Source organism: Elephantulus edwardii, unplaced genomic scaffold (genome assembly GCF_000299155.1).
Source record: "Elephantulus edwardii isolate Elephantulus edwardi_28Jun2011 unplaced genomic scaffold, EleEdw1.0 scaffold00056, whole genome shotgun sequence".
Lineage (NCBI taxonomy): Eukaryota > Metazoa > Chordata > Mammalia > Macroscelidea > Macroscelididae > Elephantulus > Elephantulus edwardii.
The window spans coordinates 7,735,956-7,789,170 of record NW_006399806.1 but is presented as its reverse complement, the minus strand read 5'-3'; the positions used below and the strand labels follow the sequence as shown (position 1 = coordinate 7,789,170).

Here is a 53,215-nt window from a genome sequence, read left to right as displayed (position 1 = left end):
CATTGCTCTTCAGTACTCTGGAAAGATCCCTGACAGCAGACTTTCCCAATGCATTTATCTGTTCTTCTTAAAAGTTTGGAATCAGTAATTCCAAATGATTCTATGATATGCAGCAACTAACCAGATGTAAAATGAGATAAATACCTAGAATGAAGGAACTTAAGTTGCTAATATTTGAATTCCACTATAAAATAATGCTAGCCTCACCTCACTTTTCTTTTTTAAAATTTTTCTTTTCTTTTTACATTCAGGTGTGAGTACTTGATGAGAGTTAAAGGCCAAGAGTTTATAAATAGAGTTCAAGCCAGTTACCCTCACCTCCTTGAACAGGTAGGAGAGATTGTTTCTTTGTTTTTAAATTATTTCGTAAAACCTCAAAAGCTGTTATTGTCAAGTTGATTCCAATTCTTAGCCCTTTGATAGGATTAAACCTGCACATAGGGTTCCCAAGGCTCCAGATTATTGGTTAGTAACAAATTCTTTTCTGACAATTACAGAATGGTATGTTGGTGAAGAGAGTCTGTAGGGAGTCTGGTTGCTTGAAAACCTAATAGAGGATCAGCTATGAGTTGTTTCCAACTCATGAGTTTGAGTTGAGTTTGATTTCAGTGAAATAACAAGACTCTCATTAAAAGCAATGATTACAATTTACTTTTTTTATAAAATTCAGCATGAATTTAAAAATACTATTTTGGAAAGAATAGAATAATAATCAGTAACTTCCTGGAAAAGTAACTAAACATTCCTGTAGTCAAGTTGCCATAAATTTAACTATTTGCGAGGGGAAAATGGTTGAAATAATAGCATTTGATAATTTCCCTATATGAATTTTTTAGAAATAGATTTGAAAAACTAAGTTGTCATTTCTAAACTTTCTGAAAAAGCAACTAAGAATTTACATTGGAGGATCATGCACTTCGTAGCCATTGCCAACAGAACTGATACAGGGCCCAACATCCCAAAGGATAGTTAGGAATGAAAAACAAACATGATTGGTCTTATATATCACTGAAAACCTTAATGAGAATAGATTTCACTTGTTAAACATACACATAGATGAAGAAACCCTATTAGTTCATGGCTTAGGAAATAACTTTTGAAATACTGCATTTGATTAAAAAAAATTATTTGGCCAGTAGCTCAGTTTATGATAAATTGATCAAAAGAAGTTTTTAAATAGGAATAGGTAGAATAAGCTTTATATTTTAATCTGTATGTGCTTTTCCCCCTCACAGCTCTTATCCACTTCAGATACTCCAGAAGATGAAAATGCAGAGTTGCCAAGTACGTATAATAGCAGCTGTATTTAAATAGAACCTCTTGTTGCTGTTAAGATTGAAAGTTTATATTACTGATGTATACTAAAAGTATAATTAATAGTGATGCATTTTCTAACAGTTTAAGTTATAATTTCTCAAACATCAATATATATATCATAATTTCCTGGAGAACTTGAGTAAATTACAGACTTCCAGTCTCTGCTTCAGACTTACTGAATTGAAACAGTCCCTATAGGTAGTGTTTAGGAATCTGGATTTTAACAAGCCCTTCTTCTTACATGTACTGTGACAGATCCCTCACACATTCTTTCTATGGAATGGGGGGAATACTCCCATTCTTCAGTAGGGAAACTGCGGCTCAAGGAGATTAAGTGACTTGTCCCCTATCTAAAATGCAAAAGCTTATGGAACCCTTTCTTGAGCAAACTCTTCCACATCATTCTCTTGCATTTAGTTAAATTCAACAAATATTTATTGTGTATTCACTGTTCTGGGATAACAATGGGAGCATGAGATTCTTAACTTCTACTTGCATAATAGAACTAATGGTTTAAGGAGTACAGACAAATCTACACATCAAGGAAATATTGATAAGGAAAGAAAAGTTATCTACCAAATACCTTTTTTCTTCACTCAGTGAACCAATCACTCAATAAATCTAGTTATGCTAAATAATGAGTATCTTATATTTTAACATAATATTCCATATTCTAACTTTAGTCACTAAATTGAACAAATACAATAGTGTCTGTAAATTATCTGAATTTTATGTTTTTCTAGTAGTGTAGCAACTTTCTGTTAAAAAGCGTACAGCATATCATATTCTGTATTAAACCATTTGTTCCTTGTAGTTATTCACTTTGGACCTGGAGAAAGTCATTCAGAAGATGCTGTTATGATGAATACACCAGTGGTGAAGGCTGCCTTGGAGATGGGCTTTGGCAGAAGGCTGGTCGAGCAGACAGTTCAGAGTAAAATCCTAACTGCTGGGGAGAATTATAAAACTGTGAGTGATCTGGTATTAGATTTACTCAATGCAGAAGATGAGATAAGAGAAGAGGAGAAAGAAAGAGCAGCTGAGGAGAAAGAATCAGGTATGTATATTTATTTATGTAGTTCCTGTTTTCATAAGGATTTGCTATTGCTTGAAGTTACTGAAAATATTCGTAACTCAGTCCAGTAAGATTTTTTCTGATTCTAAGTATTTTGAATTTGAATTCTGAAGAATTTTTTCACTTTAAATGATAATTTAATTTAGTTACTTGGAAAATAGAAAACATATCTGTTTAGTAAAAATACTCTTTTCCCTGATTCATAATTTTACTCTGGGTAGTTGACTGTACATGTGGTTTTTCAAAGCACATTTTTTATTCCAGGCTAGATCTTACTCTTTACTGTAACCTGGAATATGGTCAGTGACAAATAATAATTTTAATATTTTTGTTGTTGTGTACTTTTGTGTCAGAACTGACGTATAGCTTACTATCCAGTGGGTTTTCAGAGGCAGTAAACTGCACAGGAGGAGATTGTCCATCCTTCTCCTTTGGAGTAGTTGGTGTGTTCGAGCTACTTTCCTTTGTGTTGGGAGTGCCAGTTCTCTGCCACTAAGCCAGTAGAACTCCCTAATTTTAATCTTGTAACTCTTAAGTTTTATTATTAATATAACAGTTTCTCAGCCTGTAAACGATATTTAATGCACACTTATGACTAAGTTCTCTACTTCCCAAAGAAGATAAGCTCTTTCCATTATTTAGTGCCCATTATTTAGGGAAGTCCTAGGCTGTGTGTCACATGCTTTCAGCACAGGTTACCCTCATGTCCTTCCATAATAACCTTGTCCACTACTCTACTGTCCTTCACACAAACTCTCGGCGTGCCCGTTTTCATGTAGGACTCTCATTAACATCACTCATGTCTAGGACAAAGAGGAATATTGATGTCTGTTTGCCACTCTTCCCAAAGCCATCCACTAAGTCCCTTCAATGCAACTGAAAACAGACTATAATTTTAAATAAGATTTACTAAAGATTTGAGAATAACAGACAGGAATTATCTCAGAGTGTAATTTACAACTTCAAATTTCTTGGTCCCCCTAAGCCCATCCTCATGATTCTCTGCCTAGCTTCTGCTTTATCTCTGAGTAGCTGTGGTCAATTTACGCTAATATTAGGAAGATACATGTGTTTTCCCATACCGAAGTTCAAGTCTCCAAATATTCATAAAGTTTCAATTCAATCAACTCATAGCTGACCCTCCGGCAACTTTCAGAGACTGTGAATTGCACAGAGATTTCCCATCATCATTCTCCAGAGGAGCATTTGGCGGATTCAACTATGCTACCAGAGAACCCTTAACAGAGTTTAGAGAGTGAAAAGTTTGCTCCTTGCCTTCTTACAGGGCTGTCTGGGGATATATTGCTCCATAAAATGACTGACATGAGATTTTCTGCTACATGGAGAAATACACTGTTCATGAAGTTGGGCCTGTTTTATGACCACACCCAGATTAACATATTAGACCCTGATGACACAGTAATTCAGTATCAGTACAGTTACTAAAGTACAAAGTAGAGTACCTGGGTGGTGCAAATGGCTAACATTTTTAGTTGCTGGCCAAAAGGTTAAAGGTTTGAGTCTATTCAGAGGTGCCTTCGTAGAAAAATGTGCTTCTCTGTTTCTTAGAAATTATTGTTGTTGATGTTGATTGCCATAGAGTCGAGCACGACTCATAGTGACCCTATGAACAAAAGACCTAAAGCCTTTCTATAACTATCATCGTTTCTCAGAGTTCATTTCCAGAAGCATGTTATTTAGGTAGTGGATTCCACTTAGCCATTAAAAATCCTATGGAACACAGGGTTTATTCTGATATACATTGCTCACACCAAAGTCAGCATCTTTTTGATGACAACTGGTTTTTATATACGATCAGATGGCACAGATCAAGTCCATCTTTGCCCAGCATAGACAAGTTCTCTTTTTCACTATGAAAGTGAAGATCAGGCTGACATGCCCTACCAAAAGATACTCTTCTCGGTCTTAAAAGCCCTTGTTTACCAGTCAACAGTTACTTGAAACAAAGATTATCCATGTACAATTGTCTATAGACTGCCTGCAATTTAAAGCCTCCTGGCTACAAAATATTTATATTTTCCCAAGAAAAATATTAAATATAAATATGAAAATATTAAATTCACATTATGAAATACTTTCTCTTGTGTGTCCTATTACTTCAGATAGCTCAGTAGTTTATAGATCATGATAAAACTCTATGTTAATTAATTTTAATTTCATTTTCATTTCTCTTGATTTGACCTTTCCCCAATTTGACTTGGAATGTCAATATTATATTGAACAGGAATGACAATTTTATATTGTAAAGTTTATTTGGTTTAAAGGCTTATCTGTTTTTCCACATGACTGAGAATATGAATCCTGATGTCAAAGTGTCTTGGTTTGACTTTTGCTTGTTATGTGTGTCCTTTGGGAAATTCCTTGGCTCAGTGTGCCTCAGTTTTCTTATCTGTCTTGTGAGAATATTATTGTTAGGATAAAGGGAGCTGTTGTTGTGAGGAAGAAATGAGTTAATATGTACAGACTGCTTAACATAGTACTCGTTAAGTGCTTGTCCTTATTACATTTAGCATTATGATGAGGCAAAGGGAGATTTGTTGTTAAATGCCAAGGAGTCGACAATAACAACCTCATGAACAGCAGATTGCAGCCTTGGCCTATCCTTTGCCATCCTCACAATCTCCACCATGCTCAAGCCCACTGTTGCAGTCACTGTGTCAATCTATCTCTTTGAGGGTCTTCCTCTCTTTCTCTGACCTGCTACTTTTCCCAGCATGGTGTCTTTTCTTGAGAACTAACCTCTCCTAAAAACATGGTGAAAATATATGAGACACAGCTACACCATCTTTGCCCCTATGGAGAATCCTGGTTGCATTTCCTCAAGACAAAATTATTTGTTCTTGTGGCACTCCATGGACTACTTATTCTTCACCAGTACCACAATTTAAAGGCATCAATTATTCTTTGGTCTTCCTTATCCACTGTCCAACTTTCAGAAGCATGGGAAGCGGTTAAAAGGACTATGGCTTGGATCTGATGCACTTGAGTCTTTAAATGGACATTGTTACTCATTTTTTTAGCATTTTAAAGGGGTCTTTGACAGCCGATTTTCTTTTATATATATATTTATACTGATTTATTCACAAAGTTTTAATACACTGTTTTTCACAAAAGATCCTTCCCATTTCCTTCACCCATCCCCCCCATTGAACCTACAGTTAACACCCTACCCCTCTACCCATCCTCACCCCTCTGCTTCCACCTTTCTCCACCCTTGGATTCTCATACTCATTCTGCAATAATGGTTTTATACAATATTTATCCTTATGGGACTGAGTTAATTGACTCCTCATAATGCTTTCCAGTCTCTCCCCAGTTAGGTAGTAATTTACAAAATCATTGCTCCAGCATGCTGTATAGTATTCCATTGTATGAATAAATGTACCACAACTTCTCAATCCATTCTATTGTTGTTGGACATCTGGGCTGTTTCCATGTTCTTAAGATGGTGAATAATGCTGCTATGAACATTGGTGTACAAATCTCCATTTGTGCCTCAGTTCTCTTTCTCTTGGGGTATGTATATTCCAAGCAGTGGAATACCTAGGTCATATGCAATTTCTATGTTCAGCTTTTTGAGGAAGCACCAAACTGCCTTCCAGAGTAGTTGTACCATTTTCCAATCCCACCAGCAATGTATAAGTGTTCTATCTCACCACATTCTCCCCAACATTAATTACTTGCTGTCCTGTTAAACTTTGCCACTGCTACTGGAGTGAAATGGTACCTCATTGTGGTTTTGATTTGCATCTCTCTTATTTCCAGTGATTTGGAACATTAATTCATGTGTCTTTTTGCCATTCAAATCTCTTCCTCTGTGAAAATTCTTTCCATGTCTTTTGCCCATTTTGTAATTGCATTATCAGTCTTTTTTCTTATGGAGGCCAAGGAGTACTCTGTAAACTTTTGTTATGAGACTCTTGTCTGAGATGATATTGCCAAATGTTTGTTCCCAGTTGGTAGGTTTTCTTTCCACCCTGTTGGAAAAGTTTTTGATGAACACAGAGATTTAATCTTTAGACAGTCCCTCTCATCAGTTTTATCCTCTTCAGATTGTACATTTCTGGCTGTATTTGTCAGTCTCTTAGTACCATAGAATAGACCTTCTAAGCTTGATCCCAGTTTGTCTCTGATGAACTTTATTGTTTGGGGCTTTATTCCCAAGTCTGTGATTCACCTTGAGTTGATTTTTGTGTATGATTTGAGATGTGGATCCTGTTTGAGCTTTCTGCAGGTAGCAGTCCAGTTTTGCCAGCATCATTTGTTGAAGAGGTTGTTACTTCCCCATTTGATAGGTTTTATTTCTTTGTTGAATATCAGTGGACCATAGATAGCTGGGTCTACTTCTGGGTTCTCAATTCTATTCCACTGGTCTATGTGCCTGTCATTGTACCAGTACTATGCTGTTTTGGTTACAACCAGACAGCAGATTTTCTTAATGCAATACATTTTTTGATGGTTGCTCCCATAATATTGATTGTGGATCTTAGTAAAATGAAATAATTGACAGCTTCAATCTTTTTTCCCCATCTACCATGATGCTATCCATTGGTCCAGTGGTGAGGATTTTTTATCTTTTGATTAGATATTCCCTAACCCAGCAGTTAGCTTCAAAGCCTGAATAATGTAGTATTTTGGTTAGTTTTCTCTTAATTATATGTATAAAAGCATAAGGAACTTTATAAGCAGCTTTGAACAAGTTTGTATTTTCTTCCTTTTTTAAAATAAAGATGATCTGTCATTAATCCGGAAGAACAGAATGGCACTGTTTCAGCATTTGACTTGTGTGCTTCCAATCCTGGATAGTCTACTGATTTCCAGAGTAATTAATGAACAAGAGCATGATGTGATTAAACAGAAAACACAAATACCTTTACAAGCAAGAGAACTGATTGATACCATTCTAGTAAAAGGAAATAATGCAGCCACTGTATTCAGAAAATCTCTGCAAGAAAATGATCCCATGTTATATAAGAATTTATTTGGTAAGTGCAACAAAGCTACTTTGGGGAAAAATTTAGGGCACTTGAAAATATGTTTTCATTAATAACATGTCATGGTTAAAAATAATTTTCTTTTGATATTCAAATTATTCATTTCATAGTCTGAACACTGTAATTCTTAATTGAACAAAAAGGTTAAAGATTCTTGTTTCATTCTAATTATTATTGATAGTATTTGGCCAGTCTAAACCATTACTCTGAAAATATATTTTCTGGGGCTAAATTTCAACCCTCTTTGATATAGTAATGCTTTTTCTTTTTCTTCTTTAGTGCAACAGGACATAAAGTATATTCCTACAGAAGACGTTTCAGGTAAAACACTATTAATATTCTAAAACAGTGGAAAGCATTGTTTTTATTCTCTTGGCTTATTAGAGAAGCAGCAAATTTCTTAATAAAAAATGTGTTTTCTTTTCTTAGATTTACCAGTGGAAGAACAGTTGAGGAGATTACAAGAAGAAAGAACATGTAAAGTGTGTATGGACAAGGAAGTGTCCATAGTGTTTATTCCTTGTGGTCATCTGGTGGTGTGCAAGGAGTGTGCGCCTTCCCTAAGAAAATGCCCTATTTGTAGAGGTACAATCAAGGGTACAGTGCGTACATTTCTTTCATGAGGAAGTTCCAAACTTTTGTCTAAACTTTTAAAGTTATTGAACTGAAATGTATATTTTAACTTTTATATTGGCTGAGTTTTTGTTAAGAAACTCTATTTATTTACAACTTAGAAAATATATTTTATATCGAGAAGTATTATATAAATATTAATATATAAATCTATATCTAAAACAAGTGTGTGTTTTAGGTACGAAAAGAATAGATTTTGTTCTTATGAATAAAAAAATAGAGCACTACAAACATAATACTAAACAAAAATGACAGTATTACTTAAATTGTAAGTAAATTTAAAGTTTCTGAGCTAACCTTATGAAATTTTAAATATTTTAAAAGTTATATAAAATTTTTTAAAGTTATATTGAGAATCTCTCTCTCTTTCAGTGACCTATACATAGGCATCAATATTTATTGAGAAACTTTAATTTAGAAACATGATGACTAATAGTGTTTTTGTAAAGAACTTTGTGCAGTTTAATAAAGTTTTCAAAAATGCTGTTTGTAATATTATTTTGATAAAGAAAGTTGTTGTTGTTGTTACGTGTTGCTTGCCATTCGTAGCGACCTTTGTAGTCAGAGGCAATGTAATCCAGCTGTCTTCATTTCCTCCTGGTAACGTGCTCATTGTAGACAGTGCATAGATTTTTTTTTCTAAGTAAATTCCAAGCAAAATTATCAGATGTCATTTTTAAAGGGTTTACTGCTTTAGAAGCAACAGCAATACCCTTGAAACAAATGATGCCATGTGGCCAGTATTCCTTAGCCACTTAAAAACTATGCCTGTCTTCATATCTCTTGTCAAGATTATCATTTAAGTGCCATTGAGTTGATTCTACTCTTAGTGACCATGTGTAAAACAGGGCAGAACCACTACTTAGTCCTCTGGCGTCCTCATAATTGCTGTTGTGCCCACAGTTGTATTCACTGTGTCAGCCATCTCATTGATAGTCTTCCTCTTCTTTATTCACCTTCTACTTTACCAAACGTGACTGATAACTTTCTCTAAGGATGGAATTCTACTGATAAATTTCCTAAAGTCTCACGATCTTCACCTCCAAAAAATATTCTGGATGCACTTCATTTAAGACTTAGACAAGGTCTAATTTCCACCATTTGAATTGTGTAAAGAACAACCTTGAAGCAAAAAGTATCTGTAAGTCAGTACTCTGCCCTCCCTGACCCCACCACACCTCTGCAAATTACACAGTGTACCTTGGTCTTCATCAGGTTCTGATGTTAAGGACTTGCATACTCCTTTCTCTTTTCCTTTCTACCGCTTGCCTGAATTTACTCTAGTCCAATCACCTTGGCTTTCTTCAGTTTCTAAACACATCAAGTTCTATGTGGCTTCAGGTCATGAAGTTGAATGCCCCTTCATGCCTTACCCCCTCCCCCGCAGCAAATACCTATTTATTCTGCAGGCAGGTTTCAGCCTAGTTTATTAATTCCTAAGAGCACCTTTCTCTGACTCTATCTAGTTTTTGTTCCCTTGAGTACAGGCGTATCATGGAGATGGCAGGTCGGGCCAATACCACTACACTACAGTGAGTATCACAATGGAGTCAAAGTTTTGGTTTCCCAGTGCTTATGAAAATTGTTTACATTATAGTCTATTAGATATGCAATAGCATTATGAAAAGTTTCAAATATTTTGAAAATTAAAAAATACGACATAGAAACGCAAGACACAAGCTGTAGGAAAAACAAGTGCTAATAGTTTGCTAATATAACATTCCACAAACCTTACTTTTGCAAAAGCAAATAATACCTAGGAAGTGCAATAAAGTGAAGCACAATGAAATGAGGGATGCTTTTATCTTCCTAATGGTCTTTTAGTTCTTTTCATAACTCTTCTCACAATTTGAACTCATATATTATTTCTCTAATGTAATATCCTATGGTCAAATGTTCCATGAGAACAAGAACCATGTGTTTTGTTTGCCACCACATAGCTAGTGAAAGAAGCCCTGGTGGCATAGTGGGTAACATGTTGGGCTGTTAACTGAAAGATTGACAATTCAAATCTACCAGCCACTCTGAGAAAGAAAGATGAGCAGTCTCTTTCTGTAAAGATTCATGGCCTCTGAAACCCAGTAGAGGGTTGCCAAGTCCGAGTTGAAACCGACTAGAGGCAGTAAGTATATAACTAGCATCTTGCACAGAGCCGACAACAGAATAGGTCCTTACTGAATAATTGGATGGATGACTTCCTGTGACAGTCCTTCCTTTTAATCACAAGAATAGATAAAATAATAGGGCCTGGTGAGCTCTTGTGGCCTAGTGGCAAGAAGGTGTACTGCAATCCCAGAGGTGCACGGTTCAAATCCACCAGATGCTCTGCTGGAGAAGGAGAAACAATCTCCTCCTGTACCAGTCAGAACTGATTTGATGGTACACACACAAAAAAGAAAAAAAAAATAATAGGGCCTAATTCATGATAAAATAGAGAATCAGAGAACAAGTTCTATTCTAGCAAGCTAAAGGACTTTTTTTTGGGGGTGGGGGAAGATTAACCCAGTTAAAACAGGCTTCATATCAGAATTGGAACCTGGAATTTGTTTATGAATGAGTGTTGTAAGTTGCCATCTGGTCAAGTATGACTCATAGCAACCCTATGAACAACTGATCTGAAACCTTTCCTATTCTCTGTGATTCTCATCTCTGACACCTTTGAGCCCATTACTATAGTCTCTTTGTCAATCTATCTTGATAGATGTCTTCCTCTTTTTACCATCCCTTTACTTTTCCAAGTATAATATCCCTTTCCAAGGAATAACCTCTCCTAGCAACATGTCCAAAGTACATGGGATGAAGCTCCATCTTTGCCTCCAAGCACAATGGCTGCACTTTCTCAAAGACATATCTACTTATTCTTTTGGCAGTCCATGGAATATTCAGCACTCTTCTCCAACACCACAGCTCAAATGCTCAAAGACATTCATTCTTCTGTCATCCTTATTCATTGTCCAACTTTAAGATGCAAAGAAAGCAGTTGACAATATCATTCTTGGGTCAGGTGTATTTTAGTCTTTAAACTGACATTCTTGCTCTTTAGCATTTTGGAGAGGCCCTTGTCTCCAGATTTTCCCAGTGCAGCACATCTTTTGTTTTCTTGGCTTTTGCTATCATAGCTTTGAGTAGATACTGTAATTAACTAATTTCATTAATCATTTGTCATTAATGTTATAAAAATATAAATGACCAAATGAAAACCCAGTGTGATTTGTAAACTTTCCTTCAAATAAAAGAAATTAAAAGGAAAAAGAACTGACCTCTAAGGTGCTTAGAGCGCTCAATACATGCTACTCTCATTAGGTAGACACTATTGTTCTCAAAAAAGATTTTAAAAGGGAAGCATAGAGATGTAAACGATATTGTCTAAAGTCTTAACCAGTAGGTGGTAGAGCATTCACATTCATCAGTTTTACAAACTGGAAGGCACCTTTGCTGTTGTTGGGTGTGATTGGGGGCTCAGTCTCATAGCAACTCCACGTACAACAAGGAGAAACCCTGCCCGATTCTGCTGTCCTTGGGCACATGGTACCAGTCACTGTGTCACTCCAGGTCTTTGAGGATCACCCTTCCTTTTGCTGATCATCTGCTTTTCCAAGTGTGGTGCCCTTCCCCCGGGACTGACTCCCCCTGGTAATAACTCCCAAGAATATGGGACAAAGTCTCACAGTTCTTGCTTCTAAGAAAGTCTGGGTGCACTTCTGAGACAAATTTATTTGTTCTTTTGACATAGTCAATACTCTTCATCAACACAACAGTGCAAACAGATCAGTGTTTCTTCAGACTTGTTTATTCATTATTCACCTTTCCCATATATATGAAACAATCTAAAATACCATGGCAAGTGGCCACTTGATTTTGTCATCCCTCCTGCCCCTAGAATATTTAAATATCTATAATATCCTGCTTTGACTTGAGTATTTTCAGAAACAGAATCCATTTTTCCTCAAAGTAGCATATTCTATTTGTAAATAATTTTTATTGTTAAGATGCTATTTATGTTACTTCTTTTGAACAAAAATTTGCTTTCTAAATTTATTACCAAATGCACCTATAAAGTGTGTTTTCTTTACTAAAAAAAATAATCCCATGGCTTCTACTGACTAAACAAGTCATTATACATACATGGGGTTTGGCAGAAAGCTGTATAAAAGCTACTATTCCTTGGATAGTTAAAAAACATTTTTAACATATGTGGGGGAAAAGAAGTAATCTAGAAAATACACTTTACAGAAATTATTTATTCTGAATTCAAACTTTACTTTTTTTTTAGTTCTTGCCTGATTAAAGGGAATAAGATCATGAAAATGGGAAATGTGAAAAAAAAGGGAAATGTGTAGGAAAATATGAACACAGAAAAAAATAATATATATTTGAATATATTTTAAAATGTTGGCAACTATGTGGAGACATTGGAACCCTCATCCTTTGCTGGTGAGGATGCAAAATGATTCAGTAGTCAGTGTAGAAGTGTTTGGCAGTTTATTGAAAAGTTAAACATAGAACTACCACATGTCCCAGCAATTCCACTGTTAGGGAGTTCTGGTAAGAGCTAGAGGTAAACAGCGGTAAGAAGCTATGCTGCACTCCGAAAGACACATGGTTTGAATTCACCAGATACTCTTCAGTAGAAGGATGGGCAGTCTCCTCCAGTGTGATTTACTGACTCTGAAAACCCACTGGAGGGTGAGCTATGAATCAGTTCTGAAGTTGGAGACTTGAGCACACACATGTATACCAGTGTTCACTGCAGCACTGTTAGCAATTGTCCAAAGGTGGAAACAACCTAAATGTACATCAACAGATGGCTGAACATGGCACAAGGATTAAGTGCTTGGTTGCTTAGTGAAAGGCCATCGGTTCAAATCCCTCAATCTCTGTAAGAGAGAGTTATGGCACTCTGCTTCCGGGGTAATTTACAGTCTTGGAAATTCTATAGGGCAGTTCTACACTGTCCAGTAGGACACTATGAGTCAGAATCGACTCAAAACTAATAAAGAAATATTTACAATGGAATACTACTCAGTCATAAAGAAAAATTAAGTCTTAATACATGCCACCTCGTGAATGAATCTTAAAAACATGTTGAGTGAAGTCAAATATATGATCTCATTCATGTGAAATGTTTAGAATGAGCAAATATAGAAAGACCAAAGTTTACTAGTGGTTTCATTGATGTGGAGAAGGAAGGAATGGGAGGGTGTCAATGCTTAGGAAGCAATGAATTTCTGTTTATGGTATTGGAAAATTGGACAGTAGTTATTATTGAGAGTTATACAATACAATCTACATAACTGATGTCAGTAAGCTTTCTCAGCTCCACAGTCAACAGTCTTAGCACCAGCAGTCAGGCAATCAAAAGATGAATTGCATTGGGAAAATCTGCTGTCAGGGATCTCTCCAGAGTATTGAAAAGCAACGATGTCAGTTTAAAGGCTAAGGTGTGTTTAATCCAGGCCATGGTCTTTGCAATTACTTGCTGTTCATCAGAGAGCTGGATAATGACTAAGGATGATAGAGATGCCTTCGAATTGTGGTGCTGGAGAAGAGTCTTGAACGTATCATGGACCCCCAAGAAAACAAATAGGTCTGTCTTGGAAAGAGTGAAACTTAAGTTTCTCCTTGGAGGCTAGGATTTTAAGCTCTGTCTCACATACTTTGGGGATGTGGTCAGGAGGGACCAATCCTTAGAGAAGGACATCATGCTTGGAAGGGTGGAGGGACAGCACAGGCGAGGAAGACCCCGGATGAGATGGATTGATACAGTAACTGTGCAATGGGAGTTGGTGTGTCAGTAAAACTGGCTCAGAATAGGACAAGCTTCAGAACTGCTGTGCATAGGGTCTCTATGGGTCACCGGCAACCTGATGGCACATAACAACAAAATAAATTGTACACATAAAAATGTTAAACTAGCAAATGTATGAAGTATATTTACAATTTTTTAAAGGACATAAATTAACTCATGTAGGGAGCTCTGTTGGCCTAGTGACAAGATGCTGCACTGCAATCCCCAAGGCACGTAGTTCGAATCCACCAGCTGCTCTGCAGGAAAAGGATGGGCGTCTCCCATGTGATTAACTGCCTCTGAAAACCCATCAAAGGGTCAGCTATGGGTTGGCTCCAACTCAATGGTACACAATAACCACAATACAAATAAAGAGCTCTGGTGGCAAAGTGCATAATGTATTATAAACTGATACATGGAACAGGTAGCAGCAGAATTAAGTGAGCAGAGAGATGACTAGTCAATAATAATGATATGTGCAATTATATGTAATAATGCTGTTAAATGGATTATTCTAATAACATGTCCTTACCTCCAAGAAACACCCTTGCTGAAATTCTGCTAAGAGAGATTTGTTTGTTCTTTTGGCCGTCCGTAGGATATTCAATCCTCTTTGCCAGCACTTGGACTTAAAGGAATCAATTCTTTTTCTTCTGTCTTCCTTATTCATTGTCCAATTTTCACATATATATGAAGCAATCCATTTTAAATAGCATGGCTGGGTCAAGTATATGTTAGTCTTTAAAGTGACATTCTTATTCTTTTTTTTTAATTTTAGTAAAAATTTACAGAGACTTTGAATTTCCATTCATTCATTGTTACATTTTTCTCCCTTCCCAACCCTCCCCACTAGTACACTACCCTCTTGGAAAAGTAAAAGAAAAAATTATTTCATTGTTTTACAAACCCTCCCCCTTGTCTACTCCACCATGTAGCCTTCACTCTAGACTCCTGTCGTGACAAAAATACCTAACCACATATCCCTTTTAAACAGTTTTCTCCCTCATCTGTTTCAATGCAGTATACATTATTGAACCCATCTTTCTCAGTCTCCCGCCAACCCCAACGTCAGTCCTCTTTTACAAACATGCTTATTCTTTAATACTGTCAAGAAGTCCTTGGCTACAGATTAGCCCAGTGCAATAAGCTGTTTGATTTCCTGACTTCTGGTTCTATGGGTGTTAACTATAGATCCAGCTAAAACAAAACTAAACTCAGTGACAGCTTCAATCTTTTCTACATCTGTCATAAAGTTTCCTATTGGTCCAGTTAGGATTTTCTTTTCTCTATGTTCAGGTATAATTTATACGGAAGGCTGTAGTCTTTGATCTTCTTCAGTATTTCTTTTTTCATTTTCAGGAAACAAGGGTGTGTCATCTACAATACACAGGTTGTTGATGAGCCTCCAATCCTGATGTTGTTAAGTGCCATCGAGTCGCAGGCAACTCATAGCAACCCTATGAAGGAGAGTCCTCAACACTTGTGTGTCTCTCATCCTCTCTCCAGGTTCATGGGGTTTCTGGAGGCAAGCTATTATGGAAGTGGATGCCGCTCCTGCTTCCAAGCTTGTTTTAATCAGGGAGTGTCACCCAACACGTCCGCCATGGGTAACCAACCATTAACACATTTGACACATCAGCATCACAGTGTTCAGCCTCACAGCAACCACAAGTTACTGCTGTATGGCAAGTGGACACATCAGGGCTATATGACCTAGAAGAATGTTTGAACAAAAACAATGAAAGGCCCGAGGGCCGCAGATTAAAAGTCACCCACCTTTGGCTTGGTTGCATCGCTTTCAGGCCACTGGGCCAGCTGATCACTCTCTATGTTGATGTTGTTAAGTGCTGTCGAGTTGCAGGTGACTCATAGCGACCCTATGAAGGAGAGTCCAATCCTGATAGCATAGCATTTCAGAGATGCAGCTTTTTAAATTATTTGCTCAGCATACACATTCAAGAGGTACAGTGAAAAGATACACTATTGATACATATTTTTTTCTGATTTTAAACCATATTGTTCTGTTTGAATGATTGCCTCTTAACATGGATATTTTGTTTCTACACAAGCACAATGAAGTGTTCTGGCATCCCCATTCTTCTCAATGTTATATATAATTTATTATTAGCCAAACAGTGAAATAGCTTTGCATGGGCAATAAAACACAAGTAAAAATCTTTCTGGTATTCTTTGCATTCAGCCAAGACTCATCTGTAATATATCAGCAATGATATACTCTTTGTTCATTCCATGGCCTCATATGAATATAAAACAGTGCAGGATTTCTTACACAAGACTCAAAAAGCACAAGCCATAAAGGAAAAGATTGATAAATATGACTATTAAAATAAATTAGCTTATTGAAGGAAATGAAAATATAAGCCACTAACTGAAACAATAGACCAATGTGACATGGATATAGAATAGTTGCACTATTGGATAGTAACCTGCCAATAGTCAGCAAGTGGAAGAGATGCATTCCTTTGACATGATATTTCCACTTTTATATGTTTAGAGAAAGTCTTCCACACATGTACAAAAAGAACATAAAAGTGATCCTTACTTTATAACAAAAAATTGGAAACTCTTTGTTTATCCATCTCACAAGAATGAATAAACTGTATTGGAGTTACAAAAAGGAATGCTATACTGTCTACTTAAATAATACAAATAAATGTAATTAAATATACTATTGCACATGAAACATTATCAATAGATATAATTTTGTCTGAAAATAAATAAATGCTGAACACATTGGTCTCTTGGCGTGATTGCTGAGTTTTTAGGCCTGGGTCTGCCTGTTAACATCTTTATCTTAAAATCAGGTTTTTCAGTTTGTTATATTTGTTTAACCTTTTAGTTCTAATCAAAAGTAACCTGTCAATATGTACAAATCCCCCCCTCTGGAGCACTGGATTTTAAGAGGCTGTAGTGTGTTCTATTTCTATACTCTTACCACATCCAGTGTTTCTTTCTCTAACTTCTGTTCTTTACATTTATCAACTTTTCATTGCCTTAATTTATTTTCTTTCTGTTGTACTTTCATTTTCATGATTTAAATTAAAAAACAAAATCACTGCCATTGAATTGGTTTCAAGTACTAATTATCCTATTGGGATAATAAGCATTTGGATTGTCCTCCTTGGATTTGCTTGTTACTCTGAGTCCATGGGAGCATCAGTATTCTTTTCCAACACTGAAACTCAAAAATATAATTTCTTCCTTGTTCTCTCCTATTTTTTGTATGGTTTTCCTATGCATATGAGAGAAATGAAGGTACTATGGCTTAAGCCAAGTCCACATTGGGTCTCAAAATGCTATCTTTGCTTTTTAACAGTTTCAAGAGGTATTTTGCAACAGATTTGCTCAGTGCAACACATTATTTGGTTTATTGAGTGGGTATGCATCAATCCTAATATCGATCCTAATGATATTCTATGTGTGCTTACCTTTTAGAAAACAAACATTATACCTACAGTTGATGCATATAAAGTGATTTCCAATCTTATTCAAAAGAATACTGAAGTGGAAATAATGCAAAAATAGTATTTCTTGGGCAACAAATTGCCAAAAATACAAACGTTTGATAACACACTCCACTGGTGAAGCTGTGGGAAAATAGACTTTTACCTGCATTGTTGTTAGTCAGGCTGGAAAATACTAACACTCTCACAGAGGGCCGTGAGGCTATATCCTGAAAAGTTATATACTAAATTACCATTTGAACTAACAATTCAACTTCTGGGAATATATGCTAACATAAAACATATACTCATGATTATTAATTGCAATATTATTTGTAATAGCAAAAGACTGGAAACCACCCAGATGTCCATCATAGGCAAGTGTTTAAATATATCATAGTGCAGATACATATTAGAATACTATGCAAAAACAGGAAATGTCACTGTGTACTAGTATTAAGTGAACTCCATAATTTATTAAATAAAAAATGGTGGAGAAAAGTGTGCATGCCATCTGATTTAAGAAAAATAGAGATAGAAATTAATATAATTAACTCTATTTTTTTAAATGAAAAGTTAAAGCATGAATCAATTTCCACCATTACTGAACAGGAAGGGAATAGAGGAGAGAACAAGATTTTCAGTGTGAGGAAAAGGAGATTCAGACCTAAGATCAACAAAGTCAAAGAAATATTAAAGTTTTGTATTTGACCAGGAGGCATCGGTATGAGTTCATGATACCTTTTATGAAAACTTTACCTAGCTCAGTTCCCTGAAAAGAAGTGCATACCTAGTCAGCAAGTTAACAAAATTGGCGGCTAACTGAAACATTGATGGTTCTAGTCTATTCAGAGGCACCTTGTAGACCTGATGACCTACTTGGAAAGCCAGCCACTGGAAACCCTATGGGCCACTGTCTACTCTGATACATATGGGATCACCAGGAGGTGGAATTGACTCAATGCAAACGGAGTTGCTTGGTTCACAAAAAAGGTTAGGAGCAATACAACGTCCACAAATACCCAGATTGCATTCTGCAAATGCCTTGCTCACAAAAGGAATCAAGTGTCTTGGAGAAATGATATGTTACAGATATATTGTGGAAAAAAAATGTACAAGATGAACCTAGACAGCAAGCAAAAAACACTAGGGTTGTGTCAAAAGGACACAAGAACAAATCTGAATAAACTCGACTGCCCGAACAAATGCTACCCAATTTTTATATCAGTAAACATAATAACTGCGGTGGTAATGACTCACAAAATACATTTAAATCCCTGAGTTCAGTTGTTCATTCTTAGGGTTTTAGCCAGCAAATTTTAAATATTATGTTGTTGTGTACTGTTGAGCCAGAACTGACCCGTAGCTCCAGTGGATTTTTTTTTAAATCAGTAAATTGCACAGAAGGAGATTGCCCATCTTTCTCCTACAGAGCAACTGGTGGATTTGAACCTTGTACCTTTGGAATGGCAGCACAATTCCTTACCACTAAGCCACCAGAGCTCCTCCTAAATAGTACACAAACAGGATATAATCTTATTTCCTATTAGAATAATCACTTATTCTGCATTATTTGACTAATTAACCCTTTTCTCACCAATATATGATGTCAGTGTTATGAATATTCCATATACATCTGTTGTTAGGCGCCATTGAATTGAGTAAAACTCATAGCAACCTATTAACAATAGGTCTGAACTCTGTCCTATCCAGCACCATTCTTATCATCTTCAACACATTTGAGACCATTGTCAAAGACATCCCATTGAGGGACTTCCTGTCATTCACTGACTTCCATCTTTCCAAAAATGGTTACTCTTTGCAAGAAACAGCTTCTTCTAAAAACATGTCCAAAATATGTAAGATAAAGCTTCTTCACCTTTACCTCTAAGGAACATTCTGGTTGCACTTTCTCCAAGGCATATCTGTTAAGCTGACATCACTGCTCATCAAGATTTTGGAGAGATGCCTGACAGCCGACTTTCCCAATGCTATACGTCTCCTGCCTGCTGATACCAAGGGTGCTGACTATGGATCTAAGCAAGGTGAAATTATTGACAATTTCAGTCTTTTCTCCATCTATCATGAAGTTACCTATTGGTCCAGTGCTGAGGATTTTTGTTTTCTTGATGTTGAGATGTAATCCAAACGACGGCAGTCATTGATCTTGTTGTAAATCCTCCTCACTTTCAGTGAGAAAAGTTGTGTCATCTGCATAATGCAGGCTGTTGATGAGCCTTCCTCCAGGTCTGAAGCCACACTCTTCTTCATAGAATGCAGATTCTTGAATGATTTGCTCAGGATACAGATTTACTCTTCACTCACTGACATAGTTAAGTTCTAAAGACCAGATGGTTAAGGAATTACTAGCATTAGGCAAAAATGAAGAACTAACACATCATATTATAAAATGAAAGATGACTGTCTTTATATAGCCGCATGATATTCTATAACTGAGAATCACAATCCAGTCAAGTTGACCCTTAACTTTAACCATCATAACCAGTTACTCTTGCCTTGCAGTTCAGTGTTTGTTAATGTCAGATGTACGTTACTAATGTGAAGAAGACTAGATTCTCCCCCTCATGATTGTAAATGCAAAATGTCAGATGATGAGATAGTAAAAAAGTGAATAATCCCACCACTACCACTTCATTCAACAATCAACTCCTGTGGTACCAGCAGTCAGGAAATCAGGAGGCATATTGCAGTGGGCAAGTTTGCTGTCAGGGACCGCTCCAAAATACTGAAGAGGAATGATAGCAATTTGGAGACAAAAGTGTACCTCATTCGGGCTATGATCTTCTCAATCACCTGCTACACATCAGAGAGCTGGACAATGAATAAGGCTGCCAGAAAAAGCACTAATGCCTTTGAGTTGTGGTACTGGAGAAGAATGCAAGAACAAACAGATATGTCTTGGAAAAAGTATAGCCAGAGTGTTCCTTGGAGGCAAAGGTGACAAAACTTCATGTCTCATACTTACCTAGCTAGTTAGGTAAGGCTACTCCTTGGAAAAGGACATCATGCTTGGAAAGATGGAGGGTCAGCAAAGAAGAAGAAGACCTCCAACAGGATGGATTGAAATGGTGACTTTAAACAATGGGCTCTAGTGTGTCAGAGAAGATGAGGATGCCACAGGATAGGGCAGGGTGTTGGGTGACTGTCCATAGGGTCACTAGACTCGTACTTGACTTGATGACACCTAACAACAACCACTACCCCATTGTTGTTGAGTCAGCACTGACTCAGCTGACCCACCAGCAGTTTTTCCCAGGGTATAAACTGCACAAGAGGAGATTGCTCAAGTGAAGAGCCGGTGTATAGGTCTTTCCCCCTCTGGAATTTCTATCTCTTATTACTTTGTCTATTTGTCCATCTTTGTGCTAATATGAAATATCATAATTACTATGGCTTTGTTTCACAATTGTTTACATCTGGTAGACAGGTCCCTTGGATTTTATTTTTCTTCTTCAAAATTTTCCTGGATCATGTAAATGTCTTTTCTATATACATCTGAAAAGAGGAATGTTTTAATTTTTCTCTATAAATGTGAAAATGGCAATTACCTTTGATATACTTTTTTTGACAGCAACTCTAAACTGTAAATATTAAAAAAAATGAATATATGTAATATAAGACCATAGGTGTGCATGAGATTTTAAATTATAAAGTTATACTTAAAAGATGTATCTTTAGAAGGAAAACATCTAAGGGTTTTTTTTAAATTTTTGAGATTCAAGATTTCTACTGTACTGAAATATATTCATTATCTTACTTTTTTGGTCAGGACAAGAACTGAAACAGAAATAAACTTGAATTCAGAATGAATAATTCTTTAGATACACTTTCTATATTACATATGTTCCCACGTATATTAGGGACATTTCTGTAGCTGTCTGAAAATAGGCAGATTTGAACCCAACACAGAATGATGGTCAAAATGCATGTACATTTTTGGAAGTGTTGAGTCACTGGGAACCATGGCATTTTTACCCACATTATCAATTGTTCCAAATAACTTTCTTTTTACTGTTAGCATAGGAACAGAAGACCTCCTGTTCTCTGACTGACTGGCAGGCAGAAATGACATGGACAGGAAATGGGAAACGGTTCAAGGTCTTGGAATCCCCCTGGCTGCCTTAATGAAAAGGAGCCCTGATGGTGCAGAGGTTAGGGTGCTCAGTTATGCCACCAGCCACTCATCCTAAGAAAAACGCAGTAGCTGCTTTTGTAAGGATATACAGCCTTGGAAACTCTATCCAGAAATTCTACTGTGCACTCCAGGGTGGTTATGAATTGGAATCAACTCAACCACAATGGGTTTAGTTTGGCTTAAATTAAGTAGCTTGGGAATTTTTAAAATGTTTGCCCTTGGAGTTCCCCTAAAAAAAAAGAAAGCATCTGATCTTATTGACAGAAGATCTTCAGAGTCAATAAAAATGGCTTTTCCCCACCTGCAGTATAGCAGACAGTGCATGTCACTGCATTTGACTTAAGAAGTGAGACAAAAGAATTATGCCTGACACAACTCATTTTTTAATTTACAATCACCTTCTATCATTAAATTTTGATCCTATAAACTTACCTGTTATAAATCTGAGCTCTGATGGTGTGTAAATCTCCTTCAGTGCTATTTACTGCCTGGGAAACCCAACGCAAGTCAGTAATAAATTGGTTCTGTCAGTGATGAGATAGTGATACATCATCATTTGTTGATTCTGTTAAGTGTATGTCCCTTGTTGACTAGTGTGTTGATTCTGACTCATGCATTGTTTGTATAGAGTGGAACTGCTCCTCAGAGTTTTCAAAACTAGAATCTTTTGGAAGTAGAGAGCCAGGCTGGTCTTTCAAAGTGACTTTGGGTGTGTTTGTACTGTGAGCAAATCTTTAAGCGAGTAGTTGAGCATTTAATGGTTTGTGTCTCCTAAAGACTCTCCCTTCTCTATGTTAATACATATTTGTTATGTGCCTTCGAGTTGACCATGACTCATAGCGACCCTATGAACAATGTCTCTGAATCTTGTCCTCTCCATAGCCAACCTGTAATTGTCTTTGACAATTACACACACACACACACACACACACACACACTTTGTTGTTGTGTGGCGTCAAGTCAGAACTGACCCATAGTTGACCCTCCGGTGGGTTTTTAGAGGTAGTTAATTCCACGGAGGAGATTGCCCGTCCTCCCGAAGAGCAGCTGGAGGATTCGGACCTCATGTCTTGGATTTGCAGCACAGTTTCTTACTACTAGGCTACCAGAGTTCTACACACACACACACATAGAGTTTGTGTGTATAAATATTTATCTATATATGTATGGTCATTTATCTATGTTGTTGTAATGTGCCATCTAGTCACCTGCGACTCATATATATCTTTGTTTCTATATGTATGTATTAACATCTATGCATCTATCATCTAATATGTATAAATGGTCCATACATAGACACAGACACAAACATATGTGCACATATATGTTTATAAATACACAAATACAGGGACAGACGCAAAATGACTAACTGAAACTAACTTGTTACTCTAACTTCAACTGACAATGAACCTTTAAGAAAAAATAGGGAGGGTGGGTGAAGTAAATGGGAAGGATCCCGTATGAAAAACAATGAACTGTATAAAGAAACCAGTATCAAAGAAAAAATAGAATTGCCTCTGAGGGTTCGAAGGCTGTAATCTTTATGGAATCAGACTGACACTTCTCTATCCCACGAAGGCTTGTTGGCAGCCCCGGACAGTCCCCCCACCCCGATCCCCAACCCCGCACAGCGCCGGGGCTCCTTGGAGCCTCAGAGAATGCAGTCCTGGGGTCCTGTGGCCACTGCTTTGACAGTATCACTCATGGACTACACACATCCTAAATATTTAAAAAACCCAAACAAAAACCCAGTTCCCGTTGCTAACAATGACCATCTGAAATGATACTGCAAGTTAGTTTCTGAAACCAAATTTTACAAGGAACAAAATTTAAAATGAAAGCTGTTCTAACTTCCCAGAACGTCGCATTCTTCTTTTATTCTGTTGTTGACTGTTGTAATCCACAAAAGATCACAATGTGCCCGCAGTCGCCCTCTGGAAAAAAAACCTGATTACAAATGTTTATTTAATAGAAGCAAAAATGCCGCCGGGTGACTCTATCTCCGAGCGGGCAAGCACCCCGCGCGGGCGTCACTCCGGTGGAATTTCGCCAGCGGCCGAAGGGAGCTCAGGGTGACCTGGGGGAAGAGGCGCAAAACCACCGCCACCCGGGCGTTTCCGCAGGGCTTCCCAAAACTCAAACGCAACAGCTCAGGGTTTTGCCACGTCCCCGCTCAAGAGAAGGTTAGGGAAATGTCCACGGTGAGTAAACGCGGAGATTAAAAAGCCAAACAGCGAGCTGCTGTGAGGAGTCCAGCTTCTCCCCGGGGGCGAATCGCAGAGCACCAGCCGGGCGCCCACAGCCGGGTGCCGCCGCGTCCCGTCCCGAGGCGCCGCCCTCCGGGAGGAGAACAGAGTTTGCTCCCTCTCTGGCGGCCCAGGGCCCAGAGCCCCCAGGCGCCGGTTGACGCGGGCCCTCAGCCAGGCGCGCTGACGTCACAGTGCGTCGGCGCCGGCGCCGTTTCGGTTCGGGTTTTCGTTGCAGTGCACTGGCCCTCGGTGCGGCCTGGAGGTTCGGCCGTTCATCAGGCTAAGGGGGCCACCGGCAGCCGGTGTGCAGCCACGCCGCTTCGTCGCTGCTGCGCCGGCAGGCGGTGAGTGCGGCTCCCTCCCGGCGGCACGGGGCGGGCTGGGGCGCGGGGCGGCGGGGCTCCGGCTCCGAAGCTGCAGCCGAGCGAGGGGACGGGGGCTGGGGCCCCACGGCCGAGGGTCCTCAATCGTGCTCTTTGCTCTCTCCGCGACTTTTATTTCATGCCAAAGTCCAGTTTTTGAGACTTGTAAGTCGAAAAAAAAGAATATTTTTAAAAGTCAACTTGTTTTTCTGCGTAATCTGGCTGCCGCCCACTTGCCCCGGCCTTTGAACTTTGACAGATTTTTTTTTTCTCCTCCCTCTTAGAGTTTTTACGAGGTTTTATATTTGCTTTTCGGTATTTCTTTACTTTGGTATTTTTAAAAGAAAGCTCTGTGACAACGAGATCGCCTATTTATTTCATTTTGTCCATTTGCGTCCTGCTTCTTGTTATACAGCCTGTTGTATGTTGTAAAAATTAACTCTGGGAAACTAATGGGTAAATTCCAGTTTCTCCTCTTTGCCCTTCCTATTGCTTACCCTCGCCCAGTGTTTGCATAAAGAGCAAAGTGAGCTCTTACATAAAAAGCTGTCATTTTATGTATGTGATACCTGGTACAATTAATACATGCTTGGGAAGAGCCGTTCTCAAAGCCCATGTTACACAGACTTTTGTGTTCTCTTATTATTCCCTTATTGTCGTCGTTGTTGTTTTGGGAAGCTTACAGTTTGAGTTTGTAGGTCTGATGTAATGCACTCCTGATGCTTTTTACTCTTACTAGACCAGAGAGACTTAGTGGTAAGAGTTGCCCTGTCAACCCAAAGCATGTGTTCCACTGCATTCCGCCAGTGCGGTTTGCTGCCTCCAAAAAGCCTGCTGGAGGGGCAGCTATGAGTCATTTCCAATGAGGTAGGGTCAACAATGAGTCAGTTACAACTAGTTAGGTGGTTTATAGATTATAGTCCTAGAGAGGCTTAACAGTGACAAAAGAACCTTTGTGCCTATTTACTGCTGTGATCCATACAACCTCCTTTTGCCTTCAGCAAAACCCTGAGAAATATATGTATCCGGAACCTGTTAAAAGTTGTCATCAAAAGAGGCCAAAGACAAACTCTGCCTTCAAAACTTCACCTTTTTCTGGCATATGTAAATAATGCTGCTGGTTCTTATTGGCATGGACTAGGAACAGACTCAGCTGACCCCACATCAACCTTCAGAGGTTGTGAATAGAGTGGGAGGAGTTTTACCATCTTTCTCCTGCTAGAGAGCTGATATATTCAAACTGTCTGCCTTTGGGTTGGCACCATAACCACTTACCCACCAGCCCAGCAGTTGTTAACTGTTGTTAATGTACTTTCAAGTTGGATTGGACCCATAGCTGACCCTCCAGCAGGTTTTTAGAGGCAGTAAATACCTATATCTCCTGCAAAAACAGCTGATGGATTCAAACTGTCTGCCTTAACTCCTTACCTGCCAGGCTGACAATTTTTGCTGTTGTTATGTGCCTTCAAGTTAGACCCATAGCTGACCGATCCTCCAGCGAGTTTACAAAACTTTTGTCTGCCTTTGGGTTGGTTAAGCTGCCAGAGTTCTCTAGGTCAACAGAGCTCCCTATAAATATATATTTCATTTATTTATTTCAGTCAAGAGCTCTCCTAAATCATAAAGTTTTGGTTTCAAATTGCTGGAGCTAAGATGTTTAAAGTGTAAATCCTGGTGAGCTCTGGTGGCCTAGTGGCAGGAAACTGCACTGTAATCCCAGAAGTGCACGGTTTAAATCCACCAGATGCTCTGCTGAAGAAGGAGGAACAGTCGCCTCCTGTACCAGTCAGATCCAATTTGACGGTACACGCATAAAAAAAAAAAAAAAGTGTAAATCCTTCTTGAGATATTACTGAATAAATGAGAGTTTGTCATTCTATTTGCCGTGAAAATAAAGTTTTCTAAAACAGTCTTGCTTTTTCTTTGCAGATTATACACCTTTGAAGAGTCTGTCTGCTTCATTTTCCCCCCAGCAGTGTTAAACCCCATTATGGAAACCCAGAAGCGTTATAAAAGAATATAGTTTAAATTTTGTGAAGTGTAATTTTGTGTATGAATTATGTGTTTAAAATATGAAGCATTTTGAGAAAGAAGGCTCATAGGATTGATTTCTGTTACATTATGCATAAACAGTAATTATGTTGGTAATATTTTATTAGACATTTGTGATAACACTTGAAAAGACAGTTTCTTTTGATGAATTTACTCATCATTAATTATAAAACAGATGCATGATCCTTAATGTGCATGATCCTTAATGACAGCTTACTTAATTTTGAAGGCAATGTAAAACATTGCTGCTTGGAAATTTTCTGGCTAAGTAGTTAAGTGTGTGAAAGAAAGAATTTATATTAATCTAGTATATAAAATGGTATGTCATATTAATGTGAAAGAGAGCATACTGATGCTGTAGGAAATAAAAACGTATAGAAAATATTTAACACACATGAAGTAGTTAATAATTGGTGACCTTTAAGCATAATTTGTTCTGTTTGATATTATGTACACCATAAAGCTGTGTAAATGTTGGCGTCCCCAAAACTTGTTACTGAAGCCAGCAGCCCACTTAACACAATGATGATATCCTATGTGAAATTAGTTTTTAAGAGAATGTGATTATATGAAGCCTTTAATTCATTTACTTGGATGCAAGCTTTTTTTGATGTCCTATTAAAATTCTTATAGGGAAAGAAGGCTGAATGTTATTTCCCCCCACCTGGCCCACTGTTTCTAGGCTTCATAGCTCATAATCAGAAGCAAATTAAGGACATATTTTAGTATTCTATAGTTAATTGCCTTAAAATGTTTAGAATGTAAACCTCCTTGAAAAGTCAGGACTTTTAAAAAACATTTTCAGAAATACATCAACTTATTTCAGACCAGTTTTTAGATTAGTATGAGTAAATAGTACTTGAATTATCAGTAGTTAATACTTAAGTGATCTAAAAGATTTAAGATAGTCCTAAACAGCTCTGACTAGTATTGGTAACCTAAGGCAGCAAGTGGGATGCCTGAGTGTGTAGTTAGGTATAATTAAGGAAGGTGCTTTGAATGCGATAACTAGGAAGTTATCATTTGATTCTTTTTTGTGATAAAAATACAGATGAGTTTGAAGAGAAGTTTCATATGAAGGTTTCTAGCCATCTAAAAGTAAAATCACCTTTTGATGCATAAAACTACCTTCCAAAGACTGGTTCCAAATCCTTATCAACACAAATTTACGAATACAATGGAAAATAGCAAGATCTTGTCAAGTTGGACAAACACCAACAAACAGCAAATGAGATATGACTTCTCATGTGAACTCTACAGAATGTCTACATATTCGACATTCCCTGCTGGAGTTCCCATCTCAGAAAGGAGTCTTGCTCGTGCTGGGTTTTATTACACTGGTGTCAATGACAAGGTCAAATGCTTCTGCTGTGGCCTAATGCTGGATAATTGGAAACAAGGAGACAATGCTATTGAAAAGCACAAACAGCTGTATCCTAGCTGTAGCTTTATTCAAAATCTCATTTCAGTGACCGGTGTGGGATCCACCTCCAAGAATTTGTCTCCAGTGAGAAACACTCTGGCACCTCCATTATCCCCCATGCTGGATCATAGTGGCTCATTTAGTGATTCTTGCTTTACTCTATCACCAAACCCGATGGATTCCAGAGCAGTGGAAGACCTCGCCCCTTTGAAGACTAACCCCTACAGTTATGCAATGAGTACTGAAGAAGCTAGATTTCTTTCTTACAAGACATGGCCATTAACCTTTTTGTCACCATTGGACTTGGCAAGAGCTGGCTTTTATTATATAGGGCCTGGTGATAGGGTAGCCTGCTTTGCCTGTGGTGGGAAACTGAGTAACTGGGAACCAAAGGATGATGCCATGTCAGAACACCGGAGACATTTTCCCAACTGTCCGTTTCTGGAAAATTCTCTAGAAACGCCGAGGCTTAGTGTTTCAAATCTGAGCATGCAGACACGTGAGGCCAGACTGAGAACGTTTCTGCACTGGCCATCTAGTGTTCCAGTTCAGCCAGGGCAACTTGCAAGTGCTGGCTTTTATTATGTAGGTAAGAAAGAAACTCGGCAGGGAGCTATCCATTTATCTGAATTCATTTCGACCTATGTGCTAAACCATACATCTATTCAGTTTTGGTCTTTAATTTCTTTAGGTCGCAACGATGATGTCAAATGCTTTTGTTGTGATGGTGGCTTGAGGTGTTGGGAATCTGGAGATGATCCGTGGTTAGAGCACGCCAAGTGGTTCCCAAGGTAATTGTTCCACAAGGTTCTGCGACACAATTGTGCATGAAAGAAGTAGATGAACCCACGTGTGGGAAGTTTGCATTTCCATTATAACAGAGCTGTTTTAATTCCTTGTTGAATTAGTGTTTTATAGGGCAGAATTTTTTTTTTTTTTATTGAGAAGTGGTTAAGAAAGTATGTATCTTTCTCTGGTAAGCCGTTTACTTAGAATGTAATTTGACTTATTCTTGGTGATTCAAGGATGTAATTACTGCTTATATGTGCCATTGAGTCATAACTGACTCATAGCTGACCCTCCAGTGGGTTTTTGGGGCTGTCAACCTCACTAGAGAAGATTGCCCATCTTTTTCCTATGGAGCAGATGGTAGTTTTGAACTGCCTGCATTTGGGTTGGCAGTATAACACTTTACCTATTAGATCACCAGAGCTGCCTTCAATTATATCAATATATTTCATTTATATATTTCCCATCTTGTGCCTGTGGGGTGCATATGGGGTTTTTTGTTTTGTTTTAACTAGGTCTTAATTTTTTTATTATTAATTTCAATGAAAATGTATAGAGACTTTGGATTTCCATTCATTCATTGTTGCACTTTTCTCCCTGCCCACCCAATCCCCCAAGTACACTCTTCTCTTTGAAAAGTAAAGGAAAAATTCTTTCATTGTTGTACTTCCTCCCCCTAGGTCCACTCCACTGTGCAGCCTTTGTTCTGGACTCCTGTCATGACAAAAGTACCTAATCACATATCCCTTTTAAACAGTTTTCTCCCTCATCTGTTTCAATGCAGTAAGCGTTATTTATCCCATCTTTCTCAGTCTCCCCCCAACCCTGATGTCAATCCTGTTTTACAACAGGGGCACCATGCAGTATTTGTCCTTTTGTGACTGAGATACTTCACTCAGCATAATGTCCTCCAGGGTCACCCATTTTGAATAATATTACATGAGTTCCTTGTTTTTCAATGCAGCATAGTATTCCATTGTGTGAATATACCACAGCTTCTCTACCCATTTGTTTGTTGATGGGCACTTAGGTTGTTTCCAACTCCTTGCTGCTGTGAACAAAGCCACGATAAACACGGGTGTGCATGGCGCATATGATTTTATGGGTTGCAGACGTACAAGAAGCAGCGCAGTGATTCTGAAGGCCCACTGAGGCCACCAGTTGCTCCATAGGAGAATGACGGGCAATCTTCTCCTGTGTGATTTACTGCCTTTGAAAACCCACTTGGAGGGTCAGCTATGGGTCATTTCTGACACTATTGTATTCAACAACCACCTGAGTTTGACAACTGGAACCCACCCAGTGGCTTCCTGGAAAAAGGGCCTGTTAAACAGCCTCTGCAGAGTACAATCAAGGAAATCCTGCTGTGCAATTCATGGGCTTATGAGTCACCATCGACTTGAAGGCAAGGTCCCGCCCCCATTTTAAAGAGAATTAGGATTACAAAGATAAGTAAAAATAAAGGATAAGTAAAATAGAAAATGGTTAAGAAGGATCAAGGAAAACAAGGGAAGGACTTAAAATCAGTTTAGGAATGAAGCAAATACACAGATACTAAATCTTACCTGATTGTGAAGTTTGACTATGATTGTGAATGTTTTGTGTGTAACGTTTACTTTCTGTGACATGCCATGAACAACCTTTTAGCCACCCTGTCTTGAGCAGTGCCTCCTATTTTGTGGTATAACCTAGGAATTATTTTAACAGGCTGTTGGTGAAAATGAAATTTAAAATGAAACTTCTCTTTGTTACGAAGTAGTTAGATGAACTTGGACAGGTCACTCATCTCCCTTTGGTTCTCTTTCTTGATCTGTAACATCAGTGGGTAGGCTAGATAATGTTTGAAGTTTTGAGTATCTTTGACAGACTAAATTTTTACATAATAGACTGAGTACAAATCCTTTATCAGAAAGGTTTTGCAGTCTTTCTCCTAGTTTTTGGACTGTGCCACCAGAGCTCCCTGTTAAGTGTCTAGAGCAATATTTCTTGTGACTCAGTTTATAAACCTTAGTGGACCTCTGCTTTCTTGTTGTTGTTGTTGTTACTGTGTTAATGAAACTGGAAAGATAATATCAGAATATATCCCACATAGTAGTAGTACTGTAGGAATTTTATTTCCATTAAATATATATGTGTATAATGTGTTTTATGTGTAACAGAGTTTTAAAAGTTACACAACCACTCTTCTAGAATGATCTAGTTATATGTTATAGAAAAGAATTAGAAACAGTTTTGCTCTTATGTTCTAGATGTGAGTTCTTGATACGCATGAAGGGGCAGGAGTTTGTTGATGAGATTCAAGCTAGATATCCTCATCTTCTTGAACAGGTAAATGAATTAGCATTAATAAGTAGTAGTAAATAATTAACATTAGACTCCCTAAATGATAATTAGAAAAAATTATGGGGATTAATATTTATATCTGCATACTTGATAGCTGTATTAATTTTGTAGCCAACTTTTTGAACTTTAAAAAAAAACCCTTTGGTTTTTTAAAAAAAAATTTCTGAATATGCCAGTTTGCAAACTTATTGTGGGGTTAGAGAAGCATCTTTAGTGTTTCCATATTTTTTTATAATTTTATTATTTCATGTGTGTGTGTACCATCAAATTGGATCTGACTGGTATAGGAGGAGATTGCCCATCCTTCTCAAGCAGAGCATCTGACAGATTCAAACTGTGTACCTCTGGGATTGTGATGCAGCTTTTTGCTACTAGACCACCAGAGCTCCTAGTGTCTCCATATTTTTTAGGAAAACATTTAATAAGTAACTTTTTAGGAATTAGAAACAATGGAGAATAGTTGAACTCTGACTTTCTATGTTGAATAAGAATATATGGTTTTTCTACTTTGCCAGTGACACTATAGAAACTTGCATTCTAATTTGGAAGTAGGTGAAGTTTAGGGAAAAATAAGAGATGTTGAAAGTAACTTTATGTATTACTCACCTTTCAAAAAAACTATTAATGAAGGCAAAGTTAATGTTACTATGTTCACTTGTTTGAGATTTTGATTTTACCTGTTGACTTATCTCCTGCTTTATAGTTGTTGTCAACTTCAGACCCTCCTGCAGATGAAAGTGCTGAACCACCAAGTATGTATGAAAATATTTAATGTATCACCTAGGAATTTTTATAAGAATATTAAAACTGAAATTATTACGATTATAAGGTTATTAAGACTGTAAAGGAAGCATTTCGGAGGCCAGAGGAAAGTGCTTAGAAGTTTACTGTTAAGATTATCTACTGGGGAACCCTGATGGGGCTATGCTTAAGCACTTGGATGCTCACCCACCAGTTGTGCTGTATGACACGTTCATTTGTGCAAAGATGGAAACCCTTTGGTGCCATTCTACTATGTCTTGTAGCATCACTGGCTGACATCTTCCAGCACCCAATAACAAAAGGTATCCACTGAGTAATTTCATGTTTTAGGGGACATTTAAGAAGTGTAAGAGAAATACTGGTGTCATAGTTATTAAGAGCCCAGCTGCTAACCAAAGGTTTGAACCCATCAGCTGGTCTATGAAAGATTTATATAGAGAGCCTATGCAGCAGTATTACTCTGTCCTCCAGGATTAGAAATTATTCAACAGCAATGAGTTAAGAAGTGTAATAAGACTGTGTTTTTAAAAAGCGTGGGCATTTGAATTGAGAAATAAGACACCTGTAAAAGAAAAACAATAAAGAGTTCAAATTAATGCCAAATAAGTGATGCAAATAATCAGCCATCCAAGTAAGTTTGTGTGAGTTTTACATGATACAGGAAAGACCTACTTCACATTTGGGTTAAGAATTGGCCTAGATATTTGATATTTTGATTTGATATTTTGGTCAGGTAATGTGTGTAGGTATGTAAGGTGCTTACTTGGCACACAAAACGTTTGAGTGTACTGCTAACCTAAAGGTTTGAACTCACAGACTTGCCCTGAAGAAGATAAGCCTGATGAGCTGCATCTGTAAAGAATTTAGGCAAGTTATTGGGCAGTTCTACTCTTAAGACACAGGAGATCTCCATGAAATGGGAACCAAATTGATGGCCACTAACAACAGTTTAGTATTTTTATAAAATTAGAAATTGTTTTCTGGTTAGAATGTACTTTTAGTCACAGCTGTCATTAATTACTGCATATAATGAAGTTATGTTATAGTGTCTAAAATAGTGAAGGCTAATCATGAACTGTATCTTGAAAGGGCTCTTTAGTCTTCGCATACCATTTCTCCCCCACCCCCCACCCCCCAATACCATTTTGAGAGGCGTATTGGCAAATTTTTAGCAGAATCAGAAATGGGTAATAAGGATGTATAAGACCCTAGAAACTTTAGCTAAGGTAAAATTTGTTAGTATTTGACCTGGAAAAGAAAAATATTATATGGGTACCTGAAAATTACCTCCTGTGTTATAAAACTGGAGAAGAAAGACAACTTTGTTGACTGCTCTTTATTACCTTTACCAACTTCACAAAGGGGAACTGTCCCCATCAACAATGTCAGTAACACCAACCTCACAAAGGGGAACTGTCCCCATCAACAATGTCAGTAACACAAAACCAATTCCCATGAGGTCAGACATGTGTCTCATGCTCCCCTACCTCTTTCTACTGTTTCAGCACCAATCTTACTACTTTGCTGTGTCCAGAATCTAATGCAATAGCTCACAGACCACACAGAACTATATTGGGGAATTAAAAATGTTATAATCCAGATTAGTAGCAGAATACAGTCAGAACAGCTTCTGAAATGTGCACTCAGACGCCTCGACCTTGAGCCTCATGGCTTTAGACCAGTGTTACAAAGTTCTCAGTCCTGCAAATTATGGCCACCCACCTCCAGTTGTCAATAAACTTGGACAAAGGTTCTTAGCTCTGGTTCCAAGCAGTCCCAAGGTCCCATCTCACATCAGGTCTCTAGTTTGGCCATGGCTGCTGCAGCTCTCACACAAGACTGTGTGGTGTTGAAGAGCATCATACATTCTCTTGCTACATTTTTTTTTTTTTACTCTGATGCAGGATTGTTGCTGTGGGGTTGTTTAGTTTAATGGCGAGACTAGCCTGTCCTCTTGTGGATTGATAAGACAAGCCAATACCCTTGTAGATAGGCTGATAAGCCTTATTCACATTTTCCTGCCCATCTACATGGCGAAGTCAGATGATAGCTAGGAAAGTCAGATTGAAGAATAAACTCCACAGTTGGTTTACATAATGTATCCATATACATTGTTTTCTTTTATAACATCACCTATCTTTGTTGTTCTCTAAGGCCAAGCCTTCCACTTGCCTCCTGGGTCTTCTAGTTCCACTTCAAGACCTTTGCTTTGATAATAGTCTACCCCTTATGAGACGTTTTTTCCTCTCTCTTATAGCATTCATTTCACCACACAAATGTAATGTCACTAGAAACCTTTTCCTGAATGTACATCGCTATCTAGCTGTTGTGCCATTTCATTGTTGGTTATGTGCTATCTAGTCACTTGTGACTCATAGCGACCCTATGTACAATATCCCTAAACCCTGCTCTGTCCTGTGCCAATCTCACCGTCTCCGACACACCCACCCCTATTACCCCAGTCACTGAATCAATCCACCTCATAGAGGGTCTTTCCCTCCTGTGCTGTCCCTCCACTCTCCCAAGCTTGATGTCCCTCTCCAAGGACTGGTCCCTCCTTACAGCATGTCCAAAGTATGTCAGACGAAGCTCCAGAATCCTTGCCTCCATGGAGCAGCCCGGTTTAACCCTCTCCAGGATGAATCTGTTTGTTTTCTTAGCAGTCCATAGCTCAGTACTCTTCTCCAGCACCACAGCTCAAAGGCATCAATAATTCTTCTATCCTCCCTAGTCATTATCCAACTCTCTGACACATAACAAGTGATTGCAAAGACCATGGCCTGTATCAGACGCACCTTAGTCACCAGAGTGACACCATTGCTCTTCAGTAATTTGGGGAGGTCCCTAAGAGCAGACTTTCCCATGGCAATGCGCCTTTTAATTTCCTGGCTACTGGTACGAAGAGTGTTGACTCTGGGGCCAAGCACACTAAAGCTGTGAACAATCTCAATCTCTTCACCATCCATCCTGATGCTGCCAGTTGGCCCAGTGGTGAGAATCTTTGTCGTCTTGACATTAAGCCTCAATCCATATTGAATGCTGCAGTCCTTGACCCTCTGCAACAAACACTTCAGGTCCTTCTCAGTTTCAGCAAGCAGGGTTGTGTCATCTGCATAACAAAGACTGTTGATAGATCTTCGCCCAATCCTGATGAATTGGTTTGCATACAAAATTCATATACATAGTGTTTCACACTTTCTTTCATTCACATTTTGTTGCATACAATCATTCCCATACATTGTGTTTTATAACTTTTAATTCCCATTGAATTGTATCCACGAAATACCTTGATTTCTCTGACTTTTACTTATTTACCTTAAGTTAAAGAAAACTTATTTCCTCCAACGTATTTCCACAAAAACACTGAAATAAAACAAGCTGATCATGCCAGGGTCACGGGTCTTTACTTGCCAAATGCACTGATCCCTATCTTCAACTTGCTAACAGCATTTGACACAGATGAATGCTTCATTTTTCTTGAAATGTCTTCGCTTAGCTTCTTCCTTTCACATACTGTTTTCTAGTAGTTCTTGTGGTTAATCTTGTAAATTCCTTGGTTTAAACTTTCTTGAATAGTCTTACAAACAATAGAATACAGATTTACAGAGCTCAGTGTGGTCTGATATTTCCTGCCATCATGTTTTGGCATTTAACCATTTTGTTTCTTGAATCTGTCATCATTTCCTCCCCCATAAATTTATGTTTGCTTTTTTTCTTTAGGTACACAGTTCTTGGAAATGTTTTCATAGTTTCTTAGTACTCAAGCCTTTTTATAGCATTATATCTTCAGATTCCAATCAAAACTAAGCCAAACCAAAGGGTTTCCAATGTTGTAAATCTTGCAGAAGCGGGAATGCTAACATCTTTTTCCTGTGTAACAACTAGTGGGGTCAGACTATTAAGTGTTTAACCACTGTACCACCAGGACTCCTTTGCATGGTTGAATAAGGGAGCGGATATACATTGTAGACATGGTGTATTTATGTCCTCCAGCAGATGGCAGTATATGGATGGGGATGTCTTACACTTTTCAAAAAGTAGGCTTTACATTTACATATAGGCTAGAATCAACCCTGTTATCAGAAATTATTTTTCCCTGGTTATCGTATCCTGGTTACCTTCCTACTTTCTAGTTTTCTTTTGATCACTTTACACAGCTTTGTTTTCTTCAGAGCATCAGTCACTAAAGTCTTAATTTACTTCTTTAACAGTATTTATCTTTTTTTCTGGTTTGTTTGTGTAGATGTGTCTTCCATTTTACTGTACTTTGTATCTTTATTCTTTTCTTTTAGCATCAACTATCTGCCTGTCTGATTCTGTTCATACCACAACACATTTCTTTAGTGTTCCCCGTTCCAACTAGAAATCCTTTCTCACTTCAGAATTTATGATGTAAAAGCAGCCATACATGAAAATTATTTTAGTTTTTGAAAAGATATAAATTTTTTTTTAATTTCATTATTTTTTGTGTGTACTGTCAAATCAGATCTGACTGGTACAGGAGGGCATTGTTCCTCCTTCTCGAGCAGAGCATTTGGTGGAAGATAAAAATTCTTAAACTCCTTGCCGGCAGTAGACTTTCTCATTAAGAAGAAGGTCTATGATACAGCCTGGGACTTGGTATATTTTAAAAATTATTTATGTTATATATGGTTTGCATACAAAATTCATATATATATTGTGCTTCATTTATGTACATTGTATTTCACACATTCCTCTATTCACACTATGTTTCATACATCATTCTTATATATTGTTTTGTAAAAGTAATCACTGATCCATATCCATAATTACCCCACCTTTTTCAGGTTCTCGCTGGATCTTTCCTAATTCTATCATTCCCCCCTCCCTATGCCCCCCAAACTCTGTGACCTTGTGATTTCCCTCCATTCCCCACCTTTATCCTTCCTCCACCCTCCCCACCCCTTTTGGACTTGTATGCACATCTTACTAGTTATCCTTCTATTTTTACAATGGTATTATATAGTATTTATCTTTATGAGACTGAGTTAATTCACTCAGCATAATGCTCTCCAGCCTCTCTCATATGGTATTTTTCTAAATCCTTACTCCTGAGTGCTGCATAGTATTCCATCATCTGAATGCACCATAAGTTCTCAATCCATTTGTTTGTTAATGGACATTTGGGCTCTTTACATTTCTTGCTATTGTGAATAATGCTGCTATTAACATCAGTGGGAAATGGTATTTTTCACAAGTACAACATATTGGTTATACTCTCATTTGACTTATATATCAACTTCAAACTTTTATTAGAGTTAGAGGTAATTGGCACATGAACTCATCTCCCCTGCCACAATACAAACATTTTAAGAGTAGAGACAGTGTTGTTATTTTCTCCCCCCCTCCATGGGTTCCTATTTGTAGAATTTTATTTTTTGCTTCTTTGTTGGTTTTTTTTTTCCTTCAGTAATTCATTTTGGACCAGGAGAAAGTTCCTCAGAAGATGCAGTCATGATGAATACACCTGTGGTTACTGCTGCCTTGGAGATGGGCTTCAGTAGAAGCCTGGTAAAACAGACCGTTCAGAGTAAAATCCTAACAACTGGGGAGAATTACACATCAGTTAATGATATAGTGTCAGCACTTCTCACGGCTGAAGATGAGAAGAGAGAAGAGGAGAAGGAGCGCCAAACTGACGAGATGGGCTCAGGTATCAGGGAAAGTTAGCAGAGCACAGGGACTGTCTCGTGTTGTTGGACAGTTAGCATCCTTGTTTCAGGCCTGCAACTTTGTAGCAGCAGCTCCTCCAGCACTTCTAACCCACATCTCCCCTTTTCACCACTGTCAGGGGGATGCTCCCCTTAATTAGGAACCACTGGCAACATTTTTGCTTCTGCATGTTAGTTTTCAGTTTGCTCGGCTCCACAGTCAACACTCTTGGTACCAGCAGTCAGGAAATCAAAAAGCGTATCGCGATGGGAAAGTCTGCTGTTAGGGACCTCTCAAAGGTACTCAGGAGCAACAGTGTCTCTCTGGAGACTAAGGTGCGCCTGATACAGGCCATGGTCTTTGCAATCGCTTGTTATGCATCAGAGAGTTGGACAATGACTAGGGAGGACAGAAGGAGAGTGGATGCTTTTGAGCTGTGGTGCTGGAGAAGGGTACTGAATGTACCATGGACTGCCAGGAAAACAAACATTCATCTTGGAGAGGATTAAACCAAGCTACTCCTTGGAGGCAAGGATTCTGGGGCTTCGTCTGACATACTTTGGACATGTTGCCAGGAGGGACGGGTCCTTGGAGAGGGACATCCTGCTTGGGAGGGTGGAGGGACAGCGCAGGAGGGGAAGACTCTCTATGAGATGGATTGATTCAGTGACTGGGGTAATCGGGATGGGTGTGTCAGAGGCGATGCGGTTGGCGCAGGATAGAGCAGGGTTTAGGGCTGTTGTGCATAGGGTCGCTATGAGTCAGAAACGACTTGACGGCACATAACAACAACAACGTTAGTTTTACAGTAAGATTCCCTAGTTTGTGCTTGCAGTGATGTTCTTTTTTTTTTTTTCTATAATTATATTTTATTAATTTTCATAAACATTTACAGAGATTTTGGGTTTCCATTCATTCATTGTTGCACTGTTTTCTCCACCCTCACCCCCAGTTCGTTCTTCTTCCACCCCAATGTCTGTTTTAATTGTCCAGTTGCCACAGTGCTTGTCAAAGCCAGTTCTGATTAATCTTCTTGCAGTGATGTTCTTAAGCTCTGTTCACTTCTTCCTGATACTTGGACATTTAAAGTGTTTAAAAAGCTGGATTTCAGAATTGAGTATCTTTTATTCTGTAATCCTTATATAACAAATGGAGCCAATAATTGTGAATCCTCCTCCACCATATGAACCCAAAGGTAGTAGAGAACTGAGCTTGGTAGTTATCTAGGTCATGTTAAGCCTTGGCCACCCCAGAACAAGAGTCACTTAATCATTTGTTCTTTCAATATTATTTATTGAGCATAAGCACCAGTGCTAATTCTATGCCAATCATGGTAATTACTTGCAAGAGTCTGTAAAGTAGATATGGAGTCTAGTGGCAAGAAGATGCACTGCAATGCCAGAGGTACGTGGTTTGAGGCTAGCAGCAACTCCATAGGAGAGAATGAGCAGTCTCCTCCTGTATGATTAACTGACTCTTGAAACCTGCCAGAGGATGAACTGTGAGTCGGTTCTGACTCGATGGTACATAACAACAGTGCACAAATAGAGTGAGTAAGTCAAGAGAAAGGTAAAAGTTGTACTCATAAAGTGAGGCATCTGGGTTTTGAAAGGTATTTTTTCTTTATAAGTGAAATAGAAATAGTTTAAGGAAGCGATATTTTGTGGCTACGTAGCAAAATGATTACAAATCTGACAGAGATTGAGACAAATTATACTTAAATCTTGGTTTTCTCAGTTACCAGTTTGGCAGATTATTTAATCTGGCCTCATCTTCTTCAGTTATCAAATAGGGACAGTAATAGTGCAAGTCTCACAGGGTTGCTATACAAATTAAATGAGATATCACATATAAAACATTTTAGAAAAGTGTCTAGTACATAGAAAAAGAATGGTTTTTCTGTTAAGTAGATTAATTTAGAAATACAGGGAACTAGAGAAAGAAAGGACCTGAGAGTAAAAATATTTAAGTTACTGGTGGCTTAGTAGTAATGATTTGCTCTGTCAACTTGGATTATATAGTTTGAATCTACCAGCTGCACCACGTTACTAGGGTGTGCTATTTCTTAGAGATGGTCATGATGTTGGGAAGGGTACAGGGTCGGTGAAGGAGAGGAAAACCCTAGCCAAGGTGGATTGACATGGTGACCGATGCAATGGGCTCTTGTTTGTCAGGAAGTATGAGGATGACTCAGGACAGGACTGGGTTCAGATTTTTTTGTTCATAGGTTGCTATGAGTTATAGTCGACTCAGTGGCACCTAACAACAGCCACCACCAGTTGCTCCATGGAAGAAAGATGGTTTGAATCAGCTGCTCCACGGCAGTCTCCTGTGTGATATGTTGTTGTCGTTCTTGATTGCCTTCAAGTTGAGCACGACTCATATTGGCCCTATGAACAAAAGGCCTGAAGCCCCGCTACAGCCATCACCGTTTATCAAAGTTCATAGAGTTTCCAGAGGCATGTTGTTTAGGAAGTGGATGCCACTCCTGCTTCCAATACTGCCTCTGAAAACCCAGTAGAGGTAGGTGTGAATTGGTTCTGACTCAATAAAACACAACAACAAATAGTATGACCAACCATCCAAATAAATGCAGTGTTCTTAGTTTTGTGACTTATATGGGTATGTGTTAGAAAGATAGTCTTGAATTAGGGATGTGAGAAGACTAATGAGGGGGAAGGCAAAATAAGAAGTAGGGACATAATAGTGAAGAGACAGATACACACACACGCACGCACGCACATTTAGAAGACTTTTTCTGCAGCTTGTTCTGTGACCATGGGTGGATTAGTCCTTACGGCCCACTGGTAAGAAGCTGCACTGCAATCCCTAAAGCAGACAGTTCAGACTTTCCCATGCATGCAGTGATTTACTGCCTCTGAAAACCAGCTGGAGGTTCAGCTATGGGTCGGTTCTGACTCGATGGCATAGAACATCATCATCTTAGATACTTAGATACTGTCTCTTGATATTGGGAATAATCTGGAAATTTTGAAGAAAGCAAAGAACAAATTTGTTAGTAGTAAAGGGAATTATAAGTGTAGAAAGGTGTAAGGTGTTTTGTTTTTTTAAATTTTTTCTCTTTATTATTTTGTGTGTGTGTACCGTCAAATCAGATCTGACTGGTACAGGAGGAGATTGCCCTTCCTTTTCCAGCAAAGCATCTGGAGGATTTGAACTGCATACCTCTGGGATTGCAGTGCAGCTTCTTGCCACTAGGCCACCATAGCTCCCAAAAGGTGTAAGTTGTAATCAGATAATAATGTCATTGTTTTGAAATGAAATTAATTCTAGAAAAAGAAAAAAAGGAAGATTTTTTTGAAAATTTTTTCACTAAGGCAGTGTTTTCCCTTTTTTTTCCTGGTGAGGTGCTAAAACCACAATTAACAGGTATTGAAAAACGAAGAAGGATGAAATATACTTCAAAAATTCAAGCTTATATTTCATGAATGTAGGAAAATAACTTTTTGAGTTTATGATTTGGAAGTGAAGAAAGTAACACTGAGTTTCTTAGAGTTTATGCTTAATTTGTGTTGTTTGAAAAATTGGTATAAAGATAGGTTTATTTTTAATAGTAATCGAGTTAAATATGTGTCAGATATTATAAGTGGTTTCGGGATTGTTCAATATCACAGCATTTTGAGGAAGGTGTTCTTTCTACTTGACAGATGAAGAAGCCAAAGCTAAGAGGGTGCGAGCATTTAGCTAGTAGGTGGTGAGGTCAGGATTAGAACTTAAGTCAGCCTTGACTTCACAGTTGAAGTTGTCCAACACTACGGTGCTGCTGCTTTTTGTTGGAGGTGTTGAGAAGAACACTGGCTTATGAAGAATGTAACTGACTTCACTGACCATTATTTCTAAAATGAGTGGACTGGAAGCAGGCCTTGTATGCTGTGTTTTCTGTATATTATGTTTTCGTTCTCTCTCTCTCTCTCACACACACACACGCACGCACGCACATTTAGAAGACTTTTTCTGCAGCTTGTTCTGTGACCATGGGTGGATTAGTCCTTACGGCCCACTGGTAAGAAGCTGCACTGCAATCCCTAAAGCAGACAGTTCAGACTTTCCCATGCATGCAGTGATTTACTGCCTCTGAAAACCAGCTGGAGGTTCAGCTATGGGTCGGTTCTGACTCGATGGCATAGAACATCATCATCTTAGTCCGTATCTGAAAATAGGCAGTTATACTTGCCTTGACAAGACTGTTGTATCAAATGGGATCATTTTTAGTAAATGCTTATAAAACTGAAGTAATACAATGAATCTAAGTCACATTCACTCACTCAGTTGTTGCTGTCACATTGGAACAGATTAATCCTGACCCACCATTGGTTTTCTGAAGCTGTGAATTGCACAAGAAGACATTGCCCATCCCTCTCCTGTGGAGCCACTGGTGGATTCAACCATCAGAGGGGTTTGGCCTTTGCTTTTGCACAGCAACCCCTGTGGGGGTTATGGCATCAGGGCTTCCCATAATCCAAATATGTTGTTGTTGTTTAATGCCGTCAAGTTGTAGACGACTCATCGCGACGCTATGAATGAACAGCCTGAGCACTGTTCGTACATAGAGTTTCCAGAGGCAAGCCATTTCGGAAGTGGATGCCGCTCCTGCTTCCAGGCTTGATTTAGTCGGGGGCTCTAGCCAACACTGTCCACCATGGGTGCCCATTACCACGATTGGCACATCACTGTCAGTATTATTCATGGGGAAGATTAAACAAGTGATAAATCTTTTCTGTCTTCTGAAATTCTCTGCAGAGATGTAATATGTCCCTGATGTCAGTGTAACAGATGTAAATATGTCCAGCTCACTGCTTTTGAGTCAGTTCTGACTCATTGTTGAATGCCCTTAAGTCAGAACCAAGTCATAGCCGACCCACCAGCTATAGATCACATGGGAAGAGAGTGCCCATCTTTCTGTCTCAGAGCAGCTGGATTCAAACTGCCTGCCTTTGGGTTGGCAGTGGAGCTTCCATGGTGGCCCTTAGTTGGGATTCTGAGGCTGTAAACCAGAGTGAGATAAACCACCCTTCTTTCTCCCTTGCAGCAGCTCATGTTGATGGGCATGTATTGCTTGGGTTTGTAGCATCACTCCTACAAATATGTAAACATTAAATTGCAGAAAGAGAGACACCATATATAGTAATTATAGCTTAGCTAAATCTCCTGGAAACTTTCTAAATAACAAATATTAATGTGCAAACAAGTAATTTTGGTTTTCAAGTTCTCATTTAATGGCTAAGCAGGCCTGGTGTGGTTTCTAGTGGGTCCCTCTGCTAACTGAAGGTCGGTAATTCAGATCCAGCAGCTGCTCCATATACAAACGATGGGTAGTCTCTCTGGAGATTTGCTGCCTGGGAGGTTCAATGAAGGGTTGCTACAAGTTGGGCCAACATGGTGGCAGTGGGATTTTGGTGATTTAGTTTTTTACTTAGCATGTTGCCACACACTTTTAAATTGATGACTGTGCTTAGAAACACATTTTTTTCAATTGTTTATGAATGCCATATGAAATTGAGCGTCACTCCTGTGTTTGGAAGTGAAAATTAATTAAAATGTACAGGATGGCTATAGCCGTCATTTGTGGCAGCATATTAATTATGGGGTTTTTAAAAAATTTTTTATTATTTGTGTGTGTGTACCGTCAAATCAGATCTGACTGGTACAGGAGGAGATTGTTCCTCCTTCTCCAGCAGAGCATCTGGTGGATTCGAACCGCACACCTCTGTCCAGGATTGCAGTGCAGCTTCTTACCACCAGGCCACCAGAGCTCACCTGATTGACTATATTGTAAGATTGCTTGTTTTACACATATGTTGGAAAAGTTTAAAATCTAATGATTCTTTTTCTTTTCATGAAGATGACTTGTCATTAATTCGGAAGAACAGAATGGCTCTCTTTCAACAACTGACGTGTGTACGTCCTATCTTGGATAATCTCTTAACAGCCAATGTAATCAATAAACAGGAGCATGACATTATTAAACAAAAAACACAGATACCTTTACAAGCAAGAGAACTGATCGATACCATTTTAGTTAAAGGAAATTCTGCAGCTAATATCTTCAAAAACTGTCTAAGAGGAATTGATTCTACGTTATATAGGAACTTATTTGGTGAGTTTGTAGAGAAAACTTTTACCTGGAAGTTCTTTAGGATTATGTTCATGTCTACCTATACAAAAAATGTAACAAATTATAATCTTTAACTTGTAAAAAACAGTGAAATCATTTATTGCTCAGGAAGTAAGGCTAAATGTAACAATTGTTGATAATATTTAGTGAGAAAGTAAATTATTGACTAGAAATAGAGGGAAAGTATTAGGTGAAGTAGCTTTGTACATAGTAGATTGATGTTTATGTGTTTTCTTTCCTCAGTGGAAAAGAATATGAAGTATATTCCAACAGAAGATGTTTCAGGTAAACAAAATTAACACTTTAAACCTAATTGACATGTTACCCTTATTGTTATTTTGTGCTGTTGAGTTGCTTGTGACTCATAGTGACCCTATGTACAACAGCCCTAAACCCTGCTCTATCCTGTGCCAATCACACTGCCTCTGACACACCCATCCCGATTACCCCAGTCACTGAATCAATCCACCTCATAGAGGGTCTTCCCCTCTTGCGCTGTCCCTCCACTCTCCCAAACATGATGTCCCTCTCCAAGGACCCGTCCCTCCTTGCAGCATGCCCAAAGTATGTCAGACAAAGCTCCAGAATCCTTCTCTCCAAGGAGCAGCCAGGTTTAACCCTCTCCAGGATGAATCTGTTTGTTTTCTTAGCAGTCCATGGTACATTCAATACTCTTATCCAGCAACACAGCTCAAAGGCATCAATTCTCCTTCTATCCTCCCTCGTCATTGTCCAACTCTCTGATACATAACAAGTGATTTCAAAGACCATAGCCTGTATCAGACGCACCTTAGTCTCCAGAGTGACACCATTGCTCTTCAGTAATTTGGAGAGGTCCCTAACAGCAGACTTTCCCATTGCAGTACGTTTTTGATTTCCTGGCTACTGGTGCCAAGAGTGTTGACTGTGGAGCCAAGCAGACTAAAGTTGTTAATCTCTTCACCATCCATCTTGATGCTGCCACTTGGTCCAGGGGTGAGAATCTTTTGACTTCTTGACATTGAGCTTCAATCCATACTGAAGGCTGCAGTCCTTGACCATCTGCAGCAAGCGCTTCAGGTCCTCCTCAGTTTCAGCAAGCAGGGTAGTGCCATCTGCATAACGCAGATTGTTAATAGATCTTCCACCAATCCTGAGGCCACACTTCTCCTCATAGAGCCCAGCCTCTCGGATAATCTGTTCTGCATACAGGTTGAAAAGGTATAGAGACAGGACATATCCCTGGCGTATGCCCTTCCCAATTTTGAACCATGCAGTGTTCCCTTGCTCTGTTCTGATGACTGCCTCTTGATCCAAGTATAGGTTTCACATTAGCATGATCAAGTGTTCTGGGATTCCCATTCTTCTCAGAGTCAGACACAGTTTGTTATGATCCACACAGTCAAACACCTTTGCATAATCAATGAAACAGAGATATACATTCCTCTGGTATTCCCTGCTTTCAGCTAAGATCCACCTAACATTAGCTACAATATCCCTAGTACCACGACCCCTTCTAAACCCAGCCTGGACTTCTGGCAGTTCTCTGCTGATGTGCTGAATCTTCAGCAGAATCTTACTTGCATGTGAAATCAATGATATTGTTCTATAGTTTCCACACTCTGTTGGGTCACCTTTCTTTGGAATGGGAACAAATATAGTTCTCTTCCAGTCAGTTGGCCAAGTGGTTGTTCTCCACATTTCTTGGCACAACTTGGTGAACACATCCATGGCAGCATCTGTTAGCTGAAATACACCAACTGGTATACCATTTATTCCTGGGACCTTATTTTTTGCTATTTCCTTCAAAGCAGCCTGATCTTCTTCCTTTATCACCATAGGCTCTTGCTTATGTGTTGTTTCATGAAATTCTTGTGTCTGCCAATTCCTTTTGATACAGTGACTCAGTATATTCCTTCCATCTTCTTTTAATACTTTCTGGATCATTTAATATTCTGCTTAAAGCATGCTTGATTATAGCAACTAGAGGTTTGAATTTGTTCTTCAGTTCCTTGAGCTTAAGAAATGCTGAACGAGTTCGGCCCTTTTGATCTTCTGACTCCAGCTCCTTGCACATTTCATTGTAATATTTTGCTTTGTCATCCCGTGCTGCCTTTTGGAATCTTCTGTTCAGGTCTTTAGTATCTTGAATTCTTCCTTGTGCTTTGGCTTCTTAGTGCACTTCAGTGCAATCTTCAGAGTTTCTTCTGACATCCATTTTGGTCTTCTACAGTCAGATGATGTTACCCTTATTTATTTATTTAATGAGAGGTAAAATGAAAGCTACATTTTACTCAAGTTTTTGTTCATAGGTCTGTCCTTGGAAGAACAATTGAGAAGGCTGCAAGAAGAGAGAACATGTAAAGTTTGTATGGACAAAGAGGTTTCAATTGTATTTATTCCTTGTGGTCATCTGGTAGTGTGTCAGGAATGTGCCCCTTCTCTCAGAAAATGCCCTATTTGCAGAGGGATCATCAAGGGTACTGTTCGTACATTTCTTTCATGAAATGAAACGAGGCTGTATATATTATAGACTATATAAAAAAAGCCTTTAAATATTGTTGGACATTTGAAGCTGTATGAAGTTTAAAATAAAACGAGAGCCATGTGGTACAGTGAATAAAGCACCTGGATTTTAACCAAAAGGCCAGCAGTTTGAACTTGACAACTGCTTCGAGGGAGAAGGACGAAGCAGTCTGCTTCAAAGAAGTGCCAGCCTTGGAAAGCCCACTGGGAAGTTCCTGTCCTCCGTGGTCACTGTGGGATTCGGCATGGAAGAAGGGACACTTGGATTTTAGATTATTTTGTGATTTTTTTTTTCTCCTTTCGTATGACTTTTTATTTCATATATATTTATATGCTATAAATGTTATCTATATAACATTAAATCTTATGTTTTTACTAGAGAACACTTAAATGTTAACCTCTATTTTTCTTGAGAAGATTTGTGTTTGATGAATTATACTGATGTACATGTGGATGCAGGCGATAGAGGAGCAGCCAGTCCTGTGTATTGTTTCAGATGTTACTGGATTTAAAATGCTTCATGAAGTTACGAAGTTTTGAGTGTGGCCTGAGTATATAGCTTGAAAGAAATGGAGATCAGGAGCACTGGTGTTTTATCAGTATCAGTTATGTTGCCAGATTCTTATCGGTGCTTTTCATGAGAATTGTCAAGTGGGGTGGTTTTTTAATTTTCTTCTTATTGGTAAATAAGCTTTTTCCTAATTTGTGACAAATATCTTAATAAAGTGTTTTTAAAAGAGACCACTTTATCAAATGTTTTCCTCTTCGATTTAAAGAGTAATTGCTAGATATCCTTATAGGGTTTTAAGAATTAGATAATGTGCATAAACATGTTAACTTTCTATATACTCAGATACTTGGTACTGAAAAATTGAATTCTTCAAAGAAAATATAAAGAATAGTGATATAGTTTATGACTTTCAAATAATGGCACTATGTTTTGCATATAATGGGTTAAGTATCCAAGGAAAAATCAGTACCAAAATTTAAGAAATAAAATTAGGTATATCTGTTTTAGGATTTTAAAAAAAAAAGTCATTTTGTTACTGATTGGATGAGCCGGAGTAGGGATGTAAGCGATGGTAAAATCTCCTTTCTTGAGGCCTACTTTGATCTTTTCTGGTCTTTTGGTTGAATGGTGCATTTGTGAGACCAGATGGATAAAGAAGTTTAATATTACTCTCCCATTTTTCTCCTCATCCCATAATTCCTTCAGATTTCCTTTAAATGGAGAATTTAATGGGAATGGTGAAAATCTTGTCTATTCTCCAACTTCTTGTTAACTTTGAAGTCCAGATGCATGCACTTACCATTACTAGAGGAGCCAGTCCTTGGAGGACGTCATAGTTGGTAAAAAAAGAGCCTCAGCAAGATGGACCGAAACAGTGACTTCCGCAGTGGGCTCCAGTCGACTAGTTACAGGGATGGTGCAGGACCAGGCAGTGTTTCATCATCATCTTTCTTTATAGTTATTGGAAGAATGTGAGGAGGGGTTTTTAAATGTTTTCTTTCAAAATCAAGGAAAAGTCTTCCAACTTGGAAGTGTTACTTTGCTCCTTCAAAAGTCAAGAAACCTTGAAAGCATAGCCACCTAGCACTTTGAACTAATCAATTATTTTGAAACTTTCCATAATAAAAACCAGTTTTTCCATAATAATAGCTAGTTTTAAGTCTTAGACGGAATCAACTTTATCAACATGAAACCCTTTCTTTTTTACATAAAATCCGTTACCATTATTGATTCTGGGTACAGTTATGTCAGAGAAATGTGTTGCAGAGGCTTCTCAATGGCTATTTTTTACAAAGAAAATACAAATTTTTTCCCCCCAAAAGTGCCTTTTGAGTAACCTTAAGCCTCTATTCATTCTAGTTGGCACCCAAGCCTGTCTGCACTCCCACTCTGCCTTCTGCCTTGAAGGGGCCTCTGGTATCACCAGCAAGCCCTCAGAACTCAACTGTGAAATGATCGTCCAAAGCCATTAAGATGGAAAATAGCATTTAAAAATTTAACACTGGTTTTTCGTCAGATGTTAGACTTCATACAGCGTGTGTTAAGACACAATGTGAGAAAGCTGCTCCCGCTTCTTGGCACATAGAAGAGGCCTGTGGACTTTGCCAAAATGCATGGGGAATGGATCACTGCTGACCAGTCACTTCTTGGTTTTGAGCTGGTTGGAGAGCCAGCCCAGGCCTTTGTTAAAGTCTATCTCCACTGGTGGCACAAATAGCCTGAATGTATTAGTTTCTCAGGCTAAGGGAATATAGGCTAAGCTCGTCTGTTATCTCTGCAGCATTCATAGAGCTGGGGAGTCATGTTTATGTAAAAACACCAGTAAAACTGCACCTCTGAGCTCATCTGCTAGTATTCTAGCATTTGTTAGCTCTTCTCGGGCCTCACTGACACGCTCTCTGTGGTTACTGTTGAGGACAAAAACCAGATCTTAGGTGTTTTGGAAATAATGTCACCACAAAGGCCTGAACCACAACATCCTATAGTCTGTTTAAATAATATAAAAGTACTTTCTTCTTCAGTGAAATACTGCCTGTAACAAAATAGTAATGAAGAGATCCAAAGGAATTATAGGACACTATGGTGGTCTAATGGTACAGAGTTGTGCTGCCAACCCCAAAGCATGCAGTTCTAATCTACTGGCTGCTCTGCAGGATGGGTAATCTCCTCCTGTGCAAATTTCCTGCCTCTGAAAACCTGTTGGTGGGCTAGCTATGGATCAGATCTAACGTGATAGCATACAACAAAGGAATTATGGGGTGATGAAAAAAATAAAAGTAGTTTTAGACTTCCTTATTAAGCTTACCCCCCCCAAATCTACCACACACTAGAAAAAATATGATTGGACCCCAAAGGTTCTACATTGCCTATGATTCTTACCCCCTTCCCCTCCAACTGATAACTATATAATTAGTCCTATAGTGTGCCTTTATGTCTGAGCAAATGGATGTCAGGTGCTTTGGTTGATGATTTAACCATTCTGCTCATTAAACCTCAAGACATGTCACTTCCCAGATTATAAATGTAGAAACCAGCCCAGTGAAAATGACAAAGATTGTGAAGGTAGTGTTGTATTGTGAGGTTTATATCGTGTAGGTGAGAGGGACTCCAGAACATTTAAGAGGAAAATATCTTTTGCAAAATCTGTAGGACAGCTACCTGGCTGGCTGACTGGAAGAGATCCATATTTATTCCCATTCCTAAAAAAGGTGATCCAACAGAATGTAAAATTATATATATCAATATCACATGAAAGCAAAATCTTGCTTAAGATTATCTAAAAATTATAGAACTACCAGAAACACAAGCTGCATTTAGGGTTTAGAAGAGGCCATGGTACTAAAGGTCTCATTGCCAATATCAGATCTTGGCTAAAAGGAGAGTAATAGAATGATATCTGTATTTTATTGACCATGCACAGATACTAAATAGTACTAATTATATAGTGTTGTGTGTCTATATTTATGTGTGTGTGTGTGTGTATATATATGAATAAAATGTAGATCACAACAAATTGTGGCTAACATTGAGAAGAATGGGAATCCCAGAACACTTAATTGTGCTCATGTGAAACTTGACCTAGACCAAGAAGCTGTTGTCCAAACTGAACAAACGAACAATGCATAGTTCAGAATCAAGACAGGAGCGGCTCAGAGACATATCATTTCTCCCTACCTTTTCAATCTGTATGTTGAACAGATTGTTTTGAAAGGCTGGACTTTTAAGGATGTGGCATCAGGATTGGAGGAAGACTCACCAACAACCTGCGTTATGCAGATGACACACCCTTGTTTGTGAAACTGAGGAGGACCTGAGTGCTTGCTGCAGAAGATCAAGGACTGCAGCCTTCAATAGGGACTGCACCTTAACATCAAGAAAACAAAACTCACTACTGGGCCAATAGGAGACATCATGATAGTTGGAGAGAAGATGGAAGTTTGTTATAAATTTCATCTTGCTCAGATCCACAATCAACACCCTTGGCACCAGTAGTCAGGCAATCAAAAGATGAGTTGCACTGGGAAAATCTGCTGCCAGGGACTCTGTAGAATAGTGAAGAGCAACGATGACGGTCTAAATAAACACTAAGAGCAGTCTGATCCAAGCCATGGTCTTCTTAATTGCTTGCTATGCTTCTGAGAACTGGACAGTGAATAAAGGTTACAGGAAAATAATCAATGCCTTTCAGTTGTGGTTTTGGAGAAAAGTACTGAACATAATAAATATTGCCAAGAAAATGAACAGGTCTGTCCTGGAAAGAGTGAAACCAAGTTACTCCTGGGAGGCAAGGATTCTGAAACTCCATCTCATATACCTTAGGCATGTTGTCAGGAAGGACCAGTCATTGGAGAGGCCGTCATGCTTGGAAGGTTTGAGGATCAGTGTAAGAGAGGAATGCCCTGGATGAAATGGCTTGGCACTTACTGTGGCAGTAGGGTCAGGTGTGGGCAAGGTTCAGAGCCATTGTTCATAGGGTCTCCATGAGTCACACACAACTAGACAGCACTTAAATAACAAGTAATATTTCAGTCTTCTGGGTTTTTTTCTTAGTCTAGAAATTTTCTCACTTCACTCATAAATGTGGCAATTGTATAAATTACCATTTTTTAAGCCTTTGTGTCTGTCTTGGTACCTTCCCACATTCTCTATGTAAAGAGCACAAGTATACATAGTTCTCTCTTGTGTTCTACCCTCTAACAACTTAAAGAGTCATTTTACTTGTTGGCTGCCATTTTCCCATAAAACAAAGAGCAACTGGCTGTCACCCTGGAAGAGACACCAGTTCTTGGAAGAAAATTCCAATTTTCTCTGGCATTGTAATATTTGCATCTACAAAAGAGAAAATAACCCTCTTAGTGCATGTTTTTGTTGTATACTCTCAAGTCAGAACCAACTCTATAAGCTGATCCTCCAGCAGGTTTTCAGAGGCAGTAAATCACCTTGGAGGAGATTGCCACAAAGCAGTGGGTGGAATAGAACCTCTTATCTTTGGGTTAGCACCATAATTTCGGACACTTTCTGGTTTCAGGACTCCTAGAAATTGAGGACCCAAAGAAGCAGTGTTCTTAGTATCTGCAGTCTAACTTTTATCTTGGGTGGGCTTTTTCTGTTCTGTTGATTGGTCTTGCATTTAATGAAGTAAATAAAACCGTGCTCTTGAAACTCATATATGGAGAACAAAATTTTATTCTAAAAATAGAGCTCAGTAACAATGTAAATACCAAAAACTAATCACTATAAGAAGAAAAGGTAACACAAATTTGTTTTACTAGTTTTTTTGAAAAATTACAAAATCTTCATTAATGTACTGCCAACTCCCATTTATATCTGAATGCACTGTACGGATTATCCAAGGAAATTTTAAAATCCAGACTGGTTTCTGCCTAATATTTAGACATACACTTCGATTGCTTTTATTATCAAGTAAGGACATTCAAGAAATGCAAACGAATTTATAGGCATTAAAGTAAACATCACCAAGAAGATAAATGTACATTTAAGAACTGTGTTACAAAGTGGAAAATGGCATACATCACTGTTGCCCTCATTTTTATTTTATCTTACTTTGTTAAAACTGCACGGAAAGTACTACTATTAAAAGTAACAAATTCTATTATTTGTGTACAGAGAGAAGACACAACTAAATTCTTTCAAGGCAAAGCTGAGGAAACTTATAAAACAATGACATTTATTATTTAGAAAGTGGTTTTATATTTTCAAAGTGCTAAAGAAACAAATGCTCAAGAAAAATTAAGGCTTGTCCATAACATTCTGAGTAACTTGCAGTACTGAAATATAAAGGGTGTAGGAGACAAAACTAAGACTGTTCTTTAGTTAGGAAAAAAGGCAGCTTTAAAAGGCCCCTAGTACTCTAAAATATATCTTAAGTTTGAACAAAAGCAGTGACTGATATGTTTAGGGCCAGTTAGTGACACATCGCTCACTTATGAGGCCCTATCTTGAAAACAAACATGTTTTAAAATTCCCACACTGCATGCAGAACATAGATCTCATCCATATTTTGGGTAATATTAATCACCCATATTCACCATATCAATTGGCCATAATGCACAGGGAATAAAAATGATACTTTCATGCCCAAATTCTTGCTATCTGGCATTTTCTGCAAATCCAAGCTGATCACAAAAATGTTTTATTCCTATTAAATACAAGTGTACATCTATTTTGGACACTTTAGCTTACTCTTGGACTATTAAATATTTGTGTAGTTTCCTCTGGCCATTTAAGAAAGATAGAAATCCTACCATATTACTTAGTATAACTAAATATGATTTTTTAAAAACTTGACCCTGAGTTTTGAGTACTGGGATACAAACTTTAAAACTGAATATACTCCAAAATACACTGGCTACTGTTGGTGGCCCTAAAATACTGTGCTTTTTCTCTTCCTATAGCAGAGGAAGACTAGTAGTCTGGGGGAAATGCTTAAATAAGGAAAATTCCCTGTCTTAAAAATTACTCTTGTAAAACATCCCAAGACACTATTGCAAAATAGATGTGTTTTAGTATAAAAATGCTTTCCCCCCCTAAATCTTTGAGTAAAATGGACACTGCATGAAATAGTCACATTTTCATCTTGCAGCCTAAGGCGATTCCCACAGATGCCTGGCTTAATAAACATAGCATTAATCTACAGTTTCAACTAGAAGGAGTTATAAATGTTGTTTTGGAAGCCATATAAAACTAAAGGTATTTTTCCCCAAGTAAAGTGTGTTTATACTCTCTAAATATTGCAGCTTTATATCTCTTTACAGTATTCACTAAGTATAGAATTAACACTTGAATATGAAAGAAACGTTAATTTCCAGTGGTGACAACAATATAGCAACAAATACTCTTACTTCTAGGTGTTCTTTCCTATGATGACAATACTATTCAAATCTAGCAAGTCTTTAAAACACTGTCATGTTAAGCACTCCCATTTAGTGAACTTATACAGCAAAATGCAAAAGAAATTTTTACCATCTATCACTGAAAGGTCAAAAGGAGTTAATATAAAAGTCTCTCCAATGCTCCAGTGGATCTCTGACAGTCATCAAGAGGATTCTTTATAAAGATTTACCTAGTACACTGTACATTATAAACCTGACCTGTTCCTATTATTTCCAAGAAGAGGATATTTTAAAAGCTAAAAATAAACCTAAATGTTAGCCAAGAGGGCTGCATCCACCTTTCTTCTTTCCTTGGTCCTTGGAGTTCCTTAAATGATGGCATCATGTTCATCACTGTAATACAGAAAAGGATATAATTATATCTTACATTTGTATTAAAACTACTTATGTGCTAGAATCATTTTTGGACTCATAATAAAATGAAATGTCATTGTTGTTGTTATGTGCCGTTGAGTCATTTGCGACTCATTGTGACCCTATGTACAACAGCCCTAAACCCTGCTCTATCCTGTGCCAATCGCATTGCCTCTGACACACCCATCCTGATTA

General features: G+C 38.3%; 2 protein-coding genes across 2 annotated transcripts in view; both read left to right on the top strand.

Annotated features, from left to right (window-relative positions):
• Positions 1-8,030, top strand: part of BIRC3 (baculoviral IAP repeat containing 3) — a 15,318-nt gene extending 7,288 nt beyond the window's left edge. Inside the window, exons 3-8 of the mRNA XM_006887309.1 lie at positions 252-330; positions 1,236-1,284; positions 2,132-2,374; positions 7,144-7,398; positions 7,687-7,728; positions 7,837-8,030. Coding sequence (XP_006887371.1) covers positions 252-330; positions 1,236-1,284; positions 2,132-2,374; positions 7,144-7,398; positions 7,687-7,728; positions 7,837-8,030 — 862 coding nt within the window. The remainder of the gene's footprint in view (positions 1-251; positions 331-1,235; positions 1,285-2,131; positions 2,375-7,143; positions 7,399-7,686; positions 7,729-7,836) is intronic.
• A 19,098-nt stretch (positions 8,031-27,128) lies between these two features.
• Positions 27,129-45,722, top strand: BIRC2 (baculoviral IAP repeat containing 2). The gene is made up of 8 exons (XM_006887308.1): positions 27,129-28,123; positions 28,226-28,325; positions 30,573-30,651; positions 31,370-31,418; positions 36,860-37,102; positions 42,965-43,219; positions 43,481-43,522; positions 45,529-45,722. Exons 1-8 carry the CDS (start codon positions 27,226-27,228, stop codon positions 45,720-45,722), a joined length of 1,860 nt encoding a protein of 619 aa, XP_006887370.1. The 5' UTR covers positions 27,129-27,225.
• Positions 45,723-53,215: the final 7,493 nt, after the last annotated feature.

Coding starts and splice junctions, on each gene's coding strand:
- BIRC2 (XM_006887308.1), top strand. CDS start 27,226: ATGCATAAAACTACCTTCCAAAGACTGGTTCCAAATCCTTATCAACAC. Junction 28,326..30,572: donor CACGCCAAGTGGTTCCCAAG/GTAATTGTTCCA, acceptor CTTATGTTCTAG/ATGTGAGTTCTTGATACGCA. Junction 37,103..42,964: donor AACTGACGAGATGGGCTCAG/GTATCAGGGAAA, acceptor CTTTTCATGAAG/ATGACTTGTCATTAATTCGG.